Raw genomic sequence first — 67100 nt, 5'->3', positions numbered from 1 at the left:
TATGGAACCTTTCTGTGAATAATGTTGTTGATGGAACTTTTCTGTCAACTGTGAACTATATTTAACTCATTAAACTTGTATCAAACTAGTTTTGTCTATGCTGTCAAACATGGATTATGTTCCCAGTTTTGATATTGGACGTCAGTTCACTTTATATCATATCCTCCTGAGACCGAATCCATAGACCTATGTCCTCTGTAGTGGATATACAGTAAGTTATAGATGCATACCCCTTTACCCCTTTGAGCTATTCTATCAATTCCTGTGGTCTTTTAAAGAGGGCATCCTGGGCTTTCTAATGATATATCATGTGATTGGCTGGGTTGCTGGGAACCTCCTCTTTCTTGTCCTCAAAAATGGTTGACATCAAAACAAGCACATTTTATGGAAGGAGGAGAGATAAGTCAAATAGTGTCTTCTTATTAAGCATTCATTATGATGGCAATATGGTCTTGTTAATGAAAATGACAGGAATCATATGATTAATTTTGAAAGAAGTTAAGTTATTTACATTTTGAAATAATAGTGACTTTATGAATGTCCATTATAATGGACACCAGTACCAAAAGATTTCGATTTTTTGGGAAATTTAGGAGATCATTTGTATAGGATGAATGAGGGGGGGTCAGATTTGGAGCTCTCAGGTGATGAGTGAGTGAAACAGAGATGAGGACTATGAACCTGTGCCTCAAGAAGATAGCGAGGAAGAGTAAGACAAAAAAATTAATTATCGCAGATGAAAGAAAAACATGAAAATGAAATGAACAATCCAGAAAAAAGAAACACAACTGTCCAAAAAGGCCAAAAGTAGTCTAGAAGGACAAATAACCTTTTCCCTTATATTTGGTTAAGTTTACCCTTAATTTAATACCACTAAAAGCAGAATGTTTTTGTCCATTTTTGTCTATTTTCATGGCTACCTTTTCATACTAAAACGATCCTTTTGTCCACCACAGGGGACATGCTATAAAATGTAAAATTAAAATAAATGTTTAAAAAAAAAAATGAAAGATGTTTTTTTTAATCCTAAATAGAAAGGAAATCACAAAAAAAAAGAAATTGTTGGACACTTTTTCTTGGTTCCCAGGAAGATATATCAGAATATTCTATTACTGTTAAACCCACTATGAATATTAAAATACGCTAAATCATGTGTCCTGTATCATAGCTACATGTATGACCTTTGCAGCAAAAAAAACGCGTGAGAATCTGTTCAGTATTCAGTGAGATATGATTAATTAAGTGCGCTGACAGCTCATCACACCGGCCAAACAGATTACACCGAGTGGAGTGGATGACCGGTCCAAGATGGTGGCTCCACGTCTCGTCAGTGCTAGTAGGGAGTAGCGGTCGATGCAGCGTCTATGTATATTATGTCTATGGTCTGGGCACTCACCGTTCGCAGTGCTCAGTCCAAGGGGCGGGATAATTGGTTGTCTTTCAAATTCCGCAATAGGACAGCTATGAGTTCCATGCGTTTCCCACCAGCGGAGCTTGGGGCAGCTGTGGCCCACTGGTTAGCACTTCTAGCACGGACCTGTAACCGGAGGGTTGCCGGTTCGGACCCCGACCAGTAGGCACGGCTGAAGTGCCCTTGAGCAAGTCACCTAACCCCTCACTGGTACCATACCCTTCAAATTCATTTTGGTAAGAGCAAGGTTCCCACATATAACAAATAATCCTGTTTAGAATAAATATTGTAATGATCTGAGCCTAGCTGTTATGACTGTGCTCCCATGATGCTGTGCAGTATGTGTAATGTTCTAAACTGTCTAAACCATGTGGGTTGACAACGTTGTATGTCCTGTCTGTTGTGTTTATGTTTGCAGCTAGTTACAGTGTTCATAATTAGGGTTGAGTGGTGTGTGTTTTAGATACAGCCTCATATAGATGCTTAGTGCTGGAGCGTAACGGTCAGGTCTGGCCCAGAATTTTGTGTTTTGGTGCGTAACCAATAAAGACCATTTTGAGACAACCTTGCAGTTTGTTACAATATGATCATTAATTGTGGTGCTAGGGCCACCCAAAAAGTGAAAAATTACACATGCCGTCAACATTTTTTAGGACTTTGGTGACCCATGCACCTCTCACCCAAACAGTAAGGAATGTTGATTCTGCCTCCAGAATTGTGTAGTACAGGCTACAATGAACTACCACACCAGTTTCCAGCCTTCTACCACTATTAGAACAGACGTTATGGGCTTCCAAAAATGGCAAAAGATAAAATGTGAAATTCCAATGTGTCAATTAGAGCCGTGGCACCCGGAATTCAAATGGACGCCACAGACAAACCGTTTGAGATATTGACCTGAAACTTCAGATTCCTTTGTTTGGTAACATAAGGCATATATTTACCGCTTTTCAGCAAAATATGATACCCCGATATTGGCTGTTTTCACATGGAATGACCCAATTACATGAACATTTTTTACCGTAGAACGTTGGGAAATCCCATTCAAGTCAATGGAGCATTCTACTAGCATTGTGAAGAGCCGTATAATAAAAAAAAATATTAAGTGACACATACATGTAAGAGGTCGGTAATAGGTGACATTTCTATATATTCAATATTCATATTTCTGTTGCTGGAATTATATGCAAATTACCATATTTTTACACAGATATTGCTTCATTTACATATTTAAACATTAGATTTCAGAAAACCTGCCATAAAAATATTTATATTTATGTGAGTAAACAACTGGTGATATCTAGTAGTTAGAATGTTTGCCCTGTTCACTTGTAGTGATCACCTTTTGATCAAAAGTGTTTTTGAACTCTGTGTGTGAATTTTCAAAATCTCTGTTGGGTTCCTGAGACTAAAATCATTCAGTATGTCCTAAAGAAGCCTCATGTCAAATGTGATGGTTTATCCGCCTGCTAACAGTATTGGTGAATATGTGCACTAAGCCACCCCACTATGTAGTACTATTAATTGAGTAGGGGTGGGTGAGTGTGTGTGTGAATGATACTGACCTTTTCATGCGTACATTTTCTGTCTGAATCTGAAGACTCTGATTTGGAGTCTGAAGATGAGGAGTCGGACTCAGAGCCTGAGCCACCAGCAAGGAGACCAAAGAGGGGAACAGGGAGCAAAGGCATTGAGGAGACTACGACAAGCTCACCCGTGGAGGCATGGAACGGCACAGACGAGGCACAGCCCCGACAGAATATTGCTATAGATGAAAGATTGGTAAAGTCCAAGGCCCGGACTGGACTGAAGCAGTACATGAAAAACAAACGGAGGAAGTGGGGCTTTAAGTTTTTCGTCTTGGCAGATTCGAGCAATGGATATACCTGGGACTTCACTGTGTTTGAGGGGAAAAACCATCATCGGACAGGAAAGGGACTTGGCTATGACACAGTAATGGATCTTGTTACACCAAAGGTGCTGGGAACTGGTTACAAACTGTATGTAGACAATTTCTATACCAGTCGGACCCTGTTTTTTGACTTGCTGGAAAAGAGAATTGGGGCATGTGGGACAATTCGCTCCAACCAGCTTGGACCCCTCAGACTTAAATCAGGGCAGCTGGACAAGAAGTCTCCCCGGGGCTGCATCCGTTGGATCAGGGAAGGACCCATCGTGTTTGTCCAGTGGAAAGACACAAGAGATGTCCTGATGTGCTCAACAATTCACAAGGCGCACGGATAGGACACCGTTCAGAGGAATATGAAGGATGTAGAGCAGTGGCCCATGAAAAGCATTGCTGTTCCACCAGCCGTCCTGGATTACAAGTTTGTACTCTTGTTTTCATAATATTAGGCTACTGTTTTGAATTGTACAGTCAAACGCGTAATTGACCAAGAAGACACAAAAGTAGTAGGCCATTTTGTTTGTGTGTGTATTAGTAGCACAAGTTTTTTTCTTGTCATTTCCAGCTAGAAGAAGCAAATTGGTCTAACAGAAATCCACAAAATAAATATTTGGCTTGGATATGAGTTAAGGTTCGTCACCTAGCCTGAGTGACAAGCCAGACCCACATCAAGATGTAGGGTCTGGGAACTCACCATTGGCTGTGCTCAATCCGAAGGGTGGGATAAACGGTTGTCTTTCAAATTTCCTCTGCACGCAATAGGATAGCGCTACACCCCATAAGTCCCATGCGGAGCTAGTTGGTAGATCAAACTTTTGCCAACTAAAAAAAAAGCTTAACTCAAGTCGCGGCTAAAGCCAATTCAAAGACCGCTGTTCGCCAGCAGTAGCATCCATCTTCTTTGTTTTCCAGTAGCAGGGAATTCACGCGGAACCGTCTTAACTCTGCCGTCATTATGTTAAACCTGCCCACCGACTCTATACACGATGTGATTGGCCTGACTAGAGTTTGTTTTTTCCAGCTCACAAGCCAATAGAGAGTTGCTAGACAACCCTGGCTGCAAATTACATTTGCTGCTGCTAGGGTACTGTATGTCTAGATTTCTAGGCTATTTGTCACCTATTTTGATAGGTAGTTTTTTTGAGTAAAAGGCATTAAAATGTTCTGACATTTTACAAATAAGACAACTGACTGATTAATCAAGAAAATGGATAAATCAACTGGACAGGGGATGTAGCATTAATAACTTTGGCCTAAGTGTAACATTTCTATTCCAATTAACATTTCAATCATCTTTTTTTTGTCCTTTCAGGAACATGGGTTGCCTGGACTTGTCTGTTCCCCTGATTGGCTATTACAACGTCCTCCACAGAACTAACAAGTGGTACAGATCTTTCTTTTATCACGTTGTGGACATCGCCATTGTGAACGCTTTCATCCTAGCAGTTGGCCAGTGCTAAAGGAGAGCGGGCGATGACACAGACAGAGTTTCGTGAAACGCTTGTGCTCGAACTCCGAGCAGCTGGGACGCCTTCCAGAGCTGCACAAAAAGCCCCACTATCCTCTTCTGAAGATGAAGATGATGTTTGTCCAGATGCTGATACAGTAGGTGCTGATGCTGGTACAGGTGGTGGTGCTGATACAGGTGGTGGTGCAGCTGCCTTACACGCTCCCAAGTACTTTACTAATGATGCTACCATTGGTCGGCGGCAGTGTTAGCTTTGTCATCGGAAGACTCCTTTAGGTTGCAGCACCTATGACAAGCCTTTGTGTTTTGTCTCTGGCCGAGACTGCTACAACCTATGGCATGACCAGCAAAACGTATAAGTGTTTGTGTTTTGTTCATGCAGGGGGGTTTGTACTCTGCCAAACTGTATATATATAGTGTGCCATGTGTTGGTAATTTTTGAACACTGTATGTTTTGATTTTTGTACAATTTGTTATTAAGAGTAAAATGTATACTAAATGTATGAGTATGCTTCTCCTGTGTCAAAATGTCTGACATTAATCTAAATGATTGACTAGGTCAACGAGTTCTGAAGAAGTAAATTTTACTTTATTATGCTGCAATGTACAAATTCAGTCATTACCTTTATGAATAAAAAGTGACTCTTTCATATACATTTTTGATTCATTAGAAAATTCAAGAATAAAACTCAAAAATCAGTATCCCAAAATATTAGAATAAAGAGGTTATAATACAGACATTTCAACCTTTTGAAAAGGCACAGAGGGTCATTCTGTGTCAAATCACCCAGTGGCTAACAGGTCACCCTCTTCAAAAAAATCAGAAAAAAATGACAGGTGTTTGTAGGCCAGTGTTTTTCAACCACTGAGCCGGGGCACACTAGTGTGCCGTGAGACATCATCAGGTGTGCCGCAGAAAATTACCCAAATGTCACTCACTGGTCCAGAAAAGCAACTGTTGCATCAAAGAATTCATAACCACATGCTCTCATTGATTGTATGATTGCACTATTTGTGGTATGCAGGCATTGTACAAAAGGGGCCCCAGTATTCACAGAATCACATATCCAGTTCATAACAACAATTAAATTAGATATAGTCACCTACAAATGAAACAGAGGGCGCTTGTTTTATTGAGCAGGTCTTGCATAGAAGCCATAATAAGGCCATATCTGTGTATTATTTGAAATTTTAGGCTATGGTATGTTTGGGTTTTTTTTCACACAGGATGTTAGAGTGCCGTGGGACATTTTAAGTGTCAAAAGTGTGCCGTGGCACAAAAAAGGTTGAAAAACACAATTGTAGACCAAACCTATGCATAAATCTTAAATCACTAATAGTTCCAAAACTACAGCCCTTTGAAGCTTCAAGTCATTGTTGTGAACAATCCTTTTTGTTCAACTTCTAACATTATTGGCTCTTTTGGTATTTCACACACATTAGTGAAACTGTGAATAGAAGTACATAAAGTCTATCTATCTATCCATCTATCTATCTACATTTTCCCTGTTGAATTAAAAAAAAATCCAATCAGATCAGACGCATCTTGTGTAATTTCCCCTCTGCTCGTTCAAAAGGTATGTGACACAAATTCATGAGATTTTCCCCCCAGTCATATATGGATTATAAGGTCATGTCCATGCATTAACTTTTGTTGGTATCATTTTCATATTGTCAGAGCATTTTTTAAATTGGGCTTGATTTTAAACTTATCATTTCACCACAGACAACATTTTTTTTTTTAATTCTACCATATACAGTATCATTCTGTATGTGAGGAGCATCTGTCCAAAATTTGGGCTTGTTGCTGAGTTTCTTTAGAGATTTTTAAAAAATGTTGTCAATCCACTGAATTTGTACTGGATCTGCAGTGCCACTTGTGGACCACGTTTAAAACAGAGCCCGAGACATTCTCTGATGTAAGAGTCACTTCATAGGTTGCTTGTTTCTCTCGCCAGTCGCGAGATCTGGCAACACCGAGTGGTTCCGTAACCAGCGCGCGATAGTCGACTGTGCAGCAGCCAGCACAGGGCGCACTGAGACAACCCGATATCTTGCATGGTCTCGTTTTAGAAATGCCGAAAAGAACCAAGAACACTGAAGACCCGTTGAAAGAAGCAGCCGGAGAGTGCTTGCCGAGAGAAAGCAATGAAGAAAACAACGCGGTTGCAGAAAGCATGGCAGAAAGCGTAGTCTCAGCAGCGGCAGAGGAAAACCTAGAAGAAGAAGGGGACTTTGAGTTGTGGGTATTATATCTCGTAACCGTTAACTACCACATTACTTGGGTAGTTCTGATTTCGTGTGCGAAATGTCTTATGATAGTGTGCTTTCAGCTCACATAGTCCGCGGTATATGGTAGTTGTTTTATATTGGACGGTGGATAAGTGATGGGACCAGTTGCACGTGATGCGGAGAAATATTCTTTGGTCACCGCCATTTACCGATTTACGGCTCCCATTGACTTCCATTCAACACATGTAAACAAAACGTCAATTATGTCCTCAAACTAACGCCGCTGACTTATGCCAGCAACCATAACTTTGATAATCAACTACGTTTTCGTACAACATCGGCTATATACAGCAATAATAACAGAATGCTTGCATTCCCCTTGTCCATGAGTCACGTAACCGTCGTCTCGCTATCCGGAGAAATACATTTTGGTCACCGCTATTCTTTCACACAAACATACGGGTATTTGTGGGCGTTTTGGGGAGGTAACCAGGTACGCCATGCTGTTGGAGGTGCAAACAGCTGCATTGCCATTGAGAACACAGTAAGGAGCTGGCTCAAGGGTTTTAAAAGTATTTTCTCGTGTTTAGTTGTAAAATGAAGGCACAGTTTTTATAGCCATCCATGCGTGTTCACGGGGCGGGGGGCAATACGGTTACATTAACTAATAAAATGATACATGATATATAAAAGCATACACCTAATCGTGTTAAAAAGAAGAGATTAAAAATGCAAAATGACAAAAACAGATATTTACAGAGAAAGAGGGAAAAAAAAGCACTCAACAGCAACATGTATTTCATAGAATGACTCAACTCATCACACAAGAGGTATGAGATCTTTGCCCCTGCATATTAATGCCTCCCATTTATGTAGGGTGGATACCTTGGCCTTGTTTACGCGAGCAGTAGGCTATGATATTCTAAATTGACTATCATCTACATAACTTATCCAAAAACGTTTGAATGGTATACGAGGGTTGATCCATAATTGTACAGTCTAGATTTTTTGACGTTAATCACTCCTATGATGTATTGCTGTTGTCTATCCAAAGTAAAATTGAAGTTAACCGATTGGTAAATAACCAAAAATCTGATTGTTTGCACCTCTAAATGGGCAGTGAGTGACATACGTCTGTGACGAGAGTTTGTGTGAAAGAATTTACCGATTTACGGCTCCCATTGACTTCCATTCAACACGTAAACAAAACGTCAATTAAAGGAACCGTATGTAAGAAATGTAATTCAATTAATCATAAAATGGCCCTGATTTGTCACTAGACATTAGGAAATCATGCTAATTTCAAATACTTATATCACTGACAACAGTAGTCCGGCCAGGATATCGTCATTTAAAAAAGTGAAGTTGCAGCCCTCAACTGATGTTGATGTTTACATATTTGTGTTTTAGCCTGATCCACCACCCTCCACCTATCTAGTAATCACAAAGTCAGTAGTGTTTCGGCATCTGGGTTGCCAGCTCTGCTCTAGTTACCACATATGCGGTGTACACCGCTCTACAGTATTTTGAAAGTGATTGTAGTACCAGTTTTGGCCAAAATCCTACATACGGTTCCTTTAAGTTGTCACTGACTTATGCCACTAACCATTTCACTTTGATAATAAACTACATTTTGGTACAGCATATATAGAGCAGGAATAACAGAATATGGCTTAAGGTGAGACATGGCAGGTGAAAACATAATTTTTTCATGCACTGGTCAATTTTGAGTTTTTGGGCTAACTTGAATAAGTGTTTATTTCATTACATTGTGTTTACTCATGCCTGTATATTTCTCCTGAATTCACCAAAAGTTAGCATTCTAAAGCCTGTTACATACCTGCCACTCCCGACCGGTAGCGCAAAAATGTGACGTCAAAATTGCGCCATTTCCTCTGTCGCACGAGAAATTTCAGCCTCGCGCAGGCAGGTCGTGCACAGAAGATTTTTTTTCAGATGCTCGCGACAAGCAGGATGAGCTTGAAGCCAAGATCAGGGAGCATGCGTGCCTCTATACAGGCATCAACCACATTCTGGCATTTCATATAGCCTAGCCCACATCTTAAATAAACATGATATTTGAATAGTCAGTTTGAGAAGAGAGAGAAATTACCAGCGAGAGTTCGTGATTTTTTAATAGTTTGCTGGATAAGTTAATGAAGCTACCAGAGAGAGATGTAACACAGGGAATTAAGATGAAAGAACTAGGACCCAGGGACATGCCAATAATCCAGCAAAAGGTAACGAAGATATTTATTTTCAACCAAAGGATATCTGCTAAGACCTGAAAAAAATCTCTTTCCACCTTAGGAAATTACACAAACTCATCTCTCAGCCAGAGATCAGCCAACTCATCTCTCACCAGCCAGCTAGCTAATATTTCCCTCGGGATTGAATAAAGTATCTATCTATCTAGCTGCACACACCTTGGAAACTAGATGGTAATGATAGTAGTTGTGAATTGCAGCAACCGAATCTGAAGTATCATCATTGAGGCCAATGCTACTGACAGCTCACCACCACGGTGCGACCACCACGCGCGAGTATAAATGGTTACGGCGCTCCCGTGACGTCACATTGTCGCGCTACCGGTCGGGAGTGGCGAGTATGTACTACCGTGACCGTGATCCAAAACATATCATATGTAGTACCGTTGGAAAGCTCTGTTTTTCCTGTATCACGTTATGTGATCCATATATATACACTTCCTTTGTATCAGTAACCAATCGCGAAAGTTCAAAGGCGAGTCTAGGCAGAGGGCTTTATTTTAACGATCTGAAACGTAAGTATCAAACGCAAGTAGCTTTGGGGGCGGATCTTGGGCGCTGTTGCTATTTTAACGGCGGGATAAATGACTGTTGTGCCGGACACAAATCTAAAATGGGGTGGTCTGAAGTAGCTGCATTACACATGGGTGTGGTTTGGGCGTAACGTGCAATAAACCAATCAGAAGGCCTTTAAACACAGATCACGCAAAATTTGCGGGAAGAAGAGACGTTTTTTTGCGGCATCGTGTGTCTGAAAACGAGGTGAAATTTTGCCGGCCTGCTGATCTGTTCACATGATCCGGCATTTTGGAGGCAGGACCAGCTAGCAAATTAAAACGTGACGTGCAACAGGGGGCGTGTAAGGTGACAGTCGTAGGCCTTATGGGTGCGCCATCAGATGCAGCAATTGTGATTTTTTTTTTTCTTTTTTTCTTTTTTTTAACATGCACAAGAATACTACATCAGACAAACAGATGTACATTACACAAACACATACTGTAACTTAACAAGACATCACATTGACGTGGCTTAACACAACATAACATTAATAACAGAAAGGCTAAGGATGATTTGCGTCCAGGATGATTACAGATATGATTATCAGGGATGAAATTGATGACCGGAATGACAAGATGGGGGGGTACGGATGGTAGCTCTGAGAGTGTGAATGAGGTGGTGTTGGGATGGGGGTGTGGGTGGGGGGGTAAGGGGTAGTGAGTGTGTGAGGATGGATGGATGTGTGTGTGTGTGTGTGTGCGTGTGTGCATATGTGTAAGGTTGGCTTGTTGTTGGGCCAGGAGGAGAGAAGCTGGAACACAGAGAGGGAGGGTTTCAGAGGAGAGGAGTTGTAATTATTCTGTTAAAGATGAGTGTAATAATAAGAATAACTGATTGCCTGATTGATTCACAACCTGGGCACCCATTAATGGCCACAGATCCACCCAGCCCCGGCAGTTATGGCGATGAGCTGACAGGGGAGGACCTGCGTGCCACCCATCCCCCCCAGGCCCCCAGCATATGCACACATCCCCCACTACCACGACCAACCACACCTCGCCCCCAGACCTCCACCCAACACGCCACTCTTGACCTACATATGTATGTGAATGGCTAGGTTGACTATATCTAGTGTGTAGCATTAAAAGAAGTGGGCATGCATGGTGAATATCTGTCAGGATTTCCTCATGCACACCACACTTACCCTCTGAAGATGTATGCCTCCTCTGTAATGTGTGCATTAAAATAAGTGAGGCATGCAGATAGACACCTGATGAGGTATCTACCTGCACTCCACCCTTACCCTAGCCTGTTTTGTAGTTTTGTACTTTCGATGCCGTGCTTCTGGACCAAACAGGAAAATGAGGCCAGATTATTGTCTTGAAGAATGTGTTGAAGGTGAGCGATACCCTTTCCCATCCATGTGTGAAAGTTAAGTGTTTTTTTATTGACGGTGAAATCTGGGTTATTCCAAATCGGGGTGCGAATTGATGGTGCTATAGGTGAATCAGTGATGTGGTAGAATCTCCACCAGGCTGTCAGAGTAGATGAAATTGTTGGGGCTTTGAAGGATGGATGTTTTTTGCTTGACTGGCTGCAGAAAGGGAGATCTGAGATTTTAATTTCTTTACAGATTGTTTGTTCTAGGTCTAACCAGGTGTTGTCTGAGGGGGTGGGGTGTAGCCATTTGTAAATGAAGTGGAGCTGATTGGCCAGGGCATAGTGCTGGAAGTGTGGGGCCTCTAGTCCTCCCAGTGCTTTTGGTTTTTGGAGAGTGGTGAGTTTGATCCTTGGGGTCTTATCTTTCCAGTAGAATTTAGTGATTAATGAATCGAGAGACTTAAACCAGAGTGGGGTGGGCTGGGTTGGAATCATAGAGAGTAAATAGTTTATTTTGGGCAGTATTGTCATTTTGATTACTGAGATTCTGCCCATGATGGATAATTCCAGCGTTGAAGCGTTGAAGGTCATCATCTATTGAAGTGAGTAGAGGGGAATAATTTAGGTTAAATAAGTCTGACCGCCTGGGGGAGACTTTTATCCCTAAGTAAGTGATATAGTTAGTGCAGAGTGGAATAGGTGAAGAGTTGGCCGTCACATCCCAGCTGTTGGGATGTAATGGGAGAATTGCAGATTTATTCCAATTGATTGAGTATTCAGAAATTTTAGAGAATGTGTCAATTAGTTTGATGGTTTCTTTTACTGATGTTGTGGGCTCTTGAAGAAAGAGAATGTCGACGGCATAAAGGCTGATTTTGTGATGCATATATCGGTGAAGAGTGAAACTTTGTGATGTTAGTCCATTGTGTTGTGATGTTAGTCCATAGTGTTGCACGGTGTATCGATACTAAAAAGGTATCGCGATGCAAAAAACGATACGATTTCAGACGTTTTTAGAATCAATACTTTATTAAAATAATAACGTTCTGTGTCAGTGTGAACTGCTGCTCTCACTGCTCCTTGCACGCATCTAGGCAAGTGGGCGTGTCAAGCAGGCAGCTCTGAGTGAGTGAGTGAGTGCGCAGCCAACTTCAACATAGTTCTTTGCCGACAGTTGTTCTAGGCCTTGTGGATAAAACAAAAGGGGCAGTGAAATCTGCAACTATTTCGGATACATCGCGAATTAAGGCAAGGTACACAAAGTCAATTTAAAAGCAGTAGGCTACGCATGGAACTTGGCTAAACACCTCGCAGACATATCCCAACATTTTTAAAGAGTTCAAAGAACGACAGGTTAACGAATATGCTATAGAAAACACGACTACATGGTTAGTGCCAAGTTCTTCTCTTATGTTTTAGTCTAGCCTAAGTGAAACGAGTATGGTTCTCTGGGATAAAGCGAACCTTCCTTCATCAATGAATTTTGACGAGACATAACGAGCTGTAATCATTTTGACGAGACATAACAAGCTGTAATCATAGGGTGCTAACGTGATGAAAGCGCAATGTTCACGCCAGAATAACATTACCATAACTTGTAAACAATCTTTCATGTTCGGTCAGTAGCCTACTACTGGTAATATTTGTCATGGCATGTAGACTGCAATTTGTTCAATAATTATTGCCCAGATGTAGGATAGGCTACCCGAAATGCGCTAATTAAAGCCCACAGCATATAATACCACTGCAGCATGTTGAGTCCTAATAATAATAGCGGCGTATTGTTACAGTACGTGCTAGCAAATCATGTTATCAAAGAATTAGACGTAATGTAGGAATGCACACAGATATATAGCAACAGGTAATGGTGTAGGCCTATCTGACGAAGACCTGAGTGGTTGGAACGTCGTACTTGTACACTGAACACGTCAAGGCCTAGGGTAGCCTATACTGTACATCAGATGGCCTAAAGATTAGGCCCCTCTGCATAGCATTCAGTGATTTGCATGCAATAATTTTAACACTGACCTTGATCTAGCCTAGTTTGGCTATTTAAAGCTACTTTATTGCCAAAACACAACACAATGTAAATTAACTGTAACAAACAATAAAGGACTTAATCACAGAAAGTAGGCCTACTATTTTACTGACTAATACTGTGCATATACTGACTGAAATAATAATTATGTAGGAAGTTTAGAACCCAGAATTGACCTACACACTACAAAAGTGCACCAAATTCAACACAAATGACTCAATACACTTGGAGGAGGTATGAGTCCTTTCTTCTCCAGATATCTTAGGATTTCGCCGTAGTATCGTTTTAGTATCGAGCATCGTGATATTTATGGCAGGTATCGTATCGAAGTCATAATTTTGGTATCGTGACAACACTAGTCCATTGGTGATTACTGTGGCTGAAGGAGAGGTGTATAGAAGTTTAATCCAGTTAATGAACGACTCCCCGAAGCCAAACCTCCCTAAGGTGGAAAACAGGAAATTCCAGTTCACCCTATCAAATTCTTTTTCTGCGTCCAGAGTTGCTATGATGGTATTATCTTGAACATTTGTGGAGTGATACATTATATTAAACAGTCTGCGGGTGGTGGATGAAATTCTGCCTTTAATGAAGCCTGTTTGGTCTGGGTGGATAATGGATGGGGTGACCTTTGCTAATCTGTGTGCTAGCATTTTTGCGATTATCTTATTGTCCACATTGAGGAGAGAGATTGGCCGGTAGCTGGATGGCAATGTTGGGTCCTTATTGGGCTTGAGGAGCAGTGAAATTGAGGCTGTGGTGGAACTAGTTGGAAGACGTCCTTTCTGTTTTGATTCATTAATCATTTTGGTGTAAAGTGGAGCTAAGATGGTCCAAAATTGTTTGTAGAACTCAGCAGGGAAGCCATCCGGACCTGGTGCTTTATTATTGGGCATCTGTTTCAGGGCATCAAACAGTTCTTGTTGAGTTATAGGTGATTCCAGGTTATTTATTATGACCGCCGCGCAGCGAAGCGGCGGTCATATAGGTTTAGTCAGATTTTTTTTTTTTTTTTCATTTTTTTTTTTTTTTCTTTTTCGCATGCCCAAATTTCCGTCAATGATTCCCGGGACACTGAAAGACCGGGGTACACGAAACTTGGTGGACATGTAACCCCACATGGATAGCATGGAACCATCGTTTTTCGTTTTGATCTGTAGCCCCCCCGCTGAATTGGACCCCCCGAAAGGAGGGTAGGGCAGACACAGTTTTCTGTGAATATCTCGAAAACCGTAGGGTTTAGGAGGACCATTTTTTTTTTGTATGTTGATCTCAAGGGGCCATGTCAACCCATTCCATAACCACTCATTTCATGTATAGCGCCACCTAGTTAAACACAAAAAAGTAAAAATGAGGTGGTGTAATTGAAGGTATCTGTGACCTAACATAGTCAAAACTGCACGAAATTGGAAGTGTAGGATCATTATGACACCCTCTGTATGCACGCCAAGTTTTGTGGAATTCCGTTCATGGGGGGCCACACAATAAATTAATTTATGTTACTATACACCAACTGGCCTGTAGGTGGCCGGAGACAGTTTTCTGTGAATATCTCGAGAACCGTAGGGCCTAGGAGGTCCACCTTTTTTTTGTATGTTGGTCTTAAGGGGGCATGTCAACCCATCCCATTACCACTTATTTCATGTATAGCGCCACCTAGTTCAAAATTAAAAAGCAAAAAATTAGGTGTTTTCATCTCAATATCTCTGGCTGACAAGGTCAAAACTGCACGAAATTAAAAGTGTAGGATCATTATGACACCCTCTGAATGCATGCCAAGTTTTGTGTACTTTCGTTCATGGGGGGCCTTACAATAAAATAATTTATGTGTACATTTAGTGACGTACACCAACAAGGATTCCCGGGACACTGAAAGACCGGGGTACACAAAACTTGGTGGGCATGTACCCCCACATGGATAGCATGGAACCGTCATTTTTTGTTTTCATCTGCAGCCCCCCCGCTGGACTGGACCCCCCGAAAGGAGGGTAGGGCAGACACAGTTCTCTGTGAATCTTTTATGGTATGTTGGTCTCAAGGGCCCACATCAACCTGGCTCATAATCACTCATTTGTGATTTGCCCCACCCCCCCCCGGTAAAAAATGAAAATCAGTAGGATTAAAAGAAAGCCAAAATAAATATTCATCATCATCATCATGGCTGCATTTTCAGTATTGGCGAGAAGTAGTCGTTTGTCCACTAGATGGCGCATCGTTGCAGTGAGACGTAATTTTGTTGGAAGTTAAAAGTGGGTTGGGAAAAAACAATGGACGCTTCATACAAGGACTGTAATTTACCGCAGCGAACATCTAATAAGGATAGGACGATGTTCACATGAAGTGTAATTCCCATTTCTTCTTGAAGCCGAGATAAATCTGAGGATGTTTATCGGACATGCTTGGTTTTTACTGCAGGTACGTTAATCTTGTAATATCAATAAGGACCTAGGTAATGTTACCGTTAGCGTTGGTTGAGTGATGGAGGCATTTGATTTATTGCATTTGTAGAAAACTATAAATGCGGTTATACCAAGCAAATGTATAGCAGCACTGTTTGTATCTTTCGACTGTCATTTATTGCACGTGCTACAAAATCATTCTGTGCAATGGAAGATTTACCAACGTTACACCGGTCTGATACAGTTTTGCCTATACATGCGTGAGACTGAGACGCCTGTTTATTTTGTTTTAAGTGCGTGCAGGGTGTGAGAGGGGAATCGATGTGCTTTGATTACAGCTTGGTAGTTGTAGTCTGTGAAATTAAAAAGCACGTGTGTGTGAAGTATCCAAACAATGACACCTTCATTTCATTATGGCTGCTTTAGCAAAACACCTTAAGCTACTGTGTAGTGGGTCCCATTTAGAAGTGGCTACTTCATTCGCGCTTTCCTTGACTCATGGAGCTGCGTGAATGTTATTACAACTTTTCGCCACGATATGACAGTCCGCTTGATACTGTAAGGCGTAAGCCATTGGTTTCCAAAGGAGATTTTATTTGTGTCGCCAGCATAGCCTATTGACAATTTATGTTGTCAATAGGCCTACCTTATAATCCTACCTGTAGCTTAGGGAAGCTAACAGCTTTCTATTAGGATCTAGTTTGTTAGTTACCGTTTTGTCATAACTCCCTGATGCATTTTTGCATTTAGAATAGCCAGAGCGTGTATATCTCAATCGGAAAATTAAACAATATCGGGTGCCTATGGACTAGGCTGGGTGAACCCAGCCTGATCTGCCCGCTATTTATTTTTTGATTTCTTAAAAGATTGAGCTTGGTCTGATGAAAGCCAGACTAGCCATGGACCTCAGTTAAACAATGCAAGGGAACATGAATCAGCCTATATTTGCACTAACAATAACGGACAAAAGCTCTTCAACTTTGGCCCGTTAAAATGTGTATGAACAGTCTAGCGACGCATTTCATCAAGGCCCATTTGGACATGTCAGTTATTTGCACCACTGGTTAGATGTAAAACAGCATTTCGTTTCAGACTAGGCTACTGTTACTTAATTTGTGCATTAACAATAACGTTTCAGACTACTGTTACTTAATTTGTGCATTGACAAAGTATTACATGAACTAAAGATGACTAAAATCGTATGCAGAAGAAGAAACATTCACAAAAAATCCATCCATCCAAAAATGACCTTTGTTTTTGATAGCTGTTGAAAACGGCATGGAACTGACAGAGATGTTTTTGTTTAAAAATACATAAAAAAATAAAAAAACAAATAACATTATGCTGATACCTTTTGCTTTTCCCAAATACAATGTAGCCTACAGGTGTAAGTGACCTTTCATCAATCCAGTTGCAATGGATGAACTGTGATGAACTGCCCTACTTGTGATTGTTTAGAGATTTTAAAGGTTTTATAACAATTCTACATCTTCTTTGGCTATTCTACAATCTATTCACCTTTTCAGCACCAGTAGGGTACTTTCTGTGCAGCCGCACACACACACACTCAGGCATGCCAAACAAGCATACACAAAAGTTTCAAGAGTGGGGGATGGAGTAAAATATGGAGACAAATTGAAGTGTGATTTATTTTCGCGGAACGGATGTACAGGACTGAGCGGCGGTCATATTTTGTACCGCTATGCGGTACATCTAGTTTGGGTCTCATTGAGTTGTGGTAATTTGATGCTGTTTAGGAAAGAGTCTATGAATTCCTGATTGGGGTTTATTTCTGAAGAATATAGTTTATTGTAAAACTGGTAAAAAACATGATTTATTTCTTCAGGTGAACTGGTTAGCTTCCCTGCTGAGTTCTTTATGACTGGGATTGTTGATTTTTCTTTGTTACGTTGAATTTGATTAGCTAAGTATTTACCTGATTTATTGCTATGGTGGAAGTTTTCCTGCCTTAGACGGTGAATCATAAATTGAGTGTGTTTATTGAGTATTTCATTGAGTTTGAATTTATGTTTCCTAAGTTTTGCCTGTGTTTTGCCTCTTTCAGTTTTGCCTCTTCAGTTGGGTTGCTTGCATTGGTTTCTTCTAACTGTTTAACTTTATTGTTGAGTTCTACTTCCTGTTCTTTTTCCTTCTTTTTTTTGTATACTGAATATGAGATGATTCTTCCTCTGAGTACTGCTTTTCCTGTTTCCCACAGAAGGGAAGGAGATGATTCAGGGGAGTCGTTCACTTCTAGAAAGAATGCCCACTCTCCCAACAAAGCTGATGAAATTTGGGTCTTGTAAGAGGGATGTATTAAAACGCCATTTGCTAGATGGTTGCTGCTGGTTAGTTATGTTCCATTTAATTGTAACTGGGGCATGATCGCTAATGACTATGGGATGAATTGTTGAATCAGAGATATTTTTCATTATAGAGTTGCTGATTAGAAAATAATCAATACGGGAATAGGAGTGGTGGACCGGAGAGAAAAAATAGTAGCATTTGGAGTCTGGGTGCTGAAGCCGCCAACAATCACCAAGGCCAGAATTGCTCATGAACTGTTTTATTGTTTTTGTGGATTGCCAGATTCGTTTGCTTTTAGAGTGATCAGATCTGTCAATTGTGGGGTCTAACACTGTATTGAAGTCACCTATGATTATGATGGGACAGCCAGATAGAGTTGAGATGGAGGTGAAGAGGTTCTGAAAGAAAACTGGGTTGTCTGTATTAGGGCCATAAACATTAGCAATTGTTACAGGGGTATTGTGAATTGAGATGTTTATGATGACAAAACGTCCTTCTGGGTCTGTGATGGTGGTGTTATGGATGAATGAGATTCTTTTGTTAATCAGAATACAAACTCCCTTTTGTTTTGTATTGTAATGAGCTGAGAAAATGTGATTAAATTGTCCTTATTTGATACGGGTGTAGTCTGATTCTGAGAGATGAGTTTCTTGTTGGAGACAAATGTCAGCTTTTAAACTATCCAAATGATTAAAGATTTTGAGCCTCTTCGCCTGAGATCCAATCCCACGTATGTTCCAGGTCAGGAATGTAAGTGGTACCATGTTGTGATTGTGCAGTTATGAAAATGTTTGATAAAATGGGTATTGTGTGTGTGTGTGTGAGAGTGTGTGCAGGTGTCAGTTAGATAGGAGAGGGAGAAGGGGGGGTGGAGGAATAGGTATGTAATGTGGTGTGTGAATGAGATGTAAAGGGTAGGGGCTGAGAAGAATATAGAGAATAAGGAGGTAGGAATTTGGTTCTGGAGTGGTGACGGCATGAACATTTCCTGTATTCTTTAACTGCTTTGTCTGGGTCGTCGGGTGCATCTTTAGAAGTTGGCAGGGGAACTCCGGAAAAGATTAGGTTATCGCGCATGCTGCGGCACTGGAGGTCTAGGATTGTTTGTTCTTAGGATTGTTGTGTGATTTTCAAAACCATGGCGGGAGAACCGACTGCACTTTGGTTAGCTGCTGCGCACATTTTTAGTAGCCTGCCCTATAAATGCAAGTGAAGTTGCTTTGCATTATAGTGCATGTGTCTGCTTAGAATGTCGGATTCTTGCGATTGCGTCTTCGGACAATAAAAAGTAATTTGGAAGGGAAATTGAAGAGAAGCAGGGAGCAGTTCAGATGAAGGACTCAATGATCTTAAACGCAGTAGACAAAGACGTTTGGCTCTGCGTTGGGACCTAAAACAGTGCCATATAGAAATATTCAAATGGGTGAGCACAGAAGGAAAAAACGGGTGGGCAAAGCTAATTTGACTGAACATAAGAGAGGCCTAGATTAGATACACTATACTGTATATGAATCATAGGCATGTTATATTTATGACATAAAAGTGGAATTTATTTAACGCATTTGATCACAGCTGACAAATTACACAGAAACATTTTCAACCGAAGCAGAACAATGCACGAATGTAGCTTCAGCACGTCACATTAAACACAATTGAAAGACAATAGATTGACCAAACCACGCAGTCGATAAACATTTTAATCTTGCGTAAAACGGCATGAACCCAGCATTGGCAAGTCACATAAAACACAAATTGAAGCAATAGATTGACCATTGGACAATCCTATTGCAAAGCATTTTCATAGGCAACGTGCTACGTTTACTGAGTGCTGACTTGTGCGTCTTTTTTGCAGGGTGAACGTAAACGTAAGCATGATTTTCTGAACTGGGGATTATTACTAGTTTTACCCTCATAACTTTTGACAACTGAAAATAAAATGTGATACAATGAACATAAAACATTTTCCGTGTGCTTGATCGCCATTTTGCCTAGTCTAGTCTGTTAATCAAATTAATGTATGAAAATAAAGTTGTGCATCATGTTATTGAAGGAGAACGTTGCTATTCCCTAAAGATGAGTCAGCTATGTTGATCATTCATCTACAAATGCTTTTGTTATGGATGCTATAAACTGTATATTACATGACAGTTTGTAAGGGTAAAGCCTGTTGTCGTAAGTTTTGCGCAAGGTCCATAGGCTACAGCAAAGTGTTTCTGGAGTGAAACTTTGAATTTAGTCAGGCTTGTGTGATAGAAGAATATGGCAAGGCTATCTCTATCTCCAACTAGCTCATATTGAGAAAATTGCATGACTGAAATAACAGTGGACTAACTATGGGTAACTGAGGGTAACTTGTAGACCATAAAGGTAAGAGTTCACGTGCTATCTCTGCTATTGCTGCTTTTGATCGGAATTTTGATTGATTTTCGATCGTGCTGCTGCTGGGGCATTTGGGTTGAATGGCATCGGCATGCAGTTCTGCAATGCTGTAATTTATGTCAACACATCCGTGATTCGTAGAAATAGTGTTGTCACGATACCAAAATTATGAGTTCGATACAATACCTGCCATAAATATCACGATACTCGATACCATGGCGAAATCCTAAAATATCTGTTAGTTAAAGAAAAGACGCAGACCTCCAAGTGTATTGAGTCAATTGTGTTGAATTTGGTGCACTTTTGTGCAGGTTAATTCTGGGTTCTAAACTTTTAAACTTCCCACATAATTATTATTTTTATAGTCAGTTAAATAGTAGCTTGTGTGTGAATAAGTCCTTTATTGTTTGTTATAGTTCATTTACATTGTGTTGTGTTTTGCCAATAAATGTTTTACCGATAAAAGCACAAAATATTAATGAGGCAATAAAATGCAGTAAGTTGTATACAATTCTAGAAACAGACATTAAATAAAGTCAGGTATTTTGTTGCCATATTAGATACAAAGTTGTATGGCAAATTCAATAGCCTATCCCTTTAAATCAGAAAATATTTATGTGTGTATATATGGGGATAAAAACTATTTTAAAGGACGAAGGGCCCAGGGTCGGTTTAAGACGAGAAGCAACAATAACATGTTTCTACAAAGACGACACACATCACATGTATAAATATTTTAAATAAAACGGCACAAATGTACACTCGGGGGTAACCGGGATGCTGCGCTAGAGTTCAGTAGGGTGACAGCTGCAGGTAAGAAGCTTACTCTGAACCTGCTGGTTCGGGTGCGAAGAGACCTGTAATGCCTTCTGGAGGGTAGTGGTGGGAATAGTCTTTGGTTGGGGTTGTCTGATATATTTCTAATATATGTAATGATAAAAAGGGATATCCAAATTCCTTGAAAACTTTGGGGAATACTTTATGTAAAGTCTTTATGTGGTAAGTATCCAAAATGCCTTGTAATGGTTGATATTAGCCTTTAAATATTCACAAATAGTTGTGACTGCACCTACAATGGTTTATAAAGCTTTTTTGTTTACCTCATTGCCATTTGTAAGAGGTCTAAGAAGCCTAATAATGCTCAGTGAAACCTCAAGTTGTAAAGGCTTGCAAGACAGTATCATAATACTTCATGAGTGAAGTAATGGGTATAAGTTATATACTAATCACAAGGCTTTATAACATATATGGATGTATTTACCAGACTTTTTATCTTATGTTTTTATCTAACAAAACACAAATATTTTTCAACTCTCGTAAAACCACCAATTACCAACCCTTTCGTTTGAAAATTCTAAAACAACAATGTTTTTTAATGCTTCAAAATAACATTTTATAAATGAACCTTACATTTTTCAGTAGCCATGGGTGTGTAGATTTGAACAAAATCTAGTTTGGTTCTTACCGGGGCTTTTACTGCCTGAACTATCCGATTTTGTTTACCACGCTCAGAGTTCAGTGCTAGGCTGGTGGGTGCCTATTTCCAACCTTTCTCACGGCACACCAACGGTTAGACCGAGAATTCTCGTCGCAAATCAAAATTCCACTGGAGCTCCAAGCGGATTTGTACACGCAGCCTTACCACACTGTTTACAGCTCTTCGAGTCACGGTAAAATGTAATTTTTGGTACGTAGCTAATTTAGATACACTTATGGTTAGGGATGTAACGGTATGAAAATTTTGGTCACTAACCGTGAGGTTACATTATCACGGTTTTCGGTATTATCACGATATTTCTAAAAGTGTGTTCAATATGTTCAGAAAGCACTGATAGGCCTACACAAGCTGAAATAGTTTCAAAAAGTGTCCCGTTCACTTTTTTCTTCATGTTTAATTGGCTATGTGGTTATAGCTTAACTTACCCTACCATAACTTGGAGTTTGCTATTTCTGTTATTTGTATGCAATGAGTGAGACCAAAGTAAGCATTCAAAATAAAACTTTAGGCTACTGTATTCTCCTGATAACGTGAGTGGAATGGATTTAATGTGGACGTGAACATAAAAAGACGCAGAGTGGCTACATGATACAGTGCACATTTTGCGGTGAAAAAGTTCCGCCTTTTAAAATCAGGTGTAGCCTAATCCGAATCGTAGTTAGAACCATCAATTAGACTACAGAATCAGTAGGCTACCAGTTTTGTTCCATTGTACCAGGCCTACTGTATGTCAAAAGCAGGCTCGGATGAAGCTGGGAGGGATTAAACACACGGTTTCCACACCGCGGTAATCAACAGTGATGATCATGATGTTTGAAATGAAAACGGTAATTGTTATCGTCAACATTTTTATCGCGGTTTACCATTATACCGGTAATCGTTACATCCCTACTTATGGTGTGGGTGCTTGCGTTTCTTTAGGAATCTGCCGTCTTGGTTTGTATAGGTAAGGGATAATGTATAGAACGCCAGTCATTATTGGGAAAATAAGTCCCAACAGGGCGAACCGGACCCCAACACGCAGCGGAGTGGTCTTGTTCCGCCCTGAAGGGACTTATTTTCCCAATAATGACCGGCGTTCTATACATTATCTCGCTTATTATACGGCTACTTGCCAAAACGAAAATCCACTTTTATTTGTTACCGTTTCGTTGTGGCTTTTGCTGAGAAACAAACACACGCTGAACTTGAATCAAACATTCTTTAGAACACTGATCAACCGTCTGCTTTCACTTTTGAATGAAGTTCCAATGCAAGAAGTGGACTACTTGCGGAGTGATATGAAAAACTTAAATCAGCAGCACAAAACCTGTTGCCATTGACAGCGGTAATTATATGTTTGCAGCGGTAATTACATGAAAATAATTTACCATAGAACGTTGGGAAATCCCATTCAAGTCAATGGAGCGTTCTACTAGCATTGTGAAGAGCCGTATAATAAAAATGAATATTAAGTGACACATACATGTAAGAGGTTGGAAATACGGGACCTGTCAGTAATAGGTGACATTTCTATATATTCAATATTCATATTTCTGTTGCTGAAATTATATGCAAATTACCATATTTTTACACAGATATTGCTTCATTTACATATTTAAACATTAGATTGTCCTAAAGAAGCCTCATGTCAAATGTGATGGTTTATCCGCCTGCTAACAGTATTGGTGAATATGTGCACTAAGCCACCCCACTATGTAGTTTGTGTGTGTGTGCGCATGTGCGTGCGTGCCGAGTAGGGGTGGGTGAGTGTGTGTGTGTGTGTGTGTGTGTGTGTGTAAGAGAGGTGTTTGTGTGTTGATTGAGTAGGGGTGGGTGAGTGTGTGTGTGTGTGTAAGAGAGGTGTTTGTGTGTTGATTGTGTGTGTGTGTGTGTAAGAGAGGTGTTTGTGTGTTGATTGAGTAGGGGTGGGTGAGTGTGTGTGTGTGAATAATACTGACCTTTTAATGCGTACATTTTAGGGAGTCTGAATCTGAAGACTCTGATTTGGAGTCTGCAGATGAGGAGTCGGACTCAGAGCCTGAGCCACCAGCAAGGAGACCAAAGAGGGGAACAGGGAGCAAAGGCATTGAGGAGACTACGACAAGCTCACCCGTGGAGGCATGGAACGGCACAGACGAGGAGGACATTGCACCTGAGCCACCATCATTCAGACCTGCCCGCACACCTGGTGCCCAGCTCTTGAATGGAGTGTCATACACTGTATTAGACCTCTTTCAGTGTTTCTTGTCAAACTCCATTTTACAGACCATTGTCATTAATACAAACAAATATGGACAAGAGAACCACACAAAATGGAAGAAAATAACGTTAAAGGATTTGTACTCGTATTTGAGCATGCTAATCTACAGTGGCTTCTTTAAAGTGACCTCTATGTCAGATTACTGGAAAATGTCTGAACTGTATACTTTTTCATTCCCTAGTACGGTCATGTCATGTAAGAAATTTAGCGACATCGCAGGCTCAATTCAATTGAGCGACCCCAAAGATGATGCTGCTAACAATAAGAAAAAAGGCACAGCAGATTATGACCGTCTTTGCAAAATTAAACCCATGTATGAGGAGGTACGACAGAGTTGCAAAGCCTGCTACCATCCCCGACAGAATATTGCTGTAGATGAAAGATTGGTAAAGTCCAAGGCCCGGACTGGACTGAAGCAGTACATGAAAAACAAACGGAGGAAGTGGGGCTTTAAGTTTTTCGTCTTGGCAGATTCGAGCAATGGATATACCTGGGACTTCACTGTGTTTGAGGGGAAAAACCATCATCGGACAGGAAAGGGACTTGGCTATGACACAGTAATGGATCTCGTCACACCAAAGGTGCTGGGAACTGGTTACAAACTGTATGTAGACAATTTCTATACCAGTCGGACCCTGTTTCTTGACTTGCTGGAAAAGAGAATTCGGGCATGTGGGACAATTCGCTCCAACCAGCTTGGACCCCTCAGACTTAAATCAGGGCAGCTGGACAAGAAGTCTCCCCGGGGCTGCATCCGTTGGATCAGGGAAGGACCCATCGTGTTTGTCCAGTGGAAAGACACAAGAGATGTCCTGATGTGCTCAACAATTCATAAGGCCCACGGAGAGGACACCATTCAGAGGAATATGAAGGATGTAGAAGGACAGTGGGCCATGAACAGCATTGCTGTTCCACCAGCCATCCTGGATTACAACAAGTTTGTACTCTTGTTTTTTTTAATAATATTACTGTTTTGAATTGTACAGTCAACCGACAGTGAACTAATAATTGACCAAGAAGACACAAAAGTATTAGTATGTTTGTGTGCAAAAGTAGTAGTTTGTTTGTCTGTGTTTATTTCCAGCACAAGTTTTGTCTTGTCATTTTCAGTCAAATAGAGATCCACAAAATAAAAATTTGACTTGGGTATGAATTAGGGTTGCAACAAGTAATCAATTAAGTGATTAGTTGTCAACTATTATGTAAGGGATAATGTATAGAACGCCAGTCATTATCAGAAAATAGGTCCCAACAGGGCGAACAGGAGCCCGACACACTAGCGGAGGAGGCTTGTTTATTCCTGAAGGGACTTAATTTCCTTTAATGACTGGCGTTGTATACATTGTCCCGCTTCATTATACTGCTACTTGCAAAAAGAACGTTGGGAAATTCCCTTCAAGTCAATGGAGCGTTCTACTAGCATTGTGAAGAGCCATATAAAGCCTGTTTTATGCTTCTGCGTTGAATCGACGGCGCTATGGCAAGCCGATTGAGCATTACATAATACCCAATAGGAGTCTTCTACCCACCCTCTCATTAGAATTTGCATAATAGCCGTTTCAGGCACTAGTTAACTAGTGAGCTGCTTCACTGCCACACATGCAAACTAGTGAGACTTAAATTGTTCCACTAGTTAACTAGTTGTGGGTGGGATTTCGTGAAATTCTGCACTGTGATTGGTTGTCATGTTCTATTTGGACATAGGGAGCCAATAGAAAGCCTCTATTTCCAGAATTCTCCGCTTCCTAATTTGAATTCTGCGCCACTAGTTGACTAGTGTAAATTTTGTCTTGAACTAGTTTACTGCTAGTTTGCCTTTGTGTGTTTTCCTGCCTTTGTCTCTGTTGTATTGTTTGTTTGTTTGTTATTGTGTTTCCCTGCCTTCCTACTATGTAAAGCGACCTTGGGTTTGAGAAAGGCACTATATAATATAAACTTATTATTTATTATTATTATATTACTAGTATACATTTACTATCTCACTAGTTAACTAGTTTGGACAAAGGATGCATCAATTAGTTAACTAGTGAGCCTACTGCCATCACCTAGCTAGCTAGTAAGCCATTTATGGTTAACTAGTGACATTGACCTACTGCAACTAGTTAACTAGTGAGGTGTTTTGCCTTCACTAGTAAACATGTGCACATTTTTGGCTGTCACTAGTTAACTAGTAAGACCCAGAAGCCTATTAGCTAACTGGTATGCATTTTGGCCTTTACTAGTTAATAGTGGACATTTCTGGCTCTCACTAGTTAACTAGTGAAGCTAAAATGTGTTCACTAGTTAACTAGTGGGCATTTATGCTGCCACTAGTTAACTAGTGTGCACAAACATGGCTCACTAGTTAACTAGTTGACAAAAATGGCTTGCATGTTGGCCTGATATCAAGATATCAGAATAAATGCTCAAGCGGCTGGCCAAATTACATAGAAGTTAACAAGTGGGAATTTGACATTCAGTAGTCAGCTAGTAAACATTGTTGTACCTTACTAGTTGACTAGTAAAATATAGAAGTCTTTAAACTAGTTAACTTTTGCACATTTCAATGTCCACTAGTTAACTAGTGAACATGCTGAGCATTATTAGTTAACCAGTAAGACATGAAACATGAACTAGTTAACTAGAGAGAATTTGGGCCTTACCAGTTAACTAGTGGGCATTTTGGCTGTCACTAGTTAACTAGTTCACACAGAAATGGCTCGCTTGCATGTACATGACAATTATGCCTGATATCAAGATATCTGAATAAATGCTCAATCGGCTTGCCATACAGCGCACCCCCGCAGATCCCTCTGTGTCGCCGCAAACCCCTCTCTAAACCCCTCGGCCATAGCTCGAAATTGTAGAAGTAGTTTGGTATATTGCAGTAAAGAGGAAAGGCTTCAAAATTCTCTACTTCAGGTCATCATCTACTCTGACATTTTACAAATAAAACAACTGCCTGATTAATAAAGAAAATGGATAAATCAACTGGGGGGGCAGGAGAGTAGCATTAATAACTTTTGGCCTAAGTGTATCATTTCTATTGCAATGAACATTTCCATCATTATCTTTTTTTTGTCCTTACAGGAACATGGGTGCCGTGGACCACTCTGATGCCCTGATAAGCTATTACAACGTCCTCCACAGAACTAAACGGTGGTACAGATCTTTCTTTTATCACTTTGTGGACATCGCCGTTGTGAACGCTTTCATCCTTCACAAAGAGTTGGCCAGTGCTAAAGGAGAGCGGGTGATGACACAGAAGAAGTTTCGTGAAACGCTTGTGCTCGAACTCCGAGCAGCTGGGACCCCTAATACAGCTGCACAAAGAGCCCCACTATTCCATTCTGATAATTATCCAAATGCTTGTACCATCAGAGGTGTCTCACACATGCCTGTGTACTTTACTCCTGATAGTACCCAAGGTCGGCGGAGGTGTGTGCTTTGTCATTTGAAGACTCCATTAGGTTGCAGCACCTGTGATAAGCCTTTGTGTTTCCGCCATGAGCGACAGTGTTTCAACCTATGGCATGACCAGCTTTAGTGTCTGTGTTTTTTTTTGTATTCTGCCAAACTGTATATACCTAGTGTGCCATATGTTAGTGGTTTTTTAGCACTGCCTTTATTCATTTTTTTGTACAACTTCTATACAATAAAAATGTATAAGCATGCTTCTCTTATCCTATGTCAAATTATTGACATTTAATCTAAATGACTGACGGTAGGTTAACGAGTTCTGAAGAAGTAAACCTTGGTTGATTAATTGATTGTTATGCTGCAGTATACAAATGCAGTAATTACTTATATGAATCCATGTGAATAATTAACAATTTCTTAATAATATGTATCCTGATCATAGTTTGACCACAGAAGAAAAAGATTGTGGCTGGATTGTGTAATTTAAAGCCAACTTATCCAAACAGTGGGGCAGTTCATCTTCAAATCTCTACAAACTAAAAAGGGCCTTGTAGAATGTAGGTGGTTCAGATAAGGTCCTCACGGGCCAAAAGATGGAGATAAGTTGCCATGGTATATGGTTTAGTATAATCATTCAAGGTGCTTGCACAGATCTTGAAAGTTGCATAAATATGCGGTATGTAATGCTGATTTCCAGACTTGCCCTTGGCAATTTGGGCTGGGTTCCCATTTATAAATTCCAGTAGATTAATTTTACATTTCAATGGATAGTTGTTAAACTGGCACATGTTACATTAGCACACAAACCAGGGGCCTCATTTACTGTATAAAGCATACTGTGTAGAAACCATCCTTCATTTGATCTTAGATAATTTCTAAAGTGGTCATGTGTGTAATTCAGAGAAAAACATACGCATAAAATAAAACCTGCGTACGCTTTTCAGATGTGCTAAGTGATCGTGAACATGACTGAAGTTTCAGGCGTAAAACAATGTATTGTTAACAGAATAAAAAAAAACAAGTCACATAGCCTACATGACATTAAATGCACAAGAATGTTGACAGTAAGTGACAGTAAAAGCGTACAGACTTGATCTATAATATAATACATCTGAGCAGTAATTTGACAGCCAGCCAAGAAAGTAGACTTCAAACAAATGTGCCAGGACAAGTAGGTACATACAGATTTAACTGAATAAATTCACTTTCACAAATGTGCACTATAGGTTAGTTCATGTTAAGACCAGCTAATATATGGATTTTAAGGGAGGAAATAGGGTAAGAACAAGTATTTCTTATATAAGTAAGAAAGTATAAGTAAGAACAAGTATTTCTTATATAAGTATTTCTTCTTAATTACTCAATTACCAATGACATCATATATGGTTAATATTTGCTATTTACCCTGGTGAGATCACATGAATGTTTTTTGTTTGTTGTGAGAGTAAAAGAGGAAATTAAAATATAAACAAGGTACAAAAAATAGAAACAAGATTTTTGATCATTATTGCTGCTTATTTCAGAACACGGCACATGCTAAAAATGTAACAATTGTGTAACTTTGTGTTTGAATAGCAGTTGCAGAAAGACAACTATGCTCGATGTTTTTTTATGCCCCCAACGTTGTCTTCCAGGCAGCGATGCCACCGCTGATTTAAAGGCACCTAATCCTATACCTAACCCCAACCCTAATCCTAACCTTAACCTTAACCCATCCCTAACCCTAAAGGCTTCTACATACCTGACGCACCCGACCGGTAGCGCGACAATGTGACGTCAAAATGACGTAGATCTCTCTGGCGCGCCAGGGTTTTGGCCGTGTAGCGCGAGGTAGCGCACCACTCATTTTTTTTCAGACGAGCGCGACAAGGCGGAAACAGGAAGATGGACTAGTTCGAGGGCAAGCGAGTTGCAGTGTTTTGTTACAGTCGTGAATTTTTAATAGTTTGCTGGATAAGTTAACAAAGTTACCAGTGAGAGTTTCAACACATGGAATTAAGAGGAAAGAATAGAAACGATTTATTTTCAAACAAAGGATATCTATTAAGGCCTGAACAAAATCTCTTTCCACTTCAGGAAATTACACAAACTCAGCCAGCTGCTAGCTAGCTAGCTAGCTAACTAAACTGTTTAAATTATTAAAATTTCCCTCGGGATGACTAAAGTACCTATCTATATATCCATCTATCTATCTATCTATCTATCTATCTACCTGTGCACACACCTTGGAAACTACATGATAATGATGATGGTAGTTGTGAATAGTAGCAACCAAAGTCTGAAGTACCATCACAGAGGCTAGCTACTGGTGTTTCTTACTGCAGCTTCTTCTGCTGTGTAAGTAGTTAATGTTAGTCTTTTCACAACAGCGACACCTCTGTTCAGGAGAATATTGCAACTAGTGTTGCGACCACCACGCGCGAGTATAAATGGTTACGGCGCTTCTGTGACGTCACATTGTCGCGCTACTGGTCGGGTGCGTCGAGTATGTGGGACGTTTAATGGCTCCTGCACACAGTTGCGTTCCGTCAACGCATGCCAGTGGGTGTTCCCGACGGTAGCTATGCAAATGACTTAAGTATAACCGTAATTTGATTGGCCGGTGCCGTCCGTCGGTGCAGCAACAGCTAAACACTCAACTGAAGCTCAACGCAAGTGACGGGAGCAAGGCGACACAACGGACCCACAATTCAGTCCGGCAACGGATGACGTAAGCCCATGTAAAGTGCGTCTCCAGCACTGCAACGCACGCGACTGTGTGCGGGAGCCGTAATGCCTTCCAGGCAGCAACATTGAGGGCATAAAACACCAAGAAACGACACCTACACTCAGACACGCACACATACATGCAGGCAATACTACAATGAAAGGTAGTATTGCTGTGGCAATACTGGTGATGGCGGTCAGATGATCTGATATTCTATGTTTATGCGCCGTCAGTTCACTGTTAAAAAAAAAACTGCCTTGTAAAATTACAGTACGGTACGTAGCACCAGAACTTTACTGTATTCTTCGCATACACCACAGTACTGTAATATAGTGTAGTTTACTGTAATTTATTACTGTAATTTATGTATTACTGTAACTATACATTATTATAGTTTACTGTAATTTATGTATTATTGTAACCAAAGATCCTTCCCAACTATCTCTGCTGTAACTACAGATTACTGCCGTTTACTGTAATTTATGTATTACTAGATTAGGCTATGTAGCTTACTTCAATTATTATTATTTAATAATCAATACTTCTTATTACAACATTTATTCTTTATATTTTATTACTAAATCTATTTACTAACAATCAACACCTATTATAATGGATAACAATATTGATAAATAATTAAACAAGTGAAAAAGGGAAATCAAAATGAACAGATCTGATAAGTTTTAATAAAAATGCATTTATTGAGCAACTCAACAGCAAAATTCAAAAAGACAAACATGCTCAATTAAAACAAGAGGTAATTTTAGGCAGATACCAATAGATGTAGGGGAGCATTCAGTTAGTCTTCCATTCAAAATCTAGTAGGAGGCGGATGAAATGATTCACATGGGGGTTTATTGGGGGCGCCTTCTTCCGCACAACCCTCCCGGTCTTCTTGACACCCTGTTGGGCTGTACATTTCCCATCCGGGAAATCTGTAATTGAAGAATAACGTTTAGTTTCCGTTCAAACTTTTAAAATGGATTAAAATACTGAATATAGATAGATAGATAGATAGATAGATAGATAGATAGATCCCCAATGGGAAATTCAAGGTCTCTAGCATACAGACATCACACACAACATGCACTTACAGCAAAAAGAGTAAATATAACTATATACATATAACAAAACTCCAATGTACAATAGAGACAGGAGAAGATAAGAAAACTAAAAAACTAAATACAATACACTATATAAATTAAATTTAAAAAATCCACAGTGTGCTTAAGGATGATCAAGCATGAGGCGCTTGCAGTGACAGGGCCGGGGCTGGGCCTGTAAATCTGTGTGCATGGTAAGGTGCTCTAAGAGAATGAGTGTCATGGTGAAGGTGCAAAAAGTAGTCCAACAGTGCAACAGTGCAAGAATAAGGTCTAGAGACCAGCATAAATAAATATGGACAAATAAGAGAGTCATGTAGACAAGGTAATATAAAAACTATATCAGTGCAAGAATAGGTTGAGGTAATAGGGTTACAGCCATTCAGTATTGTAGCAGAAGCCACTGGTCATGTGTGCTAAATAGCATGAAAACAGTGTAGTAGTAAAACATTAGGCTGTGTACAGTAGGAAAACAGTAGTAAAACATAAGGCTGTGGACAGCATGGAAAACAGTAGTAAAACATTAGGCTGTGGACAGTATGGAAAACAGTAGTAAAACATTAGGCTGTGTACAGTAGGAAAACAGTAGTAAAACATAAGGCTGTGGACAGTAGTAAAACAGTAGTAAAACAGTAGTGGACAGTCAGTACGCAAACATGGAGAGGGTGGAGAGGCAGACAGACTATGCAGAGAAGTCCATCTCTCCTCTTCCCTTTATATTAGTATATTAGTGAAGCATTGAACAGCTGAGTGGCCCTGGGGACAAATGACTTCCTCAGCCTGTCAGTTGTGCATGGCAGTGAGCGAAGTCTCCAGCTGATCAAGCTATTTTGCTTTATAATACAATAATATGCTTTACAATATAATAGTGCTGTGGAGTGGATGACAGTCAAGATGTTGATCTGTTTGCTCAGGGTCCTTTTATCTGATATTGAAATGATGCACTCCAGTTCGGCTCCCACGACAGAGCCAGCTTTCCTTACTAGCCTGTCTAGTCGCCCAGCATCCTTCTTCTTTGTGCTTCCTCCCCAGCATACCACAGCATAGAGGAGGACACTGGCAACAACAGACTGGTAAAAATCCTGAGGAGCTTACTGCAGACATTGAAGGACCGCAGCCTCCTCAGGAAGTACAGCCTGCTCTGCCCTTTCTTGTAGAGTGCTTCAGTATTTGCTGACCAGTCCAGTTTATTGTCCAGTTGTAAGCCCAGATACTTGTAGGTATTTACCACCTCCACATTGACCCCATCAATGGAAACTGGTAACAGAGCGGGCTTAGACCTGCGGAAATCCACCACTATCTCCTTGGTCTTCGAAGTGTTGAGTTGGAGGTGGTTGAGTTTGCACCACTGCACAACGTTCTCCACCAGGCTTCTGTATTCATCTTCCTGCCCATCCCTAACACACCCCACAATTGCAGTATCATCCGAAAACGTCTGCATGTGGCATGACTCAGCATTGTAGCAGAAGTCAGATGTGTACAAGGTGAACAGGACTGGAGAGAGCACAGTGCCCTGTGGAGCTCCGGTGCTGCTGATCACAGTGTCTGAGAGACAGTTCTTCAGTCTGACAAACTGTGGCCGCTCGGTCAGGTAATCTGTAATCCAGGATACCAGGTGAGCGTCCACACCATCTGCAAGAGCTTGTCTCCCAGCCTGAGGGGTTGGATGGTGTTAAGAGCACTTGAGAAATCAAAGAACATGATTCTTACAGCACTTTTCCGCTTGTCTAGGTGAGAATGTGTCCTGTGTAGGAGATAAGTGATGGCATCAACGCCCACTTTCTCATGGTATTCAAACTGTAGCAGGTCGAGTGCATGGCATAATTGGGGTCTGAGTATGCATAAGACCAGTCGCTCCATTATCTTCATCACGTGTGATGTTAGAGCGACAGGCTTGTAGTCATTAAGCTCACTTGGGTGTGGCTTCTTAGGGACGGGGCACAGGGGTAAGACATGATGTCTTCCACAGCGTTGGGACTCGTCCGAGTCGGAGACTCACGTTGAAGATGTGCTTCAGTGGCTCCCCCAGTTCAGCAGCAGCAAATAACTTGCCTCTGGACTACTTCTGGGGTGCGTGCAGCATCTTCCTGGTACTCGATGTAGTACACTGCAAAAAGGGCTGTGAAGACAGCGATAAAGCCACTATCATTGTTGATGCCACATCATGTTGATGGCAACTTGTCATCATCCATCATCATCATCCATCTCCTTGACGCCATCAGTGAGTGTCCTGGAAAAGACAAGACAAGTCATATACAGTCCTTTATTTTTATTTATCTTAATTTTGACCAGGTGATGCTCCAGGGCTATTTTACTTCCTCTGGCACTCTTTGTCAGTAAAATGTGTTGGAGAAGATTGATTTATTAAAATATTTACAAAACCGAGGAGAAAACATGCCCTAGAAATACATTGATCTGTAATGTTAGTCAACTGGAGCCTATTGTCCTTTATAAATTAACTGATATTTGTCAGGAAAGCGACCTGAGCTGACATACCCACAACATTAGGACTACTGTATGCATAGTATTATAATACTGAGAAGTGTGTTTTTATCAGTATAAAAGACACTGGTTGTGAAGGGGTGCCCATACTTTTGACCATGCAGCAATAATTTCCCACAGTATTTTTGTGGTATTTTGTGTTGAATTTAAGGAAACCAATGGTATATATATATATATGTCCTTATATGCTGGTCTCTAGACTTTATTCTTGCACTGTTGGACTTACTTATTTGCACCATCACCATGACACTCACTCTCATAGAGCACCTTACCATGCATACAGAATCACAGGCTCAGTCCCTGCCCTGTCACTGTAAAAAAAATCCTCAAGCTTATTCACCCTCAAGTACATTATGTTGATATTTGATTTAGTATATTTAGTATTTTTTTTTATTATTCTACTGTCTTTATTGTTTATTGTTCAGTGTTGTTTTATATTTCTATATTTATATTACTTTTTCTGCTTTATGTGCATGTTGTGTGTGATGTCTGTATGCTACTGACCTTGAATTTCCCCTTGGGGATCAATAAAATATCTATCTATCTGTCTATCTGTCTGTCTATCTATCAACAATGTCTGCCGTGGTTGCAGAGACCTGTATCAAGAAACAAAAATAAGATGCAACGAATTAGCAGAGATAGAGCCAGACATCTTAGAAAATAAACAATAAGCACAGTTCATTTACAAAATATTGAGGGCATGGAGAACTAGCAGGACATGAAGAGACATTAGCTGTTGAATGTTTTGTATTGCATGTATCACATTAAACTTTTAAGAGCACCTATCAGAAATACAAATAATTAACATTTGCAATGTAACTCAACCTTTGAAATCAACAGCTTGTGGCATCTCCTTGAGCAGCAATTATTTCAATTAGACGAGAGGAGGATTGGTGGCCACATATGTTTACTGAAAGTTAAGTTAAATCCAATTAACTGCAGCTAAAGAGGGCACCACATCAAAGGTATGTGATGTCACAGTGGCTTGCCACATGGCAGTTACTCCTACTGAGCGGCAAAGAGGAAATGTTTTTGCCAAGTGAAGAGCCCCCATAAAGTTTGAAAACCCCTGCTCTAGCTAGTGTATTTTAATATTAGATGTGTTTGTGATGGAACAATACATGAAATGAAAAGGGATTCTGTTGGAAGAAGGCCATCAACAGTAGGCTTGCTTTAGTCGCCATCAGGTTGGTGTCCTCTAGTGTGCTGGGGTCATTCTCCATCTCTGTTAACAGGGGTTGGATACTCCCTTTCCATTTCAACCTCTGTTGCAGAAAGAAGATGATGACTCACCTGCCCTTACTCAGGAAGGCCTCTGTCAATCTTGAGAGAACGTCAATCCCAGTGAGATTTTTCAAAATGGGAACACAGCCCATGTGTTCTTGAACAGAAAGGGCCATTCTTCTCCTATGGTCGACACTTGAGGAGGGGGACTGGAGTTTATTAGTTCACGTTGCTTCCAGTATGTAACTTTCATGAGCTCATCAATTCTGCTCATGTCCACATAGGGTTGCCACCTGTGTCTGACAAAAATCCTGGACATTTTGACCATCCAATCGACCTTTTTGTTTGTAAGCAACGGCGCCTTTCGCACATCTAACCCAAGATAAAAACCGTCATTCTAAGTGACAATTGTATAGCTAAAATTAGTAAGAAGGACAATTTCTAGTTATTTGTTTAGTTAATTGCTTTATTTAATAGCAGACCTTTATTATTTTGTTATATTTTCAACACCTGGGGGCAGTATTGAGAAAAAAGGGGGAATACATAATTAGGTTCTGCTTTTTTGCTTATGTGGAATAAACTTTCCTTTCTCTGTCTCTCCTTGTCCCACACACTCTCCGTCTCCACCTTACCATTTCTAATGAACCTCCACGGTGCGTGCCCCCACCACCACCACCTATGTTATGCTACGTCATTTTTGTAGAGCCAATAAGGCTGTGCATACTTTTATGGACGTAGGCACGCTTCAATTAAACTGAAATACACATTTTGCGCATCATGTACAAAAATCCGGGACGTTCAGTGTCCAGGATTTTTATTTTTATTTTCCTGGACAGACCATGAAAATCCTGGACAATCAGGAAAATCCTGGACAGGTGGCAACCCTATGTCCACCCATCTAGGACCTTCATTTGTGTACAGAGTAATCAGCATTTGCTGTTTCAGTTCAAGAGAATCCGGTGTTTCTTCTTCTGGCAAGACTTGAGGCTGCCAATGTACACACCCATAACTGTCCAGCTGATTAAAGGTGTTCCTCTGGGGGGTGCTGTCAGAGTTTGGTCTCTTGGATTTGCGGATCCTAGAAAAAGCAGTGTTCCGGTTGACATACTCAACTCTGGTTTCATACTCAACACAAACATTTCACTGGCACTACTCCACCTAGGGATTTGAAGCACAATTCTCAGTGCATCATTATAAGCCACTTGAAGTTTTTTCATTTTCGACTCACTAAAATTACACCACAGGTGGGCAGTATACAGTGGAGTGCAATAGGTTTTGAAGAGTGAGATTTTAACATCAGGAGTGCACATGTGGAATTTGCGTGCCAGCATTTTTGCCTACCCATACAGTTTTCCACACTGACGCTGCTGATCCACACTGACACTGACGCTGCTGATCATCATCATCACAGAGGTCATCTCTTATCACATGTCCCAGATATTTAACTTTCTTTACAACCTCTAGTGGTTCACCTGCCAACGAGAAAGAAGGATAGACACACTTCATATCCTCCTTGGTTCTGGCGATCAGTATCACACTCTTCATTGAATTAAATTTTATATCAAACATTACTCCATATTGAGAGCATATTCTAAGAAGTTGCTGCAGGCCAGCACTGGAAGGAGACAGTAGGCCTACCACCAAATCATCAGCACAGAGCATATGATTAATGAGACTATCCCCCACCAAGCAGCCAGTTCTACATCCCTTCAGTTCTGTAGATAAATTATCCATGTATAGATTGAATAGCAGTGGAGACAGAATTCCACCCTGCCACACTCCATTGGAGACATGGAAGGGTGTTGACAAACTCCTCCCCCACCTGACTTGCATAGTTTGGTGAGAGTACCAGAACTGCAGTATCCTGATTAGGTAAGATAATGTTAGTCCGTTGACTATAGATTTTCCATCTCTAAATTGCAAAACACTTTCCCTGTAATTTTCCACCGCCCTTTTGAGGCCTACCTTTTCAGGTTGCTTCTGAAATGCTTCCGTCTATTGAAAAGTAACGACAATAGTTCTTAAAGTTCTTAATAGTGCTAAAATTCAGATTGCTGCCAACTTCTGTTTTAAAGCCAAATTCCTCAATGTCCTTCAAATCAGATACAAGCGGGTTGAAAATTGTGTCTTGTCCAAAGAAACGGAAGTCCTCCTCCCAGCAGAGTAACACCAACTGCATGGGACCAACACTTGACCGGTTGTGGGGCAATATATTACGAAGTGTCAAGTGTTTTGCTTCTTTTTACCAGATCCAAGAAAGTTGACCACCTCAAATGAATCCTGGTATAGCACTATAGACTGGGATGAGGGGGCTTCTTTCAATAAAACATCATCTTTAATGGATTTTCCATCTATCACGTGTCAGAACATCACTCTGAGATTTCATCTTGGCCTGCTTGTACTGATCTTTCACTGCTGCCTGACTGCGATGACAAGACTTCAGGGTCTCCTTGATTGGTATGTACTAAAAGTGTTCAATGCCAGCTGCATCTGCACCTAAATAGATCTGAGTGGGTTTAAACATCATTGGATGTTTTCTTGAAAAACGTTTTTTTGGGTGTGGTCAGATTTCAAGGGCCCTACATGGCACTGTTTAAAGAGATCCCCCTTTGGACAAATCAAGAATCTGACTTATTTCAGTGTCAGGCATGCAGGTTAAACATGGTCAATTTTTCACAAAGCTTTGATATTATATACTTCAAGGTGCCATTGCAATCCTCCTGATATTCCTCCACAATAGCTTTGATAGTGGTGGCTGGCATAAGCAGCTTATACCAAACAACTTTGACAAGATCTGGGAAAGATTGGAGTCTTTTGAGTAAAGCTTGAATGGGGGCCATTAGTTAAAAGAATACAATCTTTCAAGAATCTTTCCCAAATTTTGTCAAAGTTGTTTGGTGTAAGGTGGCCATTATCTTGCATTTTCAAATAGAAAAGAGCAAAGTTTTCCATGAACTGTGCTTTGTCAGGCACCGCATCTAGTGCATCTACACAAACCTCGTTGACCACTTCGTCAGACAATATGCAGAACTCCTCTTGTTGGCTAGCAGGTGTACTGTGACTTCCTGTTCCACAGTCAATTCATGGTACCTACTCAAATAAGAGGAAAAACTTTACCTAATTCTGAAGTATTTGGTAAAACCTATGTAGGGACAATTCACCGTTCTACCATCCGCAATATGCCATCAAGTGTGCACACTTGAAAAACTGCATGGGCACTGAAGTAGGCCTACACCACATGCATACCAGCAATTAGCCACATCCGTGTGACTTTGCAAAAGCAACAAAAAAATCCATCAAAAGGACAAATGTTTGATGTGAAAAAGTGCACTTTACTGGAAAACATATACAAACGGACATTTTTCTCCAAAAAAAGCGCAAGAATGTATGTACACAAATGCCTTCCATTACACAACTGAAGGCATACGAACATTTAAAGAGGACAAACACAACATACAAAGTACAACATACAAAGTATTAACATATACGTCAACAAATAAATTCTGAGGTGATTGCTCCATAATTGCATGGGTTGTCACAGGGTCCATTTCTGTGACGACATGTTGCAAAGTTAGATTCTCATGTTGCTGGCAGGAAGAGTGCTCTTGTTGAGGTCATCAAAGTAAGGATGGTTCATGGCCTGACGGGCAGAGATGCGCCTCGGAGGGTCATAGATCAGCATTTTCTGCAAAACAAAAACACCCAGAAATAAAAACACACACAGACACACACACACACACACACACGAGTTTACATTCAAGTTACCACAAGTCTTAAAGCAACACAAAAGCACTGTCGCACGCATGCTATTTGTTTATCCAGCACCGGCTTTGCCATTAATGATGTTCACAAACATCGGGTAGAGTATGGTAGAGGTAGAGTATGTTGCATGATTTTATGAAAGTATGATGTATTGCAACATCAGAAGCAAGTCAAATTTGTAGTTTCTTATGTCTCATTCCATTGAACTACAGATCCACTACCCAATCTGGCAAACTTACATAGTTCGGTTATAGCCAATAAAGGGTCGTGAAGCGAATGCAGAAGTGCCGTTCACCCTGTTACGAGTTGATGAACCACTGAAACAATTTTGGAAACATTATTTTAAGGTACAAAAAGACCTTAGACTTTAGACCTTTTCTGTGCCTATAATTTAAGTACAACACTACCACTTTGTTTGCGCATTCACGTGTAGGGGTAGGGTGTCCCAATTCTATTAGACCGAAAAGGAAGTGCTGTTCAACTCTTCAAATGGAGTGTGATCAGACTATCGCTGAAGCGAAAGATTTTGAAGAAAGATGGCTGCCAGTGCGAGAAATAAGTTTTACAAATCTTCGCAAATAAATATATATATTAAAAAAAATTGTACAACACATCGGGATATCTTGTTGATCATGCAAAGGAGTTCCTTACAGTTTAGTTAGAACATGATTGTCAGAAAAATTGCTATTTCAGCATGTAAATACATCTGTCTGCCTTTGAGAGTAGTTCAGTAACATTGGGCTATCAAATGCTGTCGTGTGGGTAATAATTAGTGTCTGTTAAAGTCCATAATTAAGTTCAAATTCGGCAAACAGTGTTGAATGTTTGTGGTGAACATGTTTTCTCTGAACAGTTAAATTCAAACGATTGGTGTAAACATTACATGTTTGCAAACATTTGTAAATTTTCTTCTGCATTGGTTTGTCAAACGGAGAAGGATTTTAACAGCTAACAAGAGCTAGAGTCAGCATTTTTCTGAATGGAAAACTACTAGGCCCACCACCCCCGTCGATGTGGCGACATAGGTGAACTCGCTGGCTACTAATGACTCAAGTGGTTTCCCATAGACCTCTGAAGTTCGCCTACAAAACAGAAACAAAAACGGCCATCTTTGCTCATATAAGGAGAACCGGTTGTTAATTAAAGCTAACTACCTCTGGGGTAGCAAAAATCTAAGTGTGCCGCTTTCACATACCGGAGATCACAGTATCCCCTCGAAGGCAGAGGACAAAAGTGTGTTCAGGGAAACATCTGCATTTCAGACTTTTTCATCCCCGCGAGAATTTAACAGATGCGATAATTCAAAATCGGCATGTTATTTTCCCATAGGAGAAAAAAAAAAAAAAAAAAAAAAAACTAAATCGCCAGATACCGGATGTCAAAGATGACAGCTTTTTTGTAGGCGAACTTCAGAGGTCTATTTCGTAGGTAAAGATTTCAACACCCCCTAACACTTCTGACTCCGTTGTGAAGGGGCACTTCAATGAAGTGGTAGGGTGAAGGGAAGAGTAGTGGTAGCAGAGGAGGGAGGACAGGAATGGAGAGATCGAGGAGGGGATAGCATGGCAAGTGTGCATCAGGTGTGTGGGGTTATCAGAATCGTCGAGATATTCTTGGAAAAGTGGTCGCTTCAAGAGTTTTTCTGAAGACAGAGCGGGACGCCCCTGCTCTGCTGGGACTTGGCAGATCATTCCACCATCAGGGGACCGCAGATGAAAATGGCCTGGATTGCTGTGGTTGTGGGGGTGTCAGTGCCTTGGTGGAGCGCAGCAGGCAAGGGGTAGCATAAGTCTTTATGAGAGCACTTAAGTGGGTGCAGACCCAGCAATCACTTTGTACGCAAGCTTTAGTAGTTTGAATTTGATGCGGGCGGCTTAGGGTAGCCAGTGGAGCTCAATGAACAGTCGCCAAAGGCATGGTCTTTGGTCTAATGTTTAAGTAGCTTAACAGTGAACTAACTTACGACAGGTTCAGTATTTAATAAAAAAAAATAAAAAATAACGTTCTAGTCCAAAACTAGGGAACCAACAACCTGAGAGATGTGCTAAAACTTTCCACGACAGCCCAGCTGGTGGTGACTACTTTCTGTAGTTTTGTATGAAAAGTATGCATTTGAGTTTGGAATTTGACCAGTGATTTTTTTTTTTTTATGCATCTCAACTATTGTTATGCATGTACCTACCATTAACATGAATTTCAAGATAATGCCAAACTAGTTGCCCATACTTGCTAATGCTCCTTATTACTAATGCCTTACTGATCCAACAGTTGCTTTGAATGTAGCATTTCAAAGGGAATGACTGAGTACACACTTCACCAAGCATCAGTGCAGACCTCACCAAAGGGAATTAGCCACAGTTCAAAGCATTGTGATGTTTACCACAGAGACCATAGGAAATCCGGAAATTACAAAAGTAAACAACAGCAGGACACATGTCCACAGAAGGGAACATCAACATCTTTGTTATTAAACGTCGCCAAGGTAACATGTGATCTCGTGAAGTGTAGTCTCAATTCCATTTATACCTATCTGAGCCCATGTGGCCCAAAACACCCACTTACTTAGCACCTGAGATCAATTAAGTCTGAGTCTAGTCCTCACTTAGTCACTTGCCAACACCAACATTTTTAACAAGCATGCGATGAACTATATAATAATCTTGATCTACACTGCAGCGTGCTAAACAGCTCAGCGGTGGTGTATGGTACCAAAAACAATGGAATTTAATGTAACCAAATATTGGAAACAGAGTGCACCGCCCTCATGTCGGTGCCTATGCGCGGTGCCTTTAGTCTGTGGCTCACCCCAAGCAGATCAATGCCACTCTTGTTGAGGTTCTTCACTGTGGTGGACAGGTTTCCTCCCTTCCACTTGGGAAAAGTGTTCTTGTAGTCAGGAAGGGACTCCACATCGGGCCAAACATCATTATTTGGTGTTCCCAGGGTTCTAAAGAACGTCAAAATAGTACACGTGTTAAGTTGAATTAAACACATACTTTTTAATGTTTAATTCGCCTTATTCACCAGGAAAAAGAAGGGTTCACTGGCCTGTTCTTCTTCAGTGAGTTTTTTTTTAGCAGTTTGCAAACGGAGTGCATTACCACCACCATCTGCTGGACTGAGGTGTAATGGCAAGTGTTACCTCTCAGCCTCATAATGGCCGCCGGGTGAATAAGGCGAATTGCAGATGTTTCATCCAAAGCAAATCACAAAATAGAACACCAATAAATGTTATATTAGCATTACAAGTAACAGTTCAAATTAGAAAAATCTAATTGAAAATCACAATACACTAGTGCTTACACTTAAATGAAAGATAATGAATACAGAGGTATTATTCCTTTTGCCCCATTTGAACATCACCCTTTTTGTGGGAGTCTGAAGCAGAAAGCCTGGCTTAACTGACAAAACTGAACCACAATAGACCATGTGCACGAAAAGTCCGATTCGTTCATTTGATATTCACTTGAGAAACCAAAATGAAAAAATGACTTTTCATTATTTGTTTATGAATGTGATACAAACAAACAAATAACGCTTTGTTTTTCAGACTTTTGATTTCATGGTCAGATTTAAAATAAATAAATAAATAAATAAAAAAAAAAACCCGACCTGACCCGGGCCAAAACTGATTTTGATATTTATTTTTTCCAATTGCTGTGATCCGGAAATTATTTATTGACTTCCATTGCCAGCTGCTGCTTCTGTTTTGTAGTGTTAAATCAGACTATCAGTCCGATTACAACTTAACCATACACGCAATTTAACCCAAAGACAATGGCTATATTTAAATGTCCACTCGGACAGAATGACATAATCTCTTTTTTTCCCTTTGTATAAAACAAATAGAATTCTCTAACTTGTATGCTCGATTTTAATTATTTGCTCTGCTTGTGAATGAAGTTGTAGCCCACTTTCCTTTAATCAATGTGCTTGTTGAACGATGCTGGCAACCGTGTCCCTAGTTTCCCAGTCATGCCATCTTTTCTCTGGTGTAATCTCACCAGAAGTTAGGCTACTGCAGCTGGCTGCCTTCCAATGATGTTGTCAACAACAGATATGAGCTGATAGATCTATAAAACATCTACTTCCGTGCAATAACATGGGCCGATACTACATAGGCCAGTCATTACTTCTATAATCATGGGGCAACGCTTTGGGCGAACGCGATGTTCATAAACGAAACAGGCATGAGAAGGGAGATGATTTTCTGACGATTCAACAACAAAGCCGAGTTTGCCATCGTTGCCTAACTTCTCGTTAGTTGTTAGGGATGGCCAAAAGTCGCTAAATCTTGCAACAAAGCCACTAAATTGGCAACACTGAGTAGTGACAGGCCTAAAAGACCAAGAAAGTGACTTCGGATCGACTTCCAGGTCACAGAAATCTGAAAAATTAAAATATCAAAATAGGAGGCCGTGAGGCCGTTTTTTAAACATTCTACTTTTGATCTGACCATAATCAAAAGTCTGACAAACAAAGCGTTATTTGTTTGTTTGCATCACATTCATAAACAAATAATGAAATAACCAGTCATTTTTTCATTTTGGATTCTCAATTGAATATCAAATGAACGAATCATACATGGACCACGAAAGGCTCTTCCTGTACGTTCATATATATTTCCGGTGGAGCGTTAACTGTGTTGTAACGGCATCTTCTGTTATATTCTGCTCCTTACATCTTCACTCCGACTCTGAATATCGTGTTTGCCCAATACTAACAATTTTAACACATGCATAAATCCTTCTTTATCGTAACATGCGGTTTCCATAATACAACACCCCACCGGGTCTGTTTAGACACGAATTACATTAACAATAGCGTCAGGTTCGAACACACCTGGCTCCACCGGAAACAAACGAGCGTACAGAGAGCCTTTCGTGCATGTGACCTTTTGTAGTACCAATGACCTCTGATTCGGAGTACTTCATTCACGCCAGAGATCCGGCACGGTGAACTATGCTACAATGCAGAGGGTCTCCCAGAGTTTCCCTTTAAGATAACGAGATGGACGATGGACGCCAAGGAGTTGGGAGTGAGACAACTGTGCAGTACTACCTGAAGATCCTGAAAAGTTGGTCAATCTCAGAGTCGCCATGGAAGAGGGGCTTCTTGGTGGCGAGCTCAGCAAAAATGGTCCCTATACTCCAGATGTCTACGGGTGTGGAGTACCGAGATGCTCCCAGGAGGACCTCTGGGGCTCTGTACCACAGAGTCACCACCTACACACATACACAAACTTCAGTGCTATTGTAAACTCAGGACATAATTAAAGGCTTACTGAATGGAATGTCATAAGAGATGTTTAGCTCGTAAACACCAGAGGTGCGCTCAAATTCACAAACATAAGCAAACGAACACTTTTCTGTTTCTGTTCCGTTTGCAAACACTTTGAAGAGGTAGTTCTCCGTGATCATGTTGGGAGTTGGACGGAGTTACCGTTGAGATGTTTACACAAAATCGTTCAAATGTATCTGTTTAGACAAACATGTTTGCCACAAACATTTGCCTGTTTAAGGAATTTGAATGCCCATCTGTACTCTATAACTACACCCTCAACAAACGTGAATTCCTTGTCTACATACAAAATCCAAACAGGTTACGTTTTGTTATTCTACGGCTTGATTCAGTTTCCCATTGTGAGGGTCTTTAGAACGTACAATTAACCAGCACTCTTTGCGCGCTACCGCCGTGGAGAGCCGGCAGATCAAACTTCACCATCAATGGGAACGTGTAGTTCAATTTACAAAAAAATTGCCTTATTTTGATTTTATCAATGTTTTGACTGTTTTATATGTAGCCTAGGTGGTAGACCCGCTGGTTAGTGTTCCAGCGTTGCAACCATTCATGCGGGACTATAGTAACAGTTTGAAATAAATACTTATTTAACAGCTGTAACTATCCAAATGAGATAACAAAAAAAATGTAAAATTAACTTAATATTTAACAAGTTATTAACAGTAGAATAAAACGGGATAATGGACTTCACTCCATTATCCCTTACATCACTAATCACACAGACACACACAAGTTGGTGTTCTTGTGGTGTACCTCGTGTGTGTAGACCCTCACTGGCACGCCGAAAGCCCGAGCCAGCCCAAAGTCAGCCAGCTTGATGACGCCTTTGTTATCGATGAGCAGGTTCTGGGGCTTCAGGTCTCTGTGCAGAACCCGCCGGCTGTGACAGAACAGGATGCCCTCCAGGATCTGGTACAGGTAGCTCTGAAAAAGAATGAGTTTTTTATTTTATTTATTATTATTCTTGAAAAATGTGTGACGTATCCAAATCATATGCATGGATTTTTTTATAAGGCTCAGCCTTCTGAAACACCTCTCCAATGGATCGATCCCAGATGGATGAGTGGAGCTAGGTGGAACGAAATTCATCTGGCGAGAGTCAAGTTACCTGAACAGTGCCTGAACACCTAAAGCCCTGATATCTTAAATATTGCTGCAAATTCAGGTCCCTGGCAATTCACATCCCATCCTGAACAAAACACATACTACACAGGCTTGCACTAGATGGACTAGACCAGAGACCTCCTTGTCAGACTTTATTGTGATAAATATTACCTGTAGCAAATATATACTTGAAACCACTTACTTTTACTAGAGTTGCATCCATGAACTGGCCTGAGGGTATTGAGTCGAGGTACTTCTTTAGGTCCATGGAAAGGAACTCAAACACCAGGTAGAGTTTAGACTCCTGCATTAGCACGTCAAGAAGCCTGTGGACCGTGTGAGTGAGACAGAAAATTTAGTAATTTTGCTGTTAAGTGTTTGCCATATCCATATCATAGATTAAGAGTGTGTTGTATAATATGGTGTCATATAATGGTCATGTGCACCGACTGGTCAAAAAGCACTAATCTTTACACATATGATATGATTGGCACTTTGTAGGGTCAGTTATCACTTGAGTCCCATTGGCGAGTCATATTAGATAAACACATATATTATCTATCTATCTAAAATAAAGTATTCCTGGGCAAACTGCGAGTTCTGCATGCATCTTGTCCCTTACATCAATGAGCCACCAAGGTTTTTGTGTATTTGTCTTATGTACTCTCAGAGTACAAGCATTAAGGATTTTTTTTGTGTGCATACGTTTTCAAGCTTGAGAAAGTGGCACTCCGAGGTTTTGCTGGTTTGTGTAAATTTGCAAAATCTGCAACTCTCGCTGAAGGCCTCGACACACCTTGATCTCAATCCAACCAGTTGTAATCAGGCAGCCCACCACATAACAGCAAAATCTCTGCCACTTTAACTGGCAAAAGCGCCAGTGCTCAAAGCACCATGACTAAGCGGTTAGAAAGGGGCTACGCAACATGAGTAACACACTCCACCAGCCCCTCTCAGAACCCTGTGGTGTTTTTTCCCCTTTGGATTATGCAAATAGAGATTAGAACTGTCAACTGGTGACGAATCAAGCTGTCAAACGTTATTTTTACGGCTGCTATTGCTCTCAATAATGTACAGTCTGGGCTTTGTTTAATCTTAAATTGGGGGCTCTGCAGTTCTGAAAACGCCATTCTCTCGTTATGCAGTGTCAGAAGTGGAGGCAGTGGCAGTGTAGCCTGAAAATGTGTCAGTTAATTGATATCTGTAAGTCGCTTTTTATAAAAGTGCCGACAAATAAGTAAAGATAGAAGTGGTCTAGTTTATCAGAATAGATGCATACATGATGAGAGCTATGGGGGATAATTTGCAAATGGAGAACTATCAACTGGTGCCAAATCAAGCAGTCACGCAGTTTTATTAGTTAATGCTCCTTCAATAACGTACGGTTGGGATGTTTCATCTAAACATTTTGTGTCATTGTGGTTCTAAGAATGCCACTCTTGTAATACATTACTAGAAGTGATCTACTTCATCATCGCTTCTAACATACGATGAGAAAACAAATGATATGGAGAATTTTTGTTGATTCCTGCGATCGTCGTGCAATTCAAAACTGCTGAGCTAACTGCATACATTTGTTGGTCATGCCCAAGCTCTGTTGGGCAAAGTGATCTCTTATGATCTCTTACCGTACAACATTAGGGTGCTGCAGCTCTTTAAGCAGAGATATTTCTCTGACAGCAGTGCTGGGTACACCTTCCTCTTCGCTTTCCAGACGGATCTTCTTCATAGCAACCACCTGACCTGTAGCCTTATGCCTGCCTTTGTATACCACTCCATAGGTACCTGGGGTTGCAGGAGGTGACACAGCAGTGAGGGAGAGCAATAAAGGAGAGATCTATGCACATATTTATCCAAACTCCCATGTACAGATATTCATTCATAATAACCACAGAATACTGCAGCTTACAGAGTACAACAAAGGAATTTTCATCTTAAGATAGCCTAACTGGTGCCGTGGGGCAGCCAGATGTGCAGTCAAGTACAACATTAGTGGTAAATTCTTTACATTTGAATTGTAGTGAGGTCTATATTTTGCAGAGTTTAATCTGAAAAGTACCAGAAGGCAAAAGCTGTACCATGTTTCTAATTAGATCTGGAACGATTCGCTTATACATTGAAGTAAATCTAAGCAATATATTTGAAAAACTCCTCGCCAAGTTGTTCTCAACAGAGTATGCCTCAAAGGCACTGCAAAACAATGTCGTGCAACAGATGAACGTTTTTGGCTCACGTACAAGGTCATGTACCAAACAAGCAGTTGTTCAACAGTTGGCTATTGCTTGCTGTGTGAACACATTAGAATACTGGATGACTAACAATAACTGAAACTTTAACTTACCTTCACCGATTTTCTCAATCTTCAAGTAGTCCTCCATTCTGACCGGTTCCTGAGAACAGCGATAACTGTTAGGTAACTTAACGTTAGGTTAGAAGCTACATTGTGGAGCTTTTCAGCTAATTAGCACAACGTTTCAACCTTGTTAAACATGTTTGAGGTATTATCTGACATTTGTGCATTGTTTCAGTTGGCTTTAAAAATTACCGTAAGCACCCTAATAAGTAGGTTTAAGCCTTGATTAATGTCGATACCTAGTTAAGTTAATTTAACTGTCCGAGGAGGGGGAAAACATTTTTCTGGGACAACGTTATCATAACGTTAGGCTAACTGTTACGACGACAAAAGTTTAACATAACTTCTCAGTCTGTTGACTTATAAATATCCCAGTTTCCGTGGGGTAGTCACGATCACGATTAAAAGTTAGATACGTGATTACCAATTAAATTATCTAACAGTGGCTACATAGCCAAGTTACCCTGAACTCGATGCATTTCTCAAAATGTAAGTTAACGTTAACCTCAACATAATCGTTAACGGTAGCGTTTCTGACTGTTCATGTCTTAAAAAGAAACATGATGTCAGGTAAAGTTATAGGGAAATAATAAGTCAAGGCACCAATAGCTATGACTGTTTTCATTATATAAAAAGGAATGCAATGAGATAACTTAGCCAAAGGTTAGCAACGTGACAGACTATACATGCTAACTTAGCTGGCACTAGCATCAGCTAATCAGTTATTTTATATCAAAACATCTGTTTTTTTTAGGTTAGCTAACATCGGACATTTCTTTCATACACAAAATACTGGCTAAACAAATGTAGAACTAAACTCATATTAGCATGTGAAAGACATGCTTACCGCTTCTCAAAACTGTTTGTCTTCGGGGATGAGATGGTTGACGAAAACCTACCCCGTTTCAGCTTGCAACTAGTAGTGCTGAATGGTTTTCTGCTAAGCTGTTTCCTTCAAACTAACCGCGCCCGACGTGTTTGAAAATGGACCAATTGCGTGAGCCAGCTGTTTTTCAAAATGGCCAATGACGCAGGGGGCGATGGAGGGCGGGAGATGGGTTTAAAACGCGGTGGTGCCTGTCGGGAATGTTTTAACAGTCCAAGTTTTAAACGCGAAAGGAGGATGTGTGAGGAATATTATGGATATGTGTGTTCTGTTTGAGGCATTTAAGTATTGTGACTATTATTCCTGACCCCGTCTATTGCTATTGGCAAGGCTACTGTCTGTCAGACTGGAATGAAGACGTGAAATATGGGCTAAATTAATACAAGACGGCTCTTTGCAAAATTCACAACTAGGCTACATCCTACTTTTTGAAGACCATTGTACAGTGTAATACACAATAGCCTGGCCCTAGCCTGGGCCTACTGTTATTACGCAGAGGAATTAGGCCTATGCTAAGCTGCAGGTGACTTGTAGCCTAGGCCCAAGGCTACAGTATTGATCTTCCTATTTGTTTTGTTTTATTGTTTCCATTTGGATGGCTTCTCGAACTAGAGTGGCATCTTATTTCAACACCAGACAGCAGAACATGCCTCCTCGGTTTTACCTCACGGGGCCAGGAGATGGCAGTGTTGGACTTCTTGTATTTCTGTTCCTTTATGTGCGCGTCGGTGTGTAGGTGTGTCTCATCTCGTGCACGAGTCCAATGGTAGGGCAGAGAGACAGGTGGAGAATAAATAAATGAGTAGGCTATAGCTGGAGAGTGAAAGAGAAATGTAGAGAGCAGAGCACCAGGATTACATCACTGTTCATAGAGGAGGAGCAGTTAATTACACACACACACACACACACACACACACGTGTTTGTGTCTATCTAGATCACATCCTCTCCTAAAATCTATTTGGTTCTTTTTTATCTTCATACTCATACATACACACACACATATACATTTAGACCTGCAAACAATATCTTCTCTCAGTCCCCTCGGGGGGTCCTCTCTGTGTGTGTAAGTGTGTGTCGTAAGCAGTGTGTGATGAAGCAGTGTCTGTCGCCACCAGCCTGTCTTAGATTGTTGAAGGAATATACCGTAGCTGTAATAAGCCCCTTTCTGTCTGGAGTGGCGGTGGCATCGACTCAGCCCTCGACTGGGTGGGTATGTGGATAAATCTGTGCCACTCTGCTGAGCCTTGAGTCTGTCTCTGGCTAATCCCGCCGGGGAGGCGAGGACAGGGGAGGTGCGTCGATGCTCAGGGCTTTTAGACACATAAATATGAACCTGGCAGGTGAAAGGGTGCTAAAGCCCTGGCACTGGAAAACACACTGTGGATAATTCTCCCTCAGGAGGGGAGTCCTCTGCAACAGTGCTACACACACACACACACAGACACACACACTGATGCACACTCAAATGGATTACTGACACAGTGATTGCTGTCTGGAATGGGTTGCACCTTGCCTTGTCTCAGCTGGTTTCCATGTGTTGTTTTTCTTTATTGATTATTCCTCTCTGTGTGACACTGTTTTTTCCTCTGAATCTGACAGTCTCTCTCATTTCAGTTTTTGTCTTTTTTCATGTTCTGTGTGATCCATTCCTTTTCCCCATGTGCAAGTGGGAGTGGGGTATGTCGGCAAGAGAGGGCGTGGTCCTCCTCTTTCTTTCGCTCCTTCTCTCTCTGCCCCTCTCTTTCACTCACACATGCCCACTCTCTCCCTCTCTTTGCTTCCCCCACTCTCCCCTCTTCTCCCTCTCTCCATCTCTTACACACTCTTCCCTTTTTCTCTCTCTCTCTTGCTAATTTCTCACACACTCCCTCTGTTTCTCTCTCTCACTCTAACTCTTTCTCTCTTGCTCTCTCTCTCTCCCTCTCTCTCTCTTTCTGTCCATCAGTAAGCTGATCTGTTGACAGAGTGCCCGGGGAGAATTCCTTTTCTGGTAGGATCCGAGCTACCCTGGACCCTGCTCTTGTCCCCCCAGAGCGTCTGAAGCACCGGGTGTCACATTTAATATAACGCCACGCGCAAACTAGCCTGCACAACCCGCACACGCGCGCAAATGTGTTCCATGCGCGCTCGCATTATGAAGACTGACTGGCAGTGAGCTGTCACTCATTTTCACTTCCACACGCTCACTCTCGCTCTCTAAAAGCATTTTCTCTGTCTTTGTATGTTTTTTTGTCTTTCTTTGAGCTTCTCTTTCTCCTTCTCTCCATTCTTTCAGTGGGATTCCGCCACCCTTTTTTAAATAAAGGTATAGCAGGTAGGAAGATAAACACCATTTATGAAGGAATCACTCTATCTTTCTTTCTTTTTGTCTTTTTCTTACAGACTTGATATTATACTTATCTCTGTTTATTTTATTCCATCACCATTTCATCATTCCCATTCTCAGTTTTTTCCTCTCCTTTCTTCTCTCTCTCTCTCTCTCTCTCTCTCTCTATGTGTGTCTCTCTCCTCTCTCCCTCTCTCTCTTTCTCTCTCTCCACGCCCCGTGTTTTGAGTGAGATGGTGAGTCTCTCAGAGCTCGGCAGAAGGAGTGTGTGTGAGTGAGACTGAGTGCGCGCTCAGAAGCATCAGTCAGTTTCTCTTTCTCTTTCTCTCTCTCTCTTTCTCACACACATAAACACACACACTCTCCAAGCAGACAATCTGTGTTTTTCTCTAATCAGGAATATTCTGGATATTCTTTATTTTTATTTGAATTTACTCAATTTTTCTTGTCGAATCCTGAGGAGCTCTCCATGGTGGACTTTCATGTTGGAATGACTGGAACGCTGAAGACCACAGCACGGAACAACCTGGACTTCCAAGATGAGTGAAGAGGTGAAGGAGAAAAGCACTGGGAAAACCACACACAAAAAGAAGAAAGGAAAGAAGGTAAGGAAAAGCAAGAATACTCCTCCTTCTGACTGATCTCTTTCTCTCTTCCCTGGCTTGTTCACTGGGTTCCATTTCCAGATGGTTTGGAGCGGTAGTGGGCTTTGGCTGATGGAAGACATGATTAAGTACTGTTGTGTTACCACAATATATTATTAAGCTTATGCTGTCCATAAATGGATGTTTGACTTTGCTGCCATTTCTTAGTTGTGGTTTTAGTGTTGGTAAAAAGGAGCAGTGTTGTGTTAGAGTTTAAGAGGTTACTTCATGTTGGATTGAGGGGCATTCTAGATTTTTATTTTATTTTATTGACAATATAATTAAGTTCAGCATACATTTATATATAACAATTGTGCATACCATTTCTTAAAAGTCAGGAACTATTCTATTAAAGAAAAAGTTCTATTGGTGAACAGGATGATTATAACCTTACAATGGTGGATTTTGATTTGCTATTGTGTGCTTTAATTTCTTTATTGTTTGAATTCAACTGTCATCATTGTGGTCTCCATTTGCACATTACTTTTGTACTATATTCTTGTGAGCGTGTGAGTGTCAATTTGTGTGAGGTTACATAAGTCTAGAGTGTCTTGGATTGAGGTGCATGTAATTTTCTGCACACAACTGGCTAAATGCCAAAATGCCTTTGTGTGTGTGTGTGTGTGCGTGTTTCTGAGTGGTGTATTGGTCTGACAGAAGCTGTCTAGGCGGTTCTTCTTAGACTTCTTAGACAGATCTTATCCTAATTGCTGTCCTGTGGGGTAAGAGCTTTCCCCTCCTAATGAAAGGTTTTTCAAAACTACTGGGACTGACTCATCAAAGGTGTGTGTGTGTGTTTGTGTGTGTGTGTGTGTGTGTGTGTGTGTATGCGTGTGTGTGCGTGTGTGCGTGCACGAGCACAGATTTATGTACACAGGTGTGTAATTCTGGTTAGACGGGGGTGTATGTGTGTGTGTGTGTGTGTGTGTGTGTGTGTGTGTGTGTGTGCACGCGCACGCATTCATGTTCATGCAAATAGAAGGGTGAGAGGGGTAGATATGTGTGCGACTGTGGCGTTTTTAGTCTTGTCTTCCTTCTAAAAGGGTAACAGCACTCAGCCTGGAATCGCACACTCCTGAGTACATTCAGACAAGCTGACACAGTAGGCCAGTGGGACAAGGCCAGGTGGAATCCAAACAACGCAGGTGAACAGGATACAGGGCACAGTGCTAGGAATTGTGGGAAGGGGACACAGAATGTTGCTTTGAAGTTCAGGGGTGAGAGGTTAGCTATGGAGACCACACCCCTCTCCCCCCCCCCTTCTGCATCTCCATTTCCATGGCAACTGGTTTTTCATTGTGGAGGCGTTTCTATTGGTTAACAATTCACATCTGTAAATGTCAGACACCTTAGCTTTTCCTTGTAATGCCTCTGGACATTTCGGAATTTCTGATGAAGATTGATCACACAATCACACACATACAGATGTGCGCATGGGTGCACGCACGCACGCGCGCGCGTGCACACACACACACACACACACACACACACACACACACACACACACACACACACACACACAATAAAAGCTGTAACTACTGCAATTCCTGTCAAGATCCTGTCAACAGAATGTTTCAAAATTAATAGTCCGTTAAATTTGGCAAGCTCATTGTTTGAACTCCCGAGAAGCAGTTTCTGAAGGAACAGCCTAAAGGCTGTTGGCTACATGCGCGGTGGGAGCATTGCATCCATGGTGATATGATCGTGTTGTCATGGAAATCTGAGGGGGCAGACTGATTGGGCAGAGGCATGTCGTACACTCTGAATTGTGATTGTGTGCGTTATGTTGATGTGTTGGACACAGTAACTGTAAGTGTATTTAAAAATGCAATCTGAGAGAATTAGCAGAGAACAGTGAGAGTATGACTAGTGATCGGTCAAATGACTTCACAGAAGTAGAGAGATCAGACAGGACTCATGCAAGGTCTTAGTCAGATGTCCAGGTGTACTGTGTTACTTTACCAGTGCTTTACCATAAGACTGAATTCACATGGACATTATATCAGCAAAACCAGCGACTGTGTTACCTCAAAAGTACATAATAACTGGAATCATCCAGACTCAAACATGTGTTATGATAAGGACATGGTGTGATTGCAGGCGTCCACCTGTGGTCAAGATGACCCGAAGCTTACAGGTGTGTGTGCGTGTGCGTGTGTGTGTGCGTGTGTGTTTGTGTGCGTGTATGTGTGTATGCATGTGTGCATGTGTGTTTGTGTGCGTGTGTGTGTATGCGTGTGTGTGTGTATGCGTGTGTGCGTGTGTGTGTGCGTGTGTGTGCGTGCGTACGTCACTGCTGGTGGTCGGGTGGCTCCCTGATGCTGGAGGTATATCATCCTGATGGGATGGGAGCTCCTGCATCCGCTCAGACGACAAGGTCAATGTTAGTCATCCCATCATGTCAGGCAGCGAGCAGATTTTCTTCCCTTGTGACGAAAAGGTGTGTGTGTGTGTGTGTGTGTGTGTGTGTGTGTGTGTGTGTGTGTGTGTGTTCATTTGGGTCTCTTAATCTCCCCCTCCCTTCTTCCATCCCTCATCTTCACTCTCACCATCCATTCCTCTTTCTTCTTTCACTCTCTTCCTCCTTTACTCTCTGTTTCCCCTCACCTACCATCTCTCCTTCCCTCCCTATCTCTCTTCATCTCTCCATCTCTCTTTCCATCATCTCTTTATCACTCTGCCTCTTCTTCTCTTCATCTGTCTTTCATTCCCCTCTCTCGTTCCTTTCTTCCTTCCCTTCCTCTCCCACTGGCTTTGTTATTCCCTCTATCCCTCTCTCTCTCTCCATCCTCTCTCATCACTTCTTTCTATCCCTCCTTTCTCTCTCCCCCTCTCCCATCCTTCATCCTTCTCTCTCCTTGTATCCCTCCTTTCTTCTCTCTCCTCTTCTCCACTCGCCACCACCCTGTTTCCCTCCCTCCCTCCATCCCTCCCTCCATCCCTCCCCCCTTCTCTTGTCTCTTTCTATCGCTCTCGTCTGAGGCTGTCTGATAAGCGTTCAAGCGGAGTTCAGTAAACACAGAAGAGGCAGCTCACTCTGCCCCCATGCCGTCTCTCTCTCTCTCTCTAACACACACACACACACACACACACATACACACACACACACACACACACACACACACACACACACATCACTCTGATGGTGTGCTGTCACTCATATACACATCAGAGGCGAACAAAATGTCCGTCCTCCTTGCCTGCGTGCGCCATGGGAACTATTGCTGAAGTGGGGCTGCGTACGGGGGATCCTTCCTTCGTGTTTTTCGCTAATCGCTCCCTCTCCCCTGTATCACATCGTCCTCTATGGTGGCTGTGATGTGATTTTTTTTGTGTGTCATGCTGAATCACTCCATTTATGCCTGGAGTCTTTGTGTCTGTGAAATCCGGCTGCCATGTCTGCTGTCTGTTGTCATGGTTTGTTTTCCCCCCGTGCTTGAAGCCCACAGCGAGCCAGCCGTACAGCAGGCTTGATTTTCCACCACAAGAACGGACCCACATTTCCATAAATGGTTGGCTTTGGCATTTGGTATGAGCTGTACATATATGTGAGAGTGTGTATGTGTGTGTGTGTGTGTGTGCATGCTACTTGTACACAATCTCTGGTGAGCGATAGCCATGCTAGATGTATTAATGATTGTAGCCATGGCAACAAGAGGGTTCTCCTGCAAGACAGCGAGGACAGAGGGAGGGAGGGGCAGATAATGAGGGATAAAGAGAGAACGAGGGACAGAGAGGGAGAGGAAGAGAGAGAGAGTGAAAAGGGAGAGGGAGAGAGAGAATGGAGAGAGATAGAGAGAGAGTGAAAGGAAGAGAGAGAGAGAATTCTAATGATTCAGAATGTGTGGGTGTGGTGAAAGAGGATTATTGATTTGGAATCATAAAATATGAGGTGAATAGAGATACATTGTTCTCAAATAACATTGTCAACGCTAAGAGCTACACTTCCATTTCAGCCTTGACAAGTTTGTATTTACATACAAATAAACAGTCTCCAGACTCCAGTCCCAAGGCTGGGGTCTGTATTTAAATTTCACATGTCTTATCATGGTGCTTCCCCATGTTATTGGATGCTGTCAGACATTTCATGGTATGGCCTTTGATTTACACATCAATCCCTGGTGCTCTGGTGGTGATCTGGCCTTGGGTCTGGCACCACTCAAAGACAGAAGGGGTATCTGGACCATGTGGCACCTGGTCCGGAAATAATCTTAGCTTTGATCATAGAACCTGCGTGTAATATATCATGGTCAAGAAACAAGCATCTCGCTCTCTCTCTCTCTCTCTCTCTCTCTCTCTCTCTCTCTCTCTCTCTCTCTCTCTCTCTCTCTCTCTGTCTCTCTCTCTCTCTCTGTCTCTCTTTCTCTCTCTCTCTCTCTCTCTCTCTGTCTCTCTCTTTCTCTTTCTTTCTCTCTTTCTCTTTCCTTCTCTCTATATATCTCTCCCCTTCACATAGGTCCAAACTCTCTCTCTCTCCATCCCTCTTTCTCTATCTCTCTCTCTCTATCTATCCCCTTCTCATAGGTCCAAACACACTCTCTCTCTCCCTCCCTCCCTCCCTCTCTCTCTCTCTCTATCGCTCCCCTTCTCATAGGTCCAAACACACTCTCTCTCCCTCCCTCCCTCCCTCTCTCTCTCTCTCTATCGCTCCCCTTCTCATAGGTCCAAACACACTCTCTCTCTCTTTCTCTCTCTCTCTCTCTCTCTCTCATACACATACAGACATCTCAAACCCCAAACTCATCACACAAAGACCTTCCGAAAGCAGTGCAGAGCTGCGTTTCTTGATGTTGTTCATTCATAACCCTTTCTCCATTCCAACTTCCTTCTGTCTAAATCCCCGTTGTCCTTTTCCTGTCCTCCTCCTACTCACACTTTCTTTTCAGATGCTCTCCTCCCCCTCCCTCTCTCTGTTTTTTATTTTCTCTCTCTCCCTCACATTATCAGCTTTTTCTTTTGTTCAACTGTAACGAGACTGAACAGAAAGTACTTTACAGTCAGTTCATACTCACCTTCATGGTGTCATGTGTGTGTTAGTGTGTGTACATGCATGTACATACGTGTGCACGTGTGTGATGTGCATGTGTGAATTCATTGAAGCGTATATACTGTATGTATGCATTGGTGCAAGCAACCAAGCAACAGTGTTACACATCAACACACGTGTGTGTGTGTGTGTGTGTGTGTGTGTGTGTGTGTGTGTGTGTGTGTGTGTGTGTGTGTGTGTGTGTGTGTGTGTGTGTACTTGTCATGTAAGGTTTGAGGATTAGGAATGGCAGGTATGCAGTGGTGTTACAGTTCAATGATGAGTTAAAGGGAGGAGGATTAGAGCTGTCAAACCAACAATCAGAGAAAGAGAGAGAGCGGGAGAGAGAGAGAGTGGGTGGGGGAGAGAGACAGCCTGCAGATAGACAGACAGACAGGGAGAGACAGAGAGTGTGTATGTGCAAGAGAGAGATAGAGAGGCAGAGAGAGGTCTCCAATTTCAAAATTGATATTCTTGTTTGAAATGATCAAATCCTGGATCTGTGGCTTCATGTTGCTATGGCATTACATCATTCCATTCTTTCAAGTTGCTAACAGGTACATGTCCTTTCGATCAATAATTAGATATCCCTTCTGACATATAACCTAACCGGTACGCCTTGACCATACGAAGTACAAAATAGGCTTCAAACTTATCACCAAATTAGATGTGTTTCAGGCTAGCCGATATGCAGCACAGCCGTTAAATCTGACCAGTAGCTGGCTGCTGTAACCTGTGCCCTCTCTATACCCTACACTTTGGGTTTGCAGTGTTTTTTTTATGGGTTTACGTTCTGAGAGAATAGATTCGACCCCAACGGAGCCACAGAGCAAGTTGCAAATCACTTTCAATTCTGAATTAACCGTGATTAATTCGGGTCTTTATTGTTATTCATGACATGGTCAGGGGAAAATACTTGTGTTAGACTGTGCAATAATTTTGCTCTATCCAGACATCTATAAATAGAACCAATCATGGGTTTAATCACCGTTTTAAACCAATGCCCTGGACAGTGGTAACCATAGCAACAGTAAATAACTTCAAGGTGTCCTAGTGCACTGAAATAATGGTCTCAGCCGTGGATACTCCAATATCCTTCACCTCCAGCCTGCAAATCCATTATTTTTACACGTCCTCAGACCTAGGTAGTGCTTAACCTCTCCTGAATGGTTTTATGATGAACCTTCGTAAGCTGTGCACTACACTTCTCCCAAGGACATCCTAAATGAATGTATAGTTATGTATTTTCATTACATCAAAAGGCTTACAAAGTCCCCCTCATGCCTATTGTGTAGCCCTACAAGTGGATGGAGATGGACCGAACAGTGGGTCATAAAGGGATTGGTTATCTGAGGTCAAAATGAAACTGCTAATCATACAAAGCTCGACAGAGGACAAAAGTGGAGGATTCCTTTGAGCTGTGATTACGTTGAAAGAGGAGCACAGGCTATGCTCTTACATGCGCCCACCTGAAGTGTCCCTGAGCAAGACACTGAACCCCAAGCTGCTCCCGATGTGCAGGTTGGTACCTTGCATTGCAATCTCCACCATCAATGTGTGAGGGTCCAATGTGAGACATGAAATTGGAAAGTTCTGTGAGTACTCAGAGGAATAGAAAAGTACTATATAAATCTAGTCCATTTACCGTTTATCATTTAATACATACAGACAGCCTACATGCTTACACACATACAGTTCTGACCATACAGATACTGGTAGATAGCTGGATTGAGTTGGTACAAACATGTCCATGCATGTATGGATGTCCATGCATACATCCATACATGCACACGTCCACGGTGGGGAATGGCATGCATGCGTGTGGGGTGCCAGTGCTGAGCACTGGCGGTGTGCTGGTGGACTGGGGCAGGCATTCCCAGATGGATCAGGTGGCGTAATCTTAGTCCCGGATTCCCGTGGCTGCTCCCAGCCGTCAGTCAAGGCCAGCGCGGGCGCTTTTTTCCCAGGCTCTCCGGTGTCTAGCCTGGAATACGATAGGCTCCTCCTGACACGCGGGGACAGCGGAAAAGATACTCACACACACACATACACACACACACACACACACACATACACACACATAGCGGCTGGGAAAGTGCTTAACCGCAAAAGGGGGGAACACGCGACAAGACACAAGACACACACACACACACACACACACACACACAGACACTCATAGAAGCACACACAGGAACTCATGGGCAGAAATCAGACACAAGGGTGACCTTTGGCTGCCGAGAGAGAGAGGTAGACGCAGAGGGAGAGTATTTAGGTAAGAGGTGAGATAGAGTGGCATGCTAAACACGGAGGAGGAGAGAGGGAGATCAGTTGGCCTGAGGGAGGAGGGGAGGGGTACATGGACTTGGTCTGAAGGAGGAGAGGAGGAAGGGATACAGAGAAATCAGCTGGTCTGAAAGAGAAGAGGAGAGAGGGAGAGAGCGGTAGATCAGCTGGTCTGAAGGAGGAGAGGAGAGAGGGAGAGAGCGGTAGATCAGCTGGTCTGAAGGAGGAGAGGAGAGAGGGAGATCAGCTGGTCTGACGGAGGAGAGGAGAGAGGGAGATCAGCTGGTCTGAATTACAATTGGACAATAACAATGAAAGTGCGCTCAGAGAGCTCACACAACCACCAAGGTTAACTGCCCTAACTCACTCTAACTGCCCTATCTCACAAAGTTAATGAAAGTGTTGGGGGGAAGTCCTTCATCACCCCTTGATTGGGATCTGCTCCGAAAATGGCGTCGGCCAATGAACCACTGACTCCTCCACCCATTAAGCCCCTTTTCCCTTTTCATGAAGCTTTCATCATTTAGCTGATAAACAAGACAGACATCTATACAAGCACCAATTAAGTGTATACATATATACATAAGTGTGTATATATTATTTATTTATTTATTTTTGGGGGGTGCCTTTATAGGATAGGACTGTGAAGAGAATGGGAGCGAGTGGGAGAGAGAGATGGGATGGGACCAGTAAATGACCCGGGCCGGACTCGGGCCAGACCCGGGCCAGACTTGGGCATCCGTGGGCACCTGAGCCCAGCTGTGGTCTGGGTGCTGTAGCCCACTGTTAGTGCCCCACTGCCCCCCAAACAAGAGAAAATGAAAACACAACCATGGTGGAGGAGAAGATGAGGGAATGGCATACTAGGATCTATGAAATATATTAAATCAAGGGTTTCAAAACATATCAAGTCTTCATTTTCAGCCATACTTGTGTTAGTTAGAGATGTGCAGATAGCCCTGGTGACCCCTGTATATTAACTCCAGAAAAAACATCCCAAATATTCAAAGAATTCTTGTGTGTTTTCTTTGCATCTTAACACTTTGCTCCAGGACCGTAGAAACCTTCTCCATGTTATTGGAAACAAGCAATTCATTTAGAGATTTCAAAGCCGTCTGTCTCTCTGCTCTCCACAGACACTGTTTCATCTCATTCTCTCGGATTCAGACACAGCATAGCTATTAGCTAGCTGTCATTCTAGCTGCCAAGAACATGCAAACAAATGGATTGATTTTTCAAGTGAAACGCGGGAACATTTCATTTATGTAGTCTGTAAAACATTTTCTGTGAGAATGACAGTTTCAGGGTGATGGAGCCCAATTTCCAAATGCGGTTGTTGACTGAAGAAAGCTCTGTCTTACTAAAGCTCTGTCTATTATTGAGTGATGCAGGAAACACTTCATATTCACAGAATAAAACATTGATATCCCCAAATTCAAAGCACATACCTAAAGAAAATGAGACAGGATAAAGAATTCACAAAAACTAGAGCTCCATGCAATGTATCAGTCATTCACTAATCACTAGTCTATATTCATGTTGTTAAAGCCCACAACATCAGAGAAGAAGAGAAAAGACACAAACAAACAAACATGAAGAGTGGAAGGAGTAAGAGATTGTGCACTCACTGTCATTCACTGATCTGACATTCAGGTGTTCAAAAGCCAAACCTGAAAAGAGAGAGAGAAAGAGAAAGAGAAAGAGAAAGAGAAAGAGAAAGAGAAAGGAAGGAAGGAAGGCAGAGACAGGAGGTTGGTGCCATCAGAGATTCAGTCTTCAGGCGGTCAGGCCCATACAAAGACAGAGGAAAAGATGAAGAAGAAGAACACAGCAAAGTGAGACTAACACAGGAGGGCGCTGGGTAATAATAAAGCTTTATTTGTATAGCACCTTTCATACACAGAATGCAGCTCAAAGTGCTTTACATTTGAAGCATGTAACACAATAATAGTCAGTCAGTCATTATCAATCACTTTTCTTTGCTGTTTATAGGGTAGGGTAGGGTTTGAAGCTGGTGAGATGAACACACGACAGACAGAAAGTCTGTGTTGCATAGTTTGGAATCACTGCGGTGAACAGTATAAGTATAAGTATATATACTCTACTGGACTGAGTGTAATTAGGTGTTATGTACCTTAACTGTGTTCTCCTCCTAACTGGGGCTGCTGTGTGTGTGTGTGTGTGTGTGTGTGAGAGTGTAAGAACCACTGGTGTAGTAAAGTTGGAAATCACTGTGGATAAGATAAGGTGTGTGTTGGAGTAGAGTGGCGTTTGGTGTCAGTTTGTTGATGATGAGTGCTGAACATGGGAATCTGCCTTGCCTGTTACTCAGCTGCTGTGTGTCCTTCGCTGAGCTATATGGAGGGTAAATGAGCGATGGACAGACTGAAATAGGCCGTGGGAGAGAGAGAGAGAGAGAGAGAGAGAGAGAGGCTTGTTACATAAACAGAGCGGGGGATGAGCTGATCGCTTCTGATATCCGTTTGCTTTGGTGAGGGTGGCAGTGGGATGGGGTGTGTATTTAATGAAAGAGACCTAAGTCACTGAGGAGATTGTTCTTGATAGGTGTGCATGTCCACTTGTGTACACGTGCAATCTGCATTGACCATTTCCTGTAGCGAAGAAAACCAACTGATGGCAAAAATGTGATCAAGATAGTGTGGTTACATTGTTCACATCAATATATTGCTCCTCAATATTCCCATGTTCCTGTAATATCAGAACACCTTATCCTTGTACATTCCCCCGGATTGAAGATGCATAGCATTAGCATTTTTGCTAATGCCTGTCAGTGTACCAGACAGTGTAAGAATCCACACCATTATTTGTCTTCAGTGTGCAATTATTGGTAGTTAGGGATGGCAGTCTCGCCGGATTGATAACTACTAGACTCTAGAGTTTTGGTGACTGAATCAACACTGTATCTATTTCAATATTAGCCATCTAAATGTAAAGCTAGCTCACATACACCATAAGGACATAGAGTGCTGTTTCGAGCTTGTATTCATAAAGAGTGTAATCAGATTGTGGTGTTTAACTGTGTCCTAACTTGGTGTCCCTCTTGGCAGACACTTTTGAACAACTTGGAACAATATCAATAAACTTTACAGTAGCCTATAGTCAAAATTAATAGTTTAATAATGATAATGACAGTATAATAGCAAGTATTCACAATAACAATAACCCTAAACATCCATGTACCATTTAAAAGTTTCCCGAAGATCCCAAAACTGCCACTTTAAATTCTGAAACTCTGATGTCATCCCCTCGCTGATTGGTCGGTCGCTGATTGGTTTGCCATCCTGGAGTCCGAGGGAAACGTTGATACATTGAGTGTTCCCAGACTGATACTTGAGTGACAGAAAATGAGCTGAGGTACAGGCAGGCGGTGCCAAGCTAATATTTAGTTACTGCTACATTAAAATCACATTGCTTGTAAACATAGCCAGTGTTTCCTGCCTTGATGTAAACAACCATTGACTTGCTGGCAGTCTATCCTACAGACTTTAAGATGGCTGGCGTATTTACCGACTGGTAGCCTAATATCATTTTCAGCTTGGATAATACACCATATTAAATAGGATTAATAGGAAGACTATCTTTATGTAAAATCAGTCTGCAGCTGAATAAACTATTACGGAGTGTCTATTTGCACACCTGGTACAATTAGCCTTGGCCACATACAGTAGCTGAGCTATTCACACCCTGTGAACAACAAAAACATGGCGGACATTTGTTTTTTCCTCAGCAGAAATGAAGTTTCGGGTGGAAAAGTTGTGTTTTATTTTCATAATCTTTGTTCAGTGAATACATACAACCGTCAGTTTGTTAGTTATCAGAAATTTTGTGACTATGAACTATAAGTTTGCCTGCAAACTCTCATCTGGACATGGAAGTAGATAGCTTGGTGCATCATGGTTTAATATACGGGAAACTAGGGTTCAATTCCCATGTAAAGCATTTTGGCAGAGATAAATAGAAGTGTAAGTCTGCATGTTAACCAACGTCTCTGCAGAGAAGGCGCACAATTTGAAGAAGATATCAGTTCTCAAACGGAAGTTTTGATTGCAGCAATTAGCTAGTTCACGCACCAGGGTGTAAATAGCGTACATTACTATATACACCAGGGTACAAATAGCATCCACTTCTAATTATACAGTGATGCAAACAGCTGGTACGAATAGCATAGGCCACACAGCTGAGCTACGTTGCTTATTCTTTTTTTAATTTTTTTTAATTACATTGTGTGATAAATATGCCAGGGTAAATGCACAGGGGTGCAAATAGCATACACTAATATTTGTATCAGTGCAGTGCATTGTTGCTACATCCAGGCCTGGTGCTGTTCAGATCTATCCATTACACACACACACACACACACACACGCACACACACACACACACACACACACACACACACATATATCTACACACAGTCACATTACAGACACATATATATCTACACACAGTCACATACAGACACATATAGGAACTCATGCGCAGAAATCAGACAAAATCAGACACTACAGTGTCTCTATATCCAGGCCTGGTGCTGTTCAGGTCCATTACAGTAGAAGGCCACTTAGATAATGCAGACCTCTACAAAGGCCAAACGCCCTTTATCACCATGATAATAAAAGTAAAAGTAATGAAAAGTGCTCTCCACTCTGTGATTCACATCTGTGCCAAAATGTTCACTTCTGTGGTGGCCGGAGAGTTTTTGTAATAGTTTGTCATCACCCTGCTGACAGACAGACAGATACACGAACCAAATGGCAAGCGTAACCTCAGTAACTGCAGTGTGGGAATGCTGTACGGTGCTTTTCATTGTACCTGTTGTGTCAGTGCTTTGATATTCTGTTAGGATTGCTCTCAGCGAGGCAGAATGCATGATGAGACGCTCAGCCCTGGCGCTAAATCCACTATTAAAACAGACAGACTTTGTGGTCTCACAGTAAAGCTGATGCCAGACAACATTTCATTTCACAGAAGGCTATTTGTATTCCCCTCTCTGTCAGTTTCGAGCTGAAACATTATTTTCAGTCGTTTCAGCTGCAGGATGAGGTCTAGATCCTTCTTTTGTCATAGTGTTTATAATGGACAGGCTATTCAGGCCACTCCATCTCATCCATTAAGTGTGTGTGTGTATGTGTGTGTGTGTGTGTGTGTGATTGGATATGGGAGAGAGAGAGCATGTGTGGATGTGTGTATCATGTGCATATGTGTCTATGTGAGTAGAGAGAAAGAGCTGTGTACGTGTGGGTGTGTGTTTGTTTGTGTGTGATTGCATATCTGTGTGTGTGTGTATGTGTATGTGTCTGTGTGTGTGTGTGTGTGTGTGTGTGTATGTGTCTGTGTGTGTGTGTGTGTGTGTGTGTGTGTGTGTGTGTGTGTGTGTGTGTGTGTGTGTGTGTGCGTGAGCAGAACAGAGCATTCCTCTCCATTTGTACTGTGCAAAGCTGCTGAGGAGGATCCCTCGCCTGGGCCAATCTGCAGCAGGACGACTCATCCATCCCATCATTCAGCAGACGCCGCGTCATCACAGCCATTACTGGACAGGAGCTCACTAACTCGCACGTCTGACGCTCTCCATCTTTGTGTCACGCTGCTCTCTAACAATATCCACCAGACAACCTCTCTCCACATGTATCATGTCTCTCAAATCTATGGGTAGTGTTTAGACTACTAGAGCAACTATATTTGAACTCTGATTCCTTAATGCTTCCCATTAAATCAACATCGGTGTGTTAAAATAATATCTATTTATCTGTATTATACCCGAGCAACCCATTCTAAGGATAAAAATGTTCAAGGATGATTCTTTACAGGTCAAAGGTCATGAGACCCACTAGTCTGTGTGATAACCGCTGAAGTGTCTCCGGCTAAATTTACGAGTGGTTAGCGGAGAGAGAGTGGGGGGCTTGGGCGTGGCACGGGTGCTCGTGCAGCCTTCTAGAACATTCTAAGAGTCAGCACAGTTCAGCAGCTTTCTACTGGTGCGCCGCGCCGTTGCCTTGACCCGGAGTGCACCAGGCTATGTGTGCGCCGATCGATCGAACCGGGCTGGGCCTAAGTGACCGAGCCACACACACACACACACCAACACACACACAGAAACACACACACAGGGATTGGCCTGAGTAAGTGAGCCATCCGTCAGCACACCACTCAGGCTCAGATCAGGGCTGAGATGCAAGGCTGCACACACCACCCCACCCCCAACAACACACACTCTGCCTGTCTGACACACACGCACACACACATAGAATGACACACATTTACACAACCCCACTCAACAAAACACACACTCTGTCTCTCTCTCACACACACACACACACACACACACACACACACACACACACACACACACAGAACTACACAAACACACACACCTACAGAAATACAGAATTACACTTACATGCACATACAGACACACACACACACACATACACACACATAAAAAAACACATACGAACTGTATGTTACACACACACACACACACACACATACACAACTACTCAGGCACCCACATACTCTCTTCTCTCTCCCTGGGTCTTACACCCCGCTTCAGCCCACCTCCAGCTGTGAGTTCCACTAATAGTGGCAAGAGGAAATGATAAGGACACACACACATTCCCCAGTTCTCTCTGACACCCAGCTCAGCTCCAACCCTGCTCCAGCTGTGAGTTCCAGCGACAGCGCTGAGGAAATGATGTGGACACACAGACACACACACACACACACCCACACACACACTCCCTGGCTGGGGAGAAGATGAGGATAATTACACTAATCCTCCTAATCTCATGAACCGGGCCGTGATGGCCGCGAGCGAGCCTCCTGCGGGGAGACGTGACTCTCGTCCGAGCACGGCCCGTTTCACTCGTTCCACACGCAGACGAGACATCAGGCATCGTTTTAATTGACGCTCTGATAGTCCAGGCGGCGGCCACGGAGAGCTCTGGAGTGCTTGGCGCGATCGATCGATCAAGTGCTGTTGGCCTGGAATGTGCTGCGCAATGTGTGAGGTCTTCAGGGATTGGGGGGTGCGGTCGGTTGGGGTGACGAGGGGAAGAGATATGACAGCCATTTTAGCAGCACTATTGGAAACAAGGAAATTGAGTTACCTAGACCCATGTTCAAAGTTCCCTCTGCAATTGAAAAGTTAGTCTGTGCCCTGAAGTGGGCTATTTTTATTTGGTAATAATTCTTTATTTTTGCGCTCCCTAACATCTCCTGTTCTAACAAAACATGTCCACCTCATTGCTTTGCCAAAGGCTTCTAGTGGCTTCATGTAAGAGTGAGAGTGTATTTTTGTATCAGTATGCTTCTAGGAATCAATCATATCCTTGACCTCAGTGTTCCCTATAGAGAAAGTGTTCCCTATAAGTCTGTAAGGCAAGGTTACTCATATAGCACATTCCATACATAAAGACAATACAGTATGATTTACACAAATATAAATTATATAAATATATCTTCGTCTTTCGTGTAATCTTCCATATTCATCGCTATTAGAACTCTTAGAGAAAGCCCACCTGTCAGTGTCAGCCTAGTAGCAGAGAACTTGGTAGTCACGCTGGTGTATTGCCGGAAGTTGAGGGTTTACAGATGCTGCGTGATGTCTTTGTGCCTGGCAGCGGTGCTTTGCTGGTGCTATGCCCGAATATAGTTTGAATCTAAATTGGTCTAGTAAATCCCTTTGTGTTAATTTGCATTGATATTTGTACTCGATGTGAATGTACAGGTTACGAGAAATAATTATAAAAAATCTTGAGTTATTTGATTCACTTTTGCAATGACATGCTATCTGATATCGCTGGATTACAGCGTCTACGCTAAGCTAAAGCTAACCGGGCCGTTTCTAGATTAGGACAATGGCTGGGTCGGCTATAAAACGCTTTGGCTCACTCATCCAACTCTAGGGACTGCGGGGAGTGACCCAATTTCACCTAGGGATGGTGTATTCCTTTAACCTGTTGAGGAGTACGGTCACAAATATGTGATTAATTTAGAATGTTCGCAATCCGAGAGTTCCGCACTATGATGCAACAATTACCCTCTGGGATTTTTCCCATCGACTGTATAAAGAACACTGAAACTATAGAACGTTTGTGTAGAATTCTAGAGGAGCCAGGAAAAGAATTCACTCATCAACAGGATAAAGAATAGCTTCAGCCAGTGGTGCACAACATGGACAGCAGGGACTATTGAAATCCATATCCGATTTGATAGCTCTTTAAATTCTCCAATCCAACAATATTTCATGTTTAGATGAGTTTAATGACGAGGAACTGAATGGTGTAAGATTTGCACAGTCAGTGAGGGGAAATGCAGTTGGTCTCTAAGCCACTTTGTTTGTTTCCTGTTTACAGACCCAGGTCTGTGTACATGCACCAGCATTTTTTTTTTAGCTCACATGCAGAATGGAGGACTGTGTGAAACAGTCTGCTGA

The 67100-nt window shown here is 41.7% G+C and overlaps 2 protein-coding genes across 3 annotated transcripts; one reads left to right on the top strand and one right to left on the bottom strand.

Annotated features, from left to right (window-relative positions):
- The first annotated feature begins 6710 nt into the window (after window positions 1-6710).
- LOC121684748 (piggyBac transposable element-derived protein 4-like) lies at window positions 6711-27687 on the top strand. Its single transcript, XM_042064819.1, has 3 exons — window positions 6711-7027; window positions 23745-24962; window positions 27095-27687. Exons 1-3 carry the CDS (start codon window positions 6861-6863, stop codon window positions 27549-27551), a joined length of 1842 nt encoding a protein of 613 aa, XP_041920753.1. The 5' UTR covers window positions 6711-6860; the 3' UTR covers window positions 27552-27687.
- Window positions 27688-38271: 10584 nt separating this feature from the next.
- On the bottom strand, window positions 38272-48484 carry cdk1 (cyclin-dependent kinase 1). Of its 2 annotated transcripts, none has more exons than XM_042064837.1 (8): window positions 48328-48484; window positions 47469-47517; window positions 46756-46912; window positions 45330-45453; window positions 44777-44947; window positions 43784-43947; window positions 41528-41669; window positions 38272-38645 (listed from the first exon to the last, which is right to left on the bottom strand). In XM_042064837.1, exons 2-8 carry the CDS (start codon window positions 47503-47505, stop codon window positions 38532-38534), a joined length of 909 nt encoding a protein of 302 aa, XP_041920771.1. In that variant the 5' UTR covers window positions 47506-47517; window positions 48328-48484; the 3' UTR covers window positions 38272-38531. The 2 variants fall into 2 exon arrangements, with proteins under 2 accessions (XP_041920771.1, XP_041920772.1); XM_042064838.1 differs by having other exon boundaries at window positions 47469-47533; window positions 48328-48463.
- Window positions 48485-67100: the final 18616 nt, after the last annotated feature.

This window comes from Alosa sapidissima, chromosome 16 (genome assembly GCF_018492685.1).
Source record: "Alosa sapidissima isolate fAloSap1 chromosome 16, fAloSap1.pri, whole genome shotgun sequence".
NCBI lineage: Eukaryota > Metazoa > Chordata > Actinopteri > Clupeiformes > Clupeidae > Alosa > Alosa sapidissima.
This window is presented reverse-complemented; position numbering and strand designations above follow the sequence as displayed.

Excerpts from the sequence above, each read along its gene's own strand:
- cdk1 (XM_042064837.1), bottom strand. The coding sequence starts at position 47,505 with ATGGAGGACTACTTGAAGATTGAGAAAATCGGTGAAG. Across the intron at positions 46,913-47,468 it reads GATTGAGAAAATCGGTGAAG|GTACCTATGGAGTGGTATAC; the intron begins GTAAGTTAAAGT and ends CTGCAACCCCAG. Across the intron at positions 43,948-44,776 it reads TGAGGGTCTACACACACGAG|GTGGTGACTCTGTGGTACAG; the intron begins GTACACCACAAG and ends GTATGTGTGTAG.
- LOC121684748 (XM_042064819.1), top strand. The coding sequence starts at position 6,861 with ATGCCGAAAAGAACCAAGAACACTGAAGACCCGTTGAAAGAAGCAGCC. Across the intron at positions 7,028-23,744 it reads GAAGAAGGGGACTTTGAGTT|GGAGTCTGAATCTGAAGACT; the intron begins GTGGGTATTATA and ends CGTACATTTTAG. Across the intron at positions 24,963-27,094 it reads GCCATCCTGGATTACAACAA|GAACATGGGTGCCGTGGACC; the intron begins GTTTGTACTCTT and ends TTGTCCTTACAG.